The following is a 71,377-nucleotide window of genomic DNA, read 5'->3' on the forward strand; positions in this document are numbered from 1 at the left end:
AGACAGGAGTGAAAGGGGTCTGCTACTTGATGAATCCCCACGGGTACGAGGAAGTAAAATTGTGGATGAGCTAAGCCTGCTTGAGAGAAGACTACACAGCAGAGGACCCTGACTTACGGCAAATAAACTTAAGAATTGGATGATTGAATAAAGAACTAATTAAACCATACATAAATAAAATAAAAAGACATACACTTCAAAGACTTAAAACATAAGAATAAAGTTGCCTTGAATAGGAGAGAGACTCAGTTTTTGAAACTACAATCAAGCAAGAAGAAAGAAGAAAGAAGAAAGAAGAAAGAAGAGTAAATGGACCTTTTTGGTGACGGGGGTGTATTTGTGGGATTTCTGATTATTGTGGGGTTGATCTGGTTGGCTTACCGTTATAAGCATGTTTTATGGGGGAAAGCTTATTCGTTTTGGAATGTGGAATACTTATTACCTGATGATGTTGAGTGTAATTGTCCCAGAGCTCGTGCAGGGAGGATGGGAGCAGAACATATTCCACCAGATGATTCAGAACATAGCGAATGAGACAGAAGCTACTGACTGTTGGATTTGTAGTCATGGGCCTACTTCCCAGCGTGAGGGATGGCCACTTATGGTAGGAACATTATTAAGCCAAAAAGGATGGAGCAATTTAAGGCCTCAAAATTATGAGATGACTGAAACTTTACTTGATCCAGGACAAGCTATAATAACACATGCAGAGACTTCACCAGAGGCCCCAGCATGCATTATTTGGGAGAAAGATGAGAGATGGACCCAAGATAGAGACAACCCTCTCCACACACACCAAATAGAACTTGGTCATTATCCCAATTGTAATCTCCTTCTCCATGTATTCAAAACGGAGGCTTCTGAAGATATTAGCCTCTTAGCCCGTTTGGAACACTCAAGAAGGGTAAAAAGATTTTGATGGAGTTGTTTCACCAGAATTGGGCACGCACATTAAACAGGCCCAGGCAAAAGTAGCCAGCAGGGGTCGTGATCCACCAAAGGCTCCTAGCAAAGGGCTGCCTCAGGGCCAGGGGGAACCACCTGTTGAAGGGCCACAGCAGAGTAGAGGAGAATCAAATCCTGCAAAAGTGGTAAAAGGGGTGGAAGCCCACCAGGAAGTGCCTAAATCATTGGTAGCCAAGGGTGGCTTGTCTCAGGGATTGTATTGGATCTGTGGTCAATGGGCGGGAAAGATTCTACCGCCATTTTGGGAAGGTACGTGTACAATTGGCACTCTGATGTTAGCGGATGTGACAATATACCCAGAACAACAATCCCAGGTGACTTGGAGAAGGGAGCGTGAAGAACAGCGTTTGAAAAGAGCTTATGATGAAACACTTGGATATGACCCAGACCAAACTTATTTAAATGAGGGAGAAAGGCTGGGAGCCATCTTGTTCCCTGCTGCGGGCGTAGCTCTGAATATAAAACAGATTCGGAGACTCTCAGCTCAAGTGGAGAGGCTGGCGAACAAAACTGTGGCTGGAATAAGAGCTCTGCAGACGGAAGTTGATTCCTTGGCAGGGGTCCTGATGCAACACAAACTTGCTTTGGACTACCTATTGTCTGTACAAGGAGGGCTATGTTCTTTTCTCAATACCACGTGCTGCCACTATATAAACAAATCAGGAGAGATTGAATCTGATATAAATAAGATACAGAAAGTAGTATCTACCATCAGAATTGGATACGCCCCAAAGGGAGAGAGTGTTTTTGGCTGGTTAACTGATTGGTTGCCGAACTTCCAATGGTTAAAAGACCTCATCGTCGTAGGATTTGTTATCTTGATAATTGGTATTCTAATCATAATCCTACTGCCTTGTGTGATTGCTTGCTTAAGAAATATGATTGAAAGAATTGTTACTACGGCAAATGCCCGACATGGAAGTCAATTGAAACAACTTATGACTCTGGAGATAGAAGAGATGCAACAGCTATCCAGGGAAAATAAGGTGGTATAATCACACTAAGGGTGTGACTCCGAAAAATGAGTTTTCTTCGTCACAAGATTTTGTGGGGTATGTGGCAGCAGCTAAATAGAAATTAATGAAATTAATGAAATCTTACCTTAAAAAAGGGATTCTTAATAATGTGAAGAAGGAATCTTGGTGATGATTCTCTGGTGGAAGGGAAACCGACAGATGGCATAAAGGACAGGAGGCTGGGGACCTAATCTTGTGTCAATATTTGGATAAGCCGAGGTCAGAGCGGAGCTATATGTGGAAGCCTACAAGGGTGGGTGCCAAGAACAATTGATAATTATTAACCTAAGGAAGAAGCGAACATTTGAAGATATGGTATAACAGCGCCACCTCCTGTCTGGTTGAAGTAAATAGCAGACAAAAATGATATACCTTTTTAATGGATGAAATGTATTGTGAATGTATTGGGAAGATAATTAATAAGGGAAATGCTTGCTTAAAGATACAGAAATGAAGATGTGTGGAATCATATAATATGATGTGAAGAAATATATGAAGTTATGATTCATTTTAATGGTTCAATGTAAATCAATGTAAATCGTCTGGGAACGAGGTCAGATGATGTAAGGGGAAAGTTGTGGAAAACCTAATATTTTGCCAATAAGTGTTCTTGCCAAACAAATGTTCTTGGCCGCGATTCGAGGACAAACTGATTAGATTGTGTAAAGGTTAGGGCTTTTCTGCGCATGTGTAACCCTGAGAATTATGCTATAAATACTGGGTGGTTTGGATCAGTCTTTTGTACCTCAACAGCCAGATTGGAGCTGAGGTGCCCTTACCCGGGTAAGCATTAAAAATTCTGTGAACTTGCAAAGCTGTCTCTGTCTCTTCCTTCTCCTCTTTCTCCTGGAATTTCTTGGGGACCCTCGCTCCCCGCTTCAATGTCTATGTAGATGTGAATTCTGAGTGAAGCTCTTTCCACACTCCAGGCATTTATATGGTTTCTCCCCAGTGTGAGTCCTTTGATACGATCGTAGACTTGAACTGTCAGTGAAGCTCTGTCTACACTCTAGGCATTTATATGGTTTCTCCCCAGTGTGAATCATTTGATGTCTATGTAGAGTTGACCACTGAGAGAAGCTCTTTCCACACTCCAGGCATTTAAAGGGTTTCTCCCCAGTGTGAGTCCTTAGATGTGCATGTAGATTTCCCCTATGAGTGAAGCTCTCTCCACACTCCAGGCATTTATAAGGTTTCTCCCCAGTGTGAGTCCTCTGATGTCTACGTAGAGTTCCATTCTCAGTAAAGCTCATTCCACACTCCAAGCATTTATAGGGTTTCTCCCCAGTGTGAATCCTCTGATGTGAACGTAGATTTCCCCTATGAGCGAAGCTCTGTCCACATTGTAGGCATGTATAGGGTTTCTCCCCAGTGTGAATCCTCTGATGTGAACGTAGAAGTCCATTCGAAGTGAAGCTCATTCCACACTCCAAGCATTTAAAGGGTTTCTCCCCAGTGTGTGTTCTTTCATGTCTACGTAAAGCTCCATTGTCAGTGAAACTCTGTCCACACTCCAGGCATGTATAGGGTTTCTCCCCAGTGTGAATCCTCTGATGTCTACGTAGAGTTCCATTCTCAGTGAAGCTCATTCCACACTCCAGGCATGTATAGGGTTTCTCCCCAGTGTGAGTCCTCTGATGTGAACGTAGACTTGAATTCTGAGTGAAGCTCATTCCACACTCCAGGCATTTAAAGGGTTTCTCCCCAGTGTGAGTCCTCTGATGTGAACATAGACTTGAATTCTGAGTGAAACTCTGTCCACACTCCAGGCATTTATAGGGTTTCTCCCCAGTGTGAGTCCTCTGATGTGAACGTAGGTCTTTACTCCAAGCAAAACTCTTTCCACACTCCAGGCATTTATAGGGTTTCTCCGGCATATCAACAGTAATAAGGGTGTTTAATTGCAATACAGATACTTGACTCCTTTTTTCTTTCTTATCTGTGAGGTCAAGAATTCTGCAAGATCATCACCTTGAGAGGATTTCTTCTTACATTATCCGTTTTTTACTGCATTCAAGAGGTGGCTCCATAGAATCCTCATTTACCTGGTTACAAAAGAAGTGAAAAAATATTATTATTATTATTATTGTTATCCAGCCCTCCAACAGTTTGAGGGACTGTGTAAACAGTTTGAGGGCCCCTGGGTTAGAGGGTGTAATTTCTCCCGTGGTGTTGGGCGCAGACACCCCGTGATGATGCGGCAGATTTAGAGGTGGTCTGATTTGTTGTCTCTGCAACACGAAAAATATAATTGTCCATGTGAAAAGCAATCCATGTCTAGATGTAAACCTCAGAATTCTAAAGATTGCCCGTGAGCAGGAATATAGATAGAGAGATCGATGGAATGAATTGGTATAGAATTGATAGAGTGCCACTTTGGGAGTTTCCTGTGCAAACCGAAAAAGAAGGCTGAAATGTGCTTCGGGGAATGGAGTGCCCAACCCCACCGGTATTCAAATTTGGGCAGTGAAGGTCATTGCCACCTGGAAACCCATGTCCTCAATGCGGAAGAACCTGCGGGTCAAGACTAGGGCTCCACAGCCATCTGCAGGGCCGGGTAAATGACCTTGGGAGGGCCGTACCTGGCCCTTAGTTTGAGGACCCCTGGTCTAGCCAGTATTGCACCACCTGACATCCGCCAGGAAGTAGCAACTGACAGTGAAAGGACCAAGGCAGTGACATCTCCAGCTCATCCCCTGTTTGGGTATCAGCCAGCACATCAACGACTTAAATCAAGAAATAGTTTTCTAAGATCTACAGAGACACTCGCTGGAACACCTCAGGAAGCGAGAGTCCAAAAGTGGCAGGCTCAAGCCCAGAACCTCTACCAATGGCTGATACCCCCCGGGCACACAGAAAACTGGGCGACGTGGAAGGCGCTGAACAGACTGCGCTCTTGCACCATGAAATGCAGAGCCAACCTTAGGAAATGGGGCCACAAAGTGGAGTCCACGACATGCGAGTGTGGAGAAGAGCAAACCACAGACCACCTGCTGCAATGCAACCAGAGCCCTGCCACATGATGCACCATGGAGGACCTTCTTATGGCAACACCAGAGGCACTACAAGGGGCCAGCTACAGGTCAAAGGACATTTAACAGAATGCCAAGTTTGCAAACTTTGTGTTTTGTTTGTTTGTTAATGCAACACAACTGTTTGGTTAGCACCTCACGCGATAAATAAATATCCCTAAATCTGCACAGACAAAGGCATAACAGTAAATATTGTATACCCACAAGCATTGTGAAATCACATCTATTAGAAGCCTGCTCTTTCTCTTCCCTCTCCCTCCCATTTAACCAGACTAGGCCACAGGACCTTCCTAAGGGGAAGATGGCCTCATTCCCAGAATTCCAAGGGAAATGCCTTTCCGTCATGTGAGGCCGCCCTGAGTCCCCTTTGTGGGGAGAAGGAAGGCCGGGTAGAAATGAAATAAATGCCATTTCAATTTAGGAGTCTGCAATTCCCAATTCGACTGGCGTTTGCAATCACCATCAACAAAGCACAAGGCAAATCAACAGAATTGTGTGTGTCCGATCTAGACACAGATTGTTTCTCACATGGACAATATGTTGCGTGTTCTAGAGTTGGGAAGCCAGACAACCTCTACATCTGAAGTATTATGAAATTACAAGTATTAGAAACCAACTCTTACTCTTTTCTTTCTTCTCCATTGAACCAGATTGGGACACAGCAACACGTGGCCGGGTACAGCTAGGACACAAGATAGTGAGCGAATACTCCAGAGAACAGGACCAGGAGTCAAAGTGACCTCAGCAGACTAGAGAGCTAATTGACCAAAACTAAGAAGATGAATGTCAGAAAGGGGAAATGTAAGATACAGGATGGGTGAAGCCTGGCTAAATAACAGAGGTACACGCGAAAGGGATTTTGGAGTCTTCGTGGCCAACAAGGTGAATGTAAGCCAACAGTGCGACGCAGCAGCCAAAAGAGCCAGTGGGACAATGATTTCTATGAGCAGAAAGAGGGAGTAGCCATGGGGAGGGAGCCCTCTCAGCCCCGTCATTGCAAACTCCAACATGGAACACTTGGAAACAGCAACAAAAAGCTCACATATGTGGATGACTCCTTCACCATTTGGAGCCATGGAGGAGAAGAACTCAACACATTCCTGAACCTCCTGAACAGCATCCGCTCAAACATCCAATTCACCAAGGAAAAAGAAAACGAAGGAAAACTGCCATCTCTAGATGTCCCAGTCATCCACAAACCAGATCAACAATTGGGTCACAAAGTTTGCAGAGAACCTACACACACGGATAGATATGGACATCAAAACTCCAACCATCACCCAAGTCAAAAAAGCACCGTGAAAGCCCAGGCAGACCGTGCAAAAAGAATCTGCAAAGCCCACCTCCTCCAAGGAGAACGGAAGAACCTCAACTGGGCTTTGCAGGCCAAAGGAGACTCCACCTCAGGCATCAGGAGAGCTGCAAGACAACCGAGAACAAGCCAAGAGAGTCAAGACCAAGATCCACCCAGAGGAAAAAGGGTCTTGCCAGACATCAAGGGAACCACTGACCACATAGGGAAGCTGATGAGGAAACACAACCTACAAACTACCTGCAGACCCACCAAGGAAATCCAGCCAGTGCTCCGTTCAGCAAAGGACAAGAGGGACCCTCAGCAGGAGCCAACAGTATACCATGCAGCTGTGGACAAGTCTACATAGATATTGTTCAGTCATTTCCAACTCTTCGTGACCTCATGAGCCAGCCCATGCCAGAGCTCCCTGTCGGCCGTCACTACCCCCAGCTCCTTCAAGGTCAAGCCAGTCCCTTCAAGGATGCCATCCACCCATCTAGCCCTTGGTAGCCCCTCTTCTTGGCAGGGGGTTGGACTGGATTGCCCATGAGGTCTCTTCCAACTCTTTGATTCTATGATTCTTCCTTTTTCCTTCCATTTCCCCCAGCATCATTGCCTTCTCTAAGCTTTCCTTTCTTCTCATACTGTGGCCAAAGTGCTTCCTCTTGGCCTCTACTCTCCTTCCCTCCCGTGAGCAATCCCCCCCCCCCACACACACACACAGCACGCCCCCTCCCCACCCCCTCCAGGAGGGCCCCGCCAGACCTCCTTAGATCCGCCCCAAGTGCTCGGCTTTGAAGCGGGCTTTCACAGGGAAGGCCGGGGTGAGGAAGGACCGGCTTCCTTCGCTTCTCTCACCCAACCATCCCCGCCCCCTCCCTGCCGCCAAGCCCACAAGCCCCGCCCAGCCTCGCCTCGGGTGCCAATCACTTGGAGAGACAGACAGGTGGACCCCTCCCCCTCGCCTTGGAGCCCCCCCCACACACACACACACTCACGGGAGGGGGCGCTTCGGCCCTTGGAGCACTAGGCCGCGGCCCTTCAGGCTCACCTGCTGGCCGCGAGGAGGAGGAGGAGGAGGAGAGGCCCACCGAGGCGGGTTCCAAGAGGAGGACTGACTGCCTGGCTCCCACCGCGAGGCTCCCTCCCTCCGCTGCTGCTGCTGGGTGGCAGGCTTCTCTCTCTCTCTCTCTCTCTCTCTCTCTCTCTCGGAGTGGCACAAAATGGCGCCGGCTTCTTCTCCTCTCAGCGTGGCCCCGCCCACCGTCCTTCCCTCAGCGCTTTCCCGCCCATTCTGGCGGCCAATCAGGCTGCGGCTCCGGCCCTGGAGACTACCCCCGTGGCCCCGCCCCCTCCGCTTTCCCGCCCATCATCCTGAGGGCCAATCAGGATGCAGCTCCGGCCCTGGAGACTGCCCCGTGGCCCCGCCCCCTCCGCTCTGGCCTGGCTTCGGCCTCCTCAGCGCAGCCCCGCCCACCGCCTCTCCCTCCGCGCTTTCCCGCCAATCATCCTGAGGGCCAATCAGGGCGCGTTTCTGGCCCTGGAGACTGCCTCGTGGCCACGCCCCCTCCGCTCTGGCCTGGCTTTGGCCTCCTCAGCGCAGCCCCGCCCACCGCCTCTCCCTCCGCGCTTTCCCGCCCATCCTCCTGAGGGCCAATCAGGGCGCGTTTCTGGCCCTGAAGGCTGCCCCGTGGCCCCGCCCCCTCCACTCTAGGCCTGGCTTCGGCCTCCTCCTCCTCCTCCTCAGCGCCCTCCTCCTCATCCCTCACGCTCCTCGTTTTCCTTTGAAGGTTGTGGGTGGACTACAACTCCCATCATCACGCCAGATGAACTCCCGGGAGGAAGCGGCCCCCTCTGAGTAGGGCAAAGGAGCTCCAGAGGCGCCCGTCCTGGGTGGGGACCTCTCTCTCTCTCTCTCTCCAGGGTGCACTACAACTTCCATCGTGGTAGGCCACTCCCGCCAAGGCCCTCCACTACGTCCAGGTGGGCCTGTGTGCCAGGTGAGGCCCAGGCCAGGCATAAAAGGGGTTCCCAGTGCCCTCTCATTGCAGGAGAACTAGACCTCCCAGCAACCCCAACTCACAAAAGGCCAATCCCACCCCAAATTTGGACATATCAGGCATGCGTGCCGAATTTGGTGCAGATCCATCATTGCTGTTTGCGTTCACAGGGCTTTCTGGGTGCAGGTGGACTATACATCCCAGCAACCCTGATTCACAGGCGCCAAGGCCAATCCTGCCCAAAACCCACCAGTATCGGAATTGTGACCTATCGGGCATGTGTGCCGAATTTGCTGCAGATCCATCGTTGCTGTTTGCGTCCACAGGGCTCTCTGGGTTCAGGTGGACTAGACATCCCAGCAACCCCAACTCACAAATGCCAAGGCCAATCCCGCCCCAAACCCACCAATATCGGAATTGTGGCCTGCCGGGAATGCGTGCCGAATTTGGTGCAGATCCATCGTTGCTGTTTGCGTTCACAGGGCTCTCTGGGTGCAGGTGGACTATACATCCCAGCAACCCTGATTCACAGGCGCCAAGGCCAATCCCGCCCAAAACCCACCAGTATCAGAATTGTGGCCTATCGGGCATGTGTGCCAAATTTGCTGCAGATCCATCGTTGCTGTTTGCGTTCACAGGGCTCTCTGGGTGCAGGTGGACTATACATCCCAGCAACCACAACTCACAAGCGCCAAGGCCAATCCCACCCCAAACCCACCAGTATCAGAATTGTGGCCTATCGGGCATGTGTGCCGAATGTGGCACAGATTCATCATTGCTGTTTGAGTTCACAGGGCTCTCTGGGTGCAGGTGGACTATACATCCCAGCAACCACAACTCACAAGCGCCAAGGCCAATCCCACCCCAAACCCACCAGTATCAGAATTGTGGCCTATCGGGCATGTGTGCCGAATGTGGCACAGATCCATCATTGCTGTTTGAGTTCACAGGGCTCTCTGGGTGCAGGTGGACTATACATCCCAGCAACCACAACTCACAAACCTCAAGGTCAATCCCGCCCCAAACCCACCAGTATCGGAATTGTGGCCTATCGGGCATGTGTGCCGAATGTGGCACAGATCCATCATTGCTGTTTGAGTTCACAGGGCTCTCTGGGTGCAGGTGGACTATACATCCCAGCAACCACAACTCACAAACCTCAAGGTCAATCCCGCCCCAAACCCACCAGTATCGGAATTGTGGCCTATCGGGCATGTGTGCCGAATGTGGCACAGATCCATCATTGCTGTTTGAGTTCACAGGGCTCTCTGGGTGCAGGTGGACTATACATCCCAGCAACCACAACTCACAAACCTCAAGGTCAATCCCGCCCCAAACCCACCAGTATCGGAATTGTGGCCTATCGGGCATGTGTGCCGAATGTGGCACAGATCCATCATTGCTGTTTGAGTTCACAGGGCTCTCTGGGTGCAGGTGGACTATACATCCCAGCAACCACAACTCACAAACCTCAAGGTCAATCCCACCCCAAACCCACCAGTATCGGAATTGTGGCCTATCGGGCATGTGTGCCGAATGTGGCACAGATCCATCATTGCTGTTTGAGTTCACAGGGCTCTCTGGGTGCAGGTGGACTATACATCCCAGCAACCACAACTCACAAACCTCAAGGTCAATCCCGCCCCAAACCCACCAGTATCGGAATTGTGGCCTATCGGGCATGTGTGCCGAATGTGGCACAGATCCATCATTGCTGTTTGAGTTCACAGGGCTCTCTGGGTGCAGGTGGACTATACATCCCAGCAACCACAACTCACAAAAGGACAATCCCACCTCAAACCCACCAGTATTGGAAACTGGGCCTACTGCGCATGCATGCTGAATGTGGTGCAGATCCCTCGTTGCTGTTTGCGTCCACAGGGCTCTGGGTGCAGGTGGACTATACATCCCAGCAACCACAACTCACAGGCACCAAGGCCAATCCCACCCCAAACCCGCCAGTATTGGAAATTGGGACTATTGTGCATGCATGCCGAATGTGGTGCAGATCCGTCGTCGTCGTTTGCATTGACAGGGTTCTCTGGGTGCGGGTGAACTACAATTCCTCTCAGTCAAGGTCCATTCCCCCACCGCTCTCCGTTATATTTGCCCTCTGTCTTGTGGTTTCTGGGTGCAAAGGGGGTCCAGGCCCCTCGTCAGCGGGGGCCACTCTCAGAGCAGTGCCTTGATGCAGGGTGAACTACAACTCCCATCCTGAGGAGTCAGTCCCCAAATCCCTCCAGAGTGTTCACTTGCTGGTCAATGCCTCTGCTTGCTGTGTGCCATAGGAAAGGGTCGAGGGAGAGGCGGGGTTATGCAAATTCCACCCCAATGGAGAGAGAAAGGAACCCCAGGAGGTGTCTTTGGTGGAGGAAAAACAGAAAAGCCAGGCTGAAAGGGTCCCCGCCTGAGAGCCTTCCCTTGGGGGGTGGGCACTTGGGATTTGGGCATTCCTGGTCCACGCCAGCCCAGTGACCTCATTTGACTACACAACCTACCCACACTGTTTTGTGAACCCTGGCTGGCTGTTGTACACGAATGTGGATGTTTTGTGTGGATTTATGTTATTATAGAATTTTGTCTGACTACGTGTAGCTTTTAATTGACTGGCGTTAGGCTTTGATTTGAAGTTAGGCTTTAATGTTAGGCGTTGCTGTGTCCCTCAGAGGAATTCCCGACATGAAACAATCTGGGGTAGGGGACAGGCAGGAAGAAGCCAGGCTTTTAAGCTGCAAGGCCTTTCAAAGATAACCAAGGTGGGCAGTTCCAACATTCACACCCGGCTCAAGTAGAAGAGAGTTCTTTTTCCCACTCTGGACCTTTCTCATCTCTTTAAAGAGAAGCCTCTCACAGGATGGCAAAGCATCTGGGAGTCCCTCTGGGGAACATCCTTGGAGACGGCCAAGTCTCTCACTCCGGAAGCAACTTGTACTTTCTCAAGGTTTGGGAGATATAAACAGACAGTAGATTTCTATTATATAGAATGTTAGTGTTATGAACCCAAAGAGGTCCCTGTTCTTTTGTGCAGAGTGTTCAAGGAATAGTAAGGTAGTTTAGACCAATGAGACACTTTGGAGACCAAATTTGGTTTGAACACTATTCATGTAACATTTATTTATTTATTTATAGCATTTTTACCATGCTCTTCTCAACCCCGGGGGGGGGGGGGGGGGGGGAGGGACTCAGAGCGGCTAACAAAGGCAACAATTCAATATCACAATCAAGAACACAGAATCAAACCATAAATACATAGAGTTCAAACAATTGCAATTAATTAACAGTCATTAAAACAATACGCAGTCCACAAACCCACTGATAAAAACAATAAAACCATATTATTGAAATACAATCATGACAGAATCCTATTAGAATCACATCAAGGGAGAACTCTCCTGCACACACACATTCACACGTATACACACAGGCCTCCTCCGGCAGAGAGGAACAGTCTTTTCCGAGGAGGTGCGGACGCTCCGTTGCCACAGATCAGGAAGCGCGCATGTTCTTGGGGGTCCCCTGCATTTATAGGCCAAACTCCATTATCCTTCTTTTTAATCATCAGGTGGTTCTGTCCCCTTCAAGTCCTTCTTCTTTCCAAGTTCAGGACATCCACATGACTTATGGGGTACCTCCTGCACACTCCTTACACGCTCGGTTGCACACCTGATGGTTCATTGTCGTGCAGTGACGCCTTGCTGCCTCCTCGCTTCGACAGCCAAGGCCGTATTCCCATCTCATGCCTTGTGAGAACTCCCATGCTGGTTTTCCTTTAGGCCTCTTTCTTCTGCCCTTCTACATGCATTCAAACACCCATTCTTTACATCTGCAGGAATGTGTAGCTGTGTATGTGTATTGATGTTTCTGTGTATGTGTGTATAGGAAGGAGAAGAAAGGGAAAGATAGAGAGGAAGGGAAGGGAGAGAAGGAAAAAAGGGAAAGGAAGGAGGGAAGGAAAGAAAGGGTGGGAGAGGGAAGGAAGGAAGGAGTTTGTGGGGGTTTTCTGGGATTTTGTGTTGGTATTGCGTTTTACGTAGGCATTGAATGTTCGCTGTTGTTATGTTGGAATCTGTGTATTATTATTATTATTATTATTGAGCTAGGAAATCAGAAGACGTTTTCTTCTTGGGAGGAGAGCAATGACCAATCTTGATAAATAAAAGAGTGAAGAGCAGAGACATCACACAGGCCACAAAGATCCACGAAGTTCAAGCAATGGTATTCCCTGTAGGAACCTAGGGATGTGAGAACTGGATCAGGAGGAAGACTGAGCGAAGGAAAAGAGACACTTTTGAATTGTGGTGTTGGAGGAAAGTTCTGAGAATGCCTTGGACCACGAGAAGATCCAACCAGTCCGTACTTCAGGAAAGAAAGCCTGACTGCTCACTGGAGGGAAAGAGGGTAGAGGCCAAGAGGAAGTCCTTTGGGCACATCATGAGAAGACAGGAAAGCTTAGAGAAGGCAATGATGCTGGAGGAAAAGAAAGGAAAAAGGAAGAGGGGCTGACCAAGGGCAAGGTGGGTGGGTGGCATCCTTGAAGGGACTGGCTTGACTCTGAAGGAGACCCTGGGGGTGGGCATGACTCACAGGGAGCTCTGGCCAGGGCTAGACTATCGGGTCACAAAGATAAAATGCTGGGCACGTGGAGGTTGGAGAAGCGAGTCTCTACTGTATGAATAGCAGCCAAAAGAGAATCTGCTGATAATGACGTCTGTGAGGAGCCACGTGGAGCAGCTATAAAGGAAACTAGACGGTCGGCACGGGCAATCCAAGGATCTCAATGGTACGAAATTACTTACAAAACGAGGGGGCGCTGGTGCTTTGCTTCTACGGTGTTGCTAAAGGGTCTGGTGGTGAAAATTTCAGAACTCTAACAAAACTTTAAACATTTTGTTATAAATTGCAGTTCTGAATTGGTTCTGTCATAAAAATCACCAATAATGAAATAATAAAATTTTGAAGGTTTTGTATGTTGTTTTAGGCACTTTGTGTCACATGCAAGCCGCCTTGAGTCCCTTTCGGGAGATTGAGGCAGGGTACAAAAATGAACTTATTATTTTACTGACACAAAAACACAACATGTCACAGCAAAAGAGATCTATATGCTGGGTTTCGTATCACAAAATCACAAGTCAAACACTTCCCAAGCGTATAAGACTGTGTGATGTATTTTCGAATGATGCGCACAGATCCAAGTCAGGAGGCCTTTTGCAGTGGATAGATCGTGATTTTGTCAATGTTTATTGTTTCCAAATGCCGGTCTCCTTCTCCAGGGTTCCATTCGTGAGCCATCACCACCAGGTCTTCTCCTTATCCACTTTTCCTTCAGTTTTGTCAAGGAACTGCCCGTGCCATGCTTTGTTGTGCCAGCTGTCAGCTCTGGTTTCTAGGGCAGTTTTCTTGCACGGATTCTTTGTCTGCTGTGCTTTGAGAAGTTTCCGATTACTGACTTCAATCCATGCAGGTTCTTTGCTTCCCTTTGCACATTCTGCCAGTGCATGCCCCCCGATGGGTGCCACCTTGTCGGGGGGGGGGGGGGGGCTTAACACTGAGGAGTGGAACCAAGAGCGCCGAATCCATTAGCACTCTGGAGAATCAAACCAAAACAAAGTCTATCCTGGCTCGGTCGTCGCCCAGGATAAAAAGGGCCGCGGTGGATGCTGCGGATTCTGGACATCCATCGACAAGTGGGCGACAGAAGCAAAATACAAATGGACAGTCACAGAAGCGGCAGATATACACAATGCCAGAAAACAGCACAGTTATCATTATTGTACAGTAAGAATTATATGAAGCTTATATCTATATATTTTTATGTTATATTATATTATATTATATACATATAGTAACAAGTTCCTGCCACAGTATTTTTTGTTATTTCTTTGTCAGTGTTGATGTGGAGATTGTCTGGTCTGCCTGCTCTGGAACATTATTATTATTATTATTATTATTATTAAACTTTACTTGTTCCCCGCTAGCATCTCCCGAAGGACTTGATGCGGCTTACAAAGGCCAAGGCCTCAACACAACAACAGCATAAAACAATACAACTCAAAGCAAAGCAAAAACATAAAACAGTATCAACAAAACATTACATCATAACACAGTAAAAACCCAAGGCTGGGCCAAATATGGGTACAGATTAAAAAGTGCTGGGTGTGATAGGTGGCATGTTGGATTTCAGGGCGAGCGCAATGCCACATATCGTTCTCCTTCTTTCGGGGTCCCTTCCAAATCTATGATACTATATCTGTGTCTGTGTGTATCCTATATCTCTATATCTATGGCTGGATGGCTCTTTGTCAGGAGGGCTTAGATCATGTTTTCTCGCCCTGGTGAAGGGAGTTAGACTGGATGGCCTTCAGGCAGCATTTCTCAACTTGGGGGTCATGACCCCTGGGGCGGGGGTCGCAAGGGTGTGTGAAAAAGGTCACCAAAGACCACTAAAAAACACAGTATTTACATGAGTAGCTGAGACCTCACTACCTCTGAGGATGCTTGCCATAGATGCAGGCAAAACGTCAGGAGAAAATGCCTCTACATGGCCATATAGCCTGAAAAAACCCACAAGAACCTCGTGATTCCAGCCATGAAAGCCTTCGACAATACAGTATTTTCTGTTGGTCATGGAATTCTGTGTGGGAAGTTTGGCCCAATTCTATCATTGGTGGGGTTCAGAATGCTCTTTGATTGTAGGTTTACTATAAATCTCAGCAACTACAACTCCCAAAAGACAAAATCTTTTTTTTAATGGATGGTCACTCCTTGAGTTAGTAGGTGTCTTGTGGCAGCAATTTGTCCAGCAGATTTTGAGTTATGTCACTCAAAACGAAAAGAGCATTATATATATATATAAATAGACTAAACCTCTTACATGGGGTTGGTTTAACTAAATGGTCATGTCACAAAAGGGTGCATGTATAAAAAGTGTATTACCAACACTAAAAGTTTGGAAAACGCTGTCTTAGAGAGTGTCTCCGGGGTCAGACACCACCGTTCTCTCCAGTGTGAATTCTGTGTCTATGAAGAGTTCAACTCTCCAAGAAGCTCTTTTCACACGCTATGGGTTTCTAGGGTTTCTCCCCAGTGTGGGTTCACTGATGTGAACATAGACCTGAACTGTAGCTGAAGCTTTGTCCACATCTAGGCATGTATAGGGTTGCCACCCGGTATGAATCAGGCATGTATAGCCCAATGTATTTGTACTTTAATTGTTTTCTCAGCGTCTATGTCTTAATGGTTTATTATGTTATGAGTATAATTATGTTTATTTGATTACTCAGATTTTATTTTGATGTTATTTTTTCTTTTGTTATAAGTTTTTTATTATTTTGTATTATTTTAAAGATCTTAGTATTTACATTGGGCATTAAATGTTTGATTTTTTTGTGTGTAAACTGCCCTGAGTCCCCTTTGGGAGAGACGGCGGTCTATAAATAAAGTTTTATTATATTATTATATTATATATCACTCAGCGAAACTCTTACCACACTGCAGGAATTTATGGGGTTTCTCCCCCGTGTGAGTCCTCTGATGTGAACGTAGATGTGAACTTTGAGCGAAACTCTTTCCACAGTCCAGACATGTATAGGGTTTCTCCAAAGTGTGAATTCTTTGATGTTTACGTAGAGTTGAACTTTGAGCGAAACTCTTTCCACAGTCCAGACATGTATAGGGTTTCTCCAAAGTGTGAATTCTTTGATGTTTACGTAGAGTTGAACTGTGAGCGAAGCTATTTCCACACTCCAGGCATTTAAAGGGTTTCTCCCCAGTGTGAATTCTTTGATGTGAACGTAGAGAAAAGCTGTGAGAGAAGCTCTTTCCACACTCCAGGCATTTATAGGGTTTCTCCCCAGTGTGAATTCTTTGATGTGAACGAAGATGTCCACTCAGAGTGAAACTCTGTCCACACTCCAGGCATGTATAGGGTTTCTCCCCAGTGTGAATTCTTTGATGTAAACGTAGATGTCCACTCTGAGAGAAGCTCTTTCCACACTCCAGGCATTCATAGGGTTTCACCCCAGTGTGAGTCCTTTGATGTGAATGTAGACTTCCATTCTTAGTGAAGCTCTCTCCACAGTCCAGGCATTTAAAGGGTTTCTCCCCAGTGTGAGTCCTTTGATGTTTACGTAGAGTTGAACTGTGAGCGAAGCTATTTCCACACTCCAGGCATTTAAAGGGTTTCTCCCCAGTGTGAATTCTTTGATGTGAACGTAGATGTCCATTCTGAGAGAAGCTCTTTCCACACTCCAGGCATTTATAGGGTTTAACCCCAGTGTGAGTCCTTTGATGTGAATGTAGGCTTGAATTGTTAGCAAAGCTCTTTCCACACTCCAGGCATTTAAAGGGTTTCTCCCCAGTGTGAGTCTTCTGATGTGAACGTAGATGTGAACTCTGAGTGAAGCTCTGTCCACACTCCAGGCATTTAAAGGGTTTCTCCCCAGTGTGAGTCCTTTGATGTTTACGTAGATGTGAACGTAGAGAGAAACTCTTTCCACACTCCAGGCATTTAAAGGGTTTCTCCCCAGTGTGAATCCTCTGATGTCTACGTAGAGTTCCATTCTCAGTGAAGCTCTGTCCACACTCCAGGCATGTATAGGGTTTAACCCCAGTGTGAATTCTTTGATGTGAACGTAGAGAGAAACTCTTTCCACACTCCAGGCATTTAAAGGGTTTCTCCCCAGTGTGAATCCTCTGATGTCTACGTAGAGTTCCATTCTCAGTGAAGCTCTGTCCACACTCCAGGCATGTATAGGGTTTAACCCCAGTGTGAATTCTTTGATGTGAACGTAGATGTCCACTCTGAGAGAAGCTCTTTCCACACTCCAGGCATTTATAAGGTTTAACCCCTGTGTGAGTCCTTTGATGTGAATGTAGACCTGAACTGTGGGTGGAGCTCTGCCCACAGGCTAAACCTGCATAGGTTTTCTCTGCCATATCAACAGTAATAAGTGTGTTTAATTGCAATACGGATGCTTGATTCCTTTTTGTTTCTTATCTGCGAGGTCAAGAATTCTGCAAGATCATCATCTTGAGAGGATTTCTTCTTATCATATTATTGTTTTTTTACTGCATTCAAGAGGTGGCTCCATAGAATCCTCATTTACCTGGTTAAGAAAGAAGCGAAAGATTATTATTATTATTATTATTATTATCATCATCATCATTATTATCATCATCATTATTATTATTATCATTATACTGATTTATAGCCTGCTTTATCTCCCCTTGTGGATACTCAAAGCAGCTGAACATAAAACATCAGCATACAATTTGAAATATAAAAATATGCAGACATTAAAACAGAACTAAATATAAACGGTATTTAAGAATTCCCAGATAAAACCATTAAAACATACCCAAGGTTAAAAACCACAACACCCCCTGAATTGATCTTTAAAATCTTCTTCTTTAAAAGCCTGCCCGAATAAAAAAGTTTTAGCCTTCTGCAATAAGGAAAATAGTAAGGAGGGGGCCATTTTGGCTTCCATGAGGAGGGAGTTCCAGAGTCGAGGGGCAGACACCGAGAAGGCCCTCTCTCTCATTCCCACCAACCAAGCTTGAGATGGAAGTGGGACCAAGGAAAGGGCCTCTCTTAAAGGTCTCAGTGCCCAGGCAGGTCCATATAAGTCAGTGTTTGTGAACTACTACTTCCAGAATTCAAGAACAGCCCCCCAATCCCACCAGTATTCAATGTAGGTAGTGTGCCAAGTTTGGTGCAGATCCATTGTGGGCTGAGTTCAGTGTGCTCTTTGATTGTAGGTGAATCCCAGTAACTACAACTCCCAAATGCCAAGCTCTATTCTCCCCAAACTCTGCCAGTGTTTACATTTGGGTATACTGAGGATGAGTACCAAGTTTGGTCCAGATCCATCATTGCTTGAGTCCACAGACCTCTCTGGATGTAGGCGAACTACAACTCAAACTCACGGTCAATGCCTACTAATCCTTCCAGTATTTGCTGTTTGTTATGAGAGTTCTTTGTGCCAAGTTTGATTCAATTCCATCGTTGGTGGAGTTCAGAACGCTCTTTGATTGAAGGTGAATTATAAATCCCAGGAACTACAACTCCCAAATGACAAAATCAATCCTCCCAACTCCACTGATATTCAAATTTGGGCAGTGAAGATCATTGCCACCTGGAAACCAATGTCCTCAATGCGGGTCAAGACTAGGGCTCCACAGCCATCTGCAGACCCACTGCCAAGACACCACATCTGGAAGACCCTCATCCTCCTGTTTAAGGGGCTCCACTGGCTGCCGTTTATTTTCTGGTCCCAATTCAAGGTGCAGGTTATCATTTACAAAGCCCTAAACAGTTTGGTGCCAGAGTGAGACACCTGGGTCATGTACAGAGTACTTGAGGTTTCCAGATCAATTAACACACTGCAGACTTCTTAAGTTTCAAAAATGAGTCACCCTTGGGCTGAGAATTGCGGTATATAAGCGCAGTAAATAAATAAATAAATAAATAAAAACTTTACTTAAAGCATATATACAAGCGACTACATCTTGATGGCTAAAAATGGCGACTGACAAAAGCATAGCATGAAAACACAGAGAAAGAAAAACCGCCCTCCTGTCTTATCTGTCTCCTAGCCAGTTAACTCCCTTTTCTTCCCAGGGCAAAAGAAACTCTTGTTATCTCAGTCTCAGGGACTCCACTCTCTGCCTATAACAAGAAAAATCTACTATACACATGAACAAAAAGGAACGTGACTGAAACCATCTTGAATTACATTACAATACTAACACATTGAAAAACATACATATAATATTTGCAATTATCCTGACACTCCCCCTCTTTTTTTAATGGGGTTCAATAACTCTAATATATATATATATATATATGTGGTCTGCATAATCGTAACATCTTAACTATGAACTCTTAACTCCTATAAACATTTGTCTACTATTCTAAACTTCTATAATAACTTTATCATTCATTTGCTTTTCTCAACTTCCTTGCAATCTGATAACATTTCTATTACATATAATTGTCTCTGTTCATTTCTATTATATCTTAAGCACATATAATATTTTTTTCTCCATGTATCTGTATTGCTTCATTGTAACTTTTATATACACAATAATTTTTTCTCATTTTATAACACATTTCCACAATCTTATAATGTCTTAGTACATAGAATCCTATTTATTTATTTATTTATTTATTTGGTATGCTTGTATACCGCCAATATCTCAGCCTGCGCGGCGACTCATTGCGGTTTACAACATGTTAAAATATACAATGTTAAAAAATACAATTCACTTAAGCATATAAAAATTAAAATTTAGAATACATACAAAAAACATATGCAGTATTGGGCCACCAATACAGATCGGGACATCTCATAGTTAAAATCGTCATCCAATTCGTTGTCTTGATTGCTAATCCATGGTCAGATAAAACAACACGACGAGGGTCAATTGAAGACTTGCTCAAACATCCAGGTTTTTAGTTTTTATCTCCATATATTTCTGCATTTCTTTTACATATTCAATCCATATAATTACTGCTCTTCATTTCATAATATATCTCTGAGATTCTATAATCTTTTCAATACACACATTTATTTCTCTTTATTATTTCTTATTATATATTACATATTATTTCTTTATTATCACTTCTAGATTTCATTGCCTCAATACTCTGATTACCATTACATTTTATAATCATTTCATCACCATTATAACTCTTTAAACTCTTTAAATTCCACCACATGTTTTAACTTCTTAGTCCCAATACATCAATATAACAATATAGGGAAAATGAATGTATCATAAAATTTTAACAGTACACATAGCAAAACTACAATACATAAAACACATTGTATTTCTAGCAAAGGCACCTACGCTTTAACGGAACACAGTTTCAAATACTTAGCATTACTATATTTTGTCACTCTAAACCAAATCAAAACAAATTCATTTCATTTCAGGACACTCTTGACCCTTGTGGATACTAGAAATCTCCATCATCCCATGTAGTATAGCAGTGGTTCTCAACCTGGGGGTCGCGACCCCCCGAGGGGTCGCCTGGCAAATTTTGAGGGGTCGCGGGACTGCCTTGTTTGGCCCCGCCCCCTTTGTGTCCCTGGAATGGCTGCTGGGCAACCTCTGGCAGCCAAAGAGCCAGCAAACACTAGGGCTGGGCGGTTTTGTTTTGTTAATTCATAATTCGTTAATAATTCATTAATTTTTTTAATTACAAAACGATAACGAACCATTCTGGAGCAATTTTTTTTAAAAACGAATTTTTAAAGATGTTTTGTAAATGCTTCGTATTTTGTTATTGTATTCGTTTCGTTATTGTTTTGAGGTCATTTCGTCATTATTTCCGCATGTCTGGGGCAAGTTTTATGGTTGTTTTTTGTTTAATTAGTGAAAAAAAATTATAATATCACACCAACAGTCAACAACAGAGGGAGAGGGAAGCTTCAGAAGTTTTTGGAGGTTTTTTAGCGTATTTCGCGGTCGCGTCCGCCATTAACGAATCGATTCGTTATTGTTTCGGAAATCGATTCGTTAATGTTTTGTAATTTTTTTCACATTTACGAAATTTCGTAAATATCGAACTTTTTAAAAGGAAATTTTGTAATTATTTTAAATAACGAAACGCAAAAACCCCCAAAAAACGAATCGATTTTAGAAACAAATTTTTCCGTTGTTACCCAGGCCTAGCAAACACCCATGCCTGAAAGAGAAGGACGTCCCTTAGTCCGCACGTGGGGCTTGGGGGAGGGAGTGTGACATGTCTTCTGGCCTCCCAGCAAGTCTTCCCCCCCCCCCTCAGTGGCCCCTTGGGGGATGGCTTGCCTGCCCTTCCTCGTGTGAAGTGGATGCGGAGACCAGGTGAGGAGGAAACTGGGGAGCCTTTGTCAGCCCCACCGAACAGGGTTCCCTTCTTTTCACTCCTGCAAGGTGGGCGGGTGGCTGCTCCATGCGGGCACCGCTCACCAGGCCTCGCCTTCCCTTGCCTGGGTGCCTGTGGGAAGGGAGCCTTGCAGCCCTTAGCCTTGCAGGGCCCCATTGCAGGAAAGGGGCGCTTTTCAAGGCGGGCCCTGTTCAACCGGCGCCAGTCCCTTCTTCTCTCTGCTGCAGCTGCGGGGTGCTTTCCCATCCCCCGCCAGGCAAAGGATAGGCCACTCACTAGGCCTCGCCTTCCCTTGCCTGGCCGCTGGTAGGAAAGAAGCTGCGGTGCCCACCCGCCAAACAGGTGGGAAGGCGTCCCGTGGCAACGGTAGACAGAACAAGGGGCTGGGCGAGCGAGGCCCGCTCGGAAAGCACCTCCTGCCTGCTTCGCGCCAAGCCCACCAAAGCCGAGAGCTGCACGGCTCCCTTCCCGCTGGTGCCCCGGCAAGGGAAGGCAAGGCCTGGTGAGCGGTGCCTGCATGGAGCAGCCGTCCACCCACCTTGCAGGAGTGAGAAGGAGAAGGGGTCCCTGTTTGGTGGGGCTGACAAAGGCTCCCCAGTCCCCTCCTCACCCGCTTCTGCTGGAAAGCGGGTGGGAGATGGACTTGAGGAGCCCACCCACTGTCCTCCTCTCCTTTCTTCTCATCTATAGGCCTGGGTAACAACGGAAAAATTTGTTTCTAAAATCGATTTGTATTTGGGGGGGGTTTTTGTTTCGATATTTAAAATAATTACAAAATTTTCCCTTAAAAAAGTTCGATATTTACGAAATTTCGTAAATGTGGAAAAAAAATTACAAAACATTAACGAATCGATTTCCGAAACAATAACGAATCGATTCGTTAATGGCGGACGTGACCGCGAAATACGCTAAAAAACCTCCAAAAACTTCTGAAGCTTCCCTCTCCCTCTGTTCTTGACTGTTGGTGTGATATTATAATTTTTTTTCACTAATTAAACCATAAAACTGGCCCAGACATGCGGAAATAATAACGAAACGACCTCAGAACAATAACGAAATGAATACAATAACGAAATACGAAGTATTTACAAAACGTTTTTGAAAATTCGTTTTTTTTAATGATTGCTCCAGAATGGTTCGTTATCGTTTTGTAATTGAAAAAATTAACGAATTATTAACGAATTATGAATTAACGCAACGAAACCGCCCAGCCCTAATCTGAAACAGTGGCAGTGGAGACAACAACGGTCAGCCTGAAGCTGCGCCGCCATCACTTTAAAAGTGAGAAACAGGAGGAAGGAGAGGAAGAGGAGGATGGTGGATGGGCTCCTAAAGTCCCTCCGCCACCTGCTGCCATCAGAAGCAGCCTCCTCTTCCTCCTTGTCCCGGAGGAAGCAGCAGGCAGGAGGGAGGGGGGGCGGCGGGAGAGAGAGACTGCTCCCTTTTCGCAAACTCTTGCCTCCCTTTCTTCACTGCAGGAAGGGAGAAAAGAAAGAGGCAGAAATAAATTTTAATTTTGAAGTCTCCCATCCTGCTCCCTTCTTTCTCCTCCAACTCCTTTGTTTCCTCCCTCTTCTCCCTGATTTGCTTGGCTGCCCCCGGCAAAGCACGCTCACTCTCTCTCCCCCCCCCCCCTATTAACAGCCAGACCGGGAGGCAGCTTCACGCGAGAGGATGGTGCTTCCGAGTGAAGGACCTTGCTTCCCTCTCTTCATTTCTTTCCTACTTCCTCCCTTTCCTTCCTTCCCCTTCTTTTCCTTTCCTTCCTTTCCCTCCTCCCTTTCCTTGCCTCCCTCCTTTCCTTCCCTCCTTCCTTCCCTTTCTTCCTGTCCCTTCCTTCCTGTCCCTCCTTCTTCCTTTCCTTCTCTCCCTCCTCCCCTCCCTTCATTTCCTTCTTCCTCCCTTTCCCTCCCTCCTCCCTTCTCTCCTTCCTTTCCTACGTTCCCTCCTTCCTCCCTTCCCTCCCTCCCTTCTTTTTTCCATCCTTCCTGTCTCTCCTTCCTTTCCATCTTTTCCTCCCACCCTTCCTTTCCTCTTCCTCCCTTCCTTCTATTATCATCATTATCATCATCATCAAGCAGAGGCAGACTGGCCATCTGTCAGGTGTACTTTGATTGTGTCTTTCCCTTATGGCAGAAGGAGGTTAGACTGAATGGCCCATGGAAGTCTCTTCCCACTTTAGGATTCTATTATTATTACTATTATTATCATCACCATTAAGCAGAAGCAGACTGGCCATCTGTCAAGAGTGCTTTGATTGTGCATTCCCTTATGCAAGAATGAGGTTGGATTGGATAGCCTTTGGATGTCTCTCCCACCTTACGATTCTATTGTTGTTCTTTTTGCTGTTGTTAAGCAAAGGCTGAGTAATTTGTTGCAAGGGCTTTAATTGTGTTCCTTTATGGCAGAAGAGGGTTGGACTGGATGGACTTTGGGGGGTCCCTTCCAGCTCTAGGATCCTATTATTATCATCATCATCATCATCATCATCATCATCATCACCATCATCATTATTAAGCAGTCTGAATGGCCAAGAGTCAGGTGTGCTTTGATTGTGCTTTTCTTGCATCAAGGGAGGAGGGGGTTGGACTGGATGGCCCTTGTGAGGTCTCTTACCTCTAGGATCCTATTATTAGTATTATTATTAAGCAGAGGTTGAATGACCATCTGTTGCGGGGGCTTTGATTGTGGTTTTCCTGCAGGAAGACAGAAGGGGGTTGGACTGGATGGCTTTTGGAGGTCTCTAGCAAGTCTAGGATCCTATTATTATTAAATCACTGTGAATTCCTCCCAACCCCCCCGCCCCCCCCCCAGTATTTTCTGTTGGTCATTGAGGTTCTTTTTGCCAAATCTGGTCCAGATCTGTCATTCATTTGGGGGGGGGGGGGGATGCCAGTGATCTGTGGAAGACAGAGCTGTATCGGTTGAAAGTATTGCAAATCCCATCATCCATTGTCCATACTCCCCCAAACATATGGTTTTTGTGATTAATCACTATGCTTTAATTATGTTCAATTTGTAACAATGAAAATACATCCTGCATATCAGATATTTACCTTATGAGTCATAACAGTAGCAAAAATTACAATTATGAAGTAGCAACAAAAATAATTTTATGGTTGGGGGTCACCACAACATGAGGATCTGTATTAAGGGGTCACGGCATTAAAAAGGTTGAGAACCACTGTAGTATAGTCTTTTCCTACTGCAACTGTGCCTACGCCCCCGGTGGCCGAATTATGGGACTGCATGTATTTTACTGCATCTCTTTCATTCAATGTAACTTGCTCTGAATAGATCTTCCCTTCAGGTGATTCTTTTTTCACTTGCACACTCTTTCTTTCAGGTGTTTTTGTCATTTCCCCCCTACTCTTTGGTGATTCTGCTTCTGACTTGTGTGTGACTTCTTTTTCCTTGGAATGTGTACCTTGTTCTACCTTCTCTTGCAGTTTTTGTTTCACTTCTACACATGGCTTGTTATCTCATCCTTTCTCTGTGTATGTGTTTCTGATTCATGTTTCTTCTTAACTTCTGTACCCGTGACAACGCTCTTTTCTTTTCTACGTGTATCTGGCTCAATCTTTACCTCTTGTCTCTGCTTCTGCTAGATCTCTGCACCTGAAGAAGAAGTGACAAGTGGAGTGCCACAAGCAGGGTTCCGTCCTGGGCCCGGTCCTGTTCAACATCTTTATTAATGACTTAGATGAAGGGCTAGAAGGCAGGATCATCAAGTTTGCAGACGGGACCAAATTGGGAGGGATAGCCAATACTCCAGAGGACAGGAGCAGGACTCAAAGGGATCTTGACAGATTAGAGAGATGATGGGCCAAAACTAACAAAATGAAGTTCAACAGTGACAAATGCAAGATACTCCACTTTGGCAGGAAAAATGAAATGCAAAGAGACAGAATGGGGGATGCCTGGCTTGAGAGCAGTACGTGTGAAAAAGATCTTGGAGTCCTCGTGGGGAGGAAGGTGAACATGAGCCAGGAATGTGATGTGGCGGCAAAAAAAGCCAATGGGATTTTGGCCTGCATCAATAGAATCCTTTCTTGGGAGGTGTTAGCTGGCCCTGATTGTCTCCTGTCTGGAATTCCCCTGCTTTTTGAGCGTTGTTCTTTATTCACTGTCCTGATTTTAGAGTTTGTTTTTTTTTAATACTGGGAGCCAGATTGTGTTCATGTTCATGGTTTCCTCCTTTCTGTCGATGGCTGTTGACGTTCCCCACCTGCTTCTTGTGGATTTCAGCGGCTTCTCTGTGGAGTCGGACCTGGTGGCTGTTGGAGAGGTCCATCAGGGGAATTCCACTTGATTTGATGTTATTCCCTGTTGTGTGTATTTTACTTTGCCTTAGTATATTTCTTGGGCTTGGCCACATGTTTGCCACCCCGAGTCCCCCTTGGGGAGATGGTGGCGGAGTATAAATAGAGTATTATTATTATTATTATTATTGTTCCAGAGAGGGAACCATCAAGGCCAGCTAACACCTCCCAACAAAGTTCAACAGGGACAAAAGCCAGTGACCCCACTTGGGCACAAAAAAGGAAGCGCAGAGACAGAATGGGGGACAATGAGGCCTGGCTCAAAGATCTTGGAGTCCTCCTCCTCCTCCTCCTCCTCATGGAGAGGAAGGAAGGGGAACAGGAGCCAGGAATGTCCTGCGGTGGTTCTGTGGGGGGCGGAAGACAGTTCCATCTTGTCTCCTGCCTATATCATAGAATGCTAGAGTTGGAAGAGTCGTGGCGGGCCATCCAGTCCAACCACGTTCTGCCAATTTGAATGCCAATTGCATTCAAAGCATTCCTGACAGATGGCCATCCAGCCTCTGTTTAAAAGCTTCCAAAGAAGGAGCCCCCACCACACGCCGGGGCAGAGAGTTCCACTGCTGAACGGCTCTCACCATCCTTTCAGATTAGCAACCCCCCAGTACCAAATCCTAGAAGCACTTTAGTAGAACTAAGTCCACTGCACACCGCACACTGCACCGATTCTATAATCCCACATACCTCCTGCCACATCAGCACTTCTTAGTCTTGTACCCAGTACCCCGGCCTGGCCCAGTTTTATTGTGTCTTGTTGTCTTTATGCATTGTTATTGCTGTTGTTTATTCTGCTTAACTGTTTTAATTTGCTTTAGGTATTGTATTGTTGTATTGTGTTTTGAGGCCTCGGCCTATGTAAGCCACATCGAGTCCCTCGGGAGATGCTAGCGGGCTACAAATAAAGTTGTAATAATAATAATAATAATCCTCAGTTACGATCCACCCCCCACCCCCCACCCCCCACCCCCCACCCCCCAGGAACAACTGCTGCTCTGCCCAGAGTGAAGAGAGAGGGGGCTACAGTTGGAGACAGTTCCATCTTCTCTCCTGTGCTTTGCTAACAATATAATATACTGTATATACATGTAATATTACTACTAATATCACAATATAATGGTGTAGTACAGTATAGTAATATATAATACTGCTGTTGTACTATGCTAATATCTTAATATATTAGATACCTTGTAAGCCGCTCTGAGTCCCTTCAGGTGAGAAGGGCGGCATATAAATGTTGTAAATAAAGAAGTAAATAAACAAGTAAAGCCAATGGGGTGTTGGCCTGGATCAAGAGGAGCCCAGTGCCCCGATCCAGGGAAGTCCTGCTCCCCATGCGCTCTTGGTCGGACCAACCAATTTTAGGGTTTTTAAATACCGATCACCAGATTTTGCTCATTTTCATGGTTTCTTCCTTTCCACACAGAGAAGCCACTGAAATCCACAAGAAGCATGTGGACAATCTCAAGAGAAAGGAGGAAACTATGAAAATGAACAAAATCTTTTACTGAACGTAGTTTCCGATCATGCCTGGCCTTCCTTGATTCCTCCTGCTTCTTGGCAGAATGGGGTTGGGCTGGATGGCCCAGGAGGTCTCTTCCAACTCTAGGATTCTATGAAATCTGGCGACCAGCATTAAAAAAAACAAAACTCTAAAATTCCAACAGCCAAGCAACAGAGAGGGAACAATCAGGGACAGCTAATCACCTCTCAACAAAAGATTCCCCCAGGCACTGACAAGCCACACCAAACAACTGCCAGGCCATCAAGGTGGTCAGTATTGAAGAGTTTAGAAGTGGCTGTGACGGTCTTACTTATCCCACTAAATGCCGTGATTGCGATGAAAACCAGAGCATTCCAGGTAGGCAAACTGTTTGTCCTGTTTTGTGGTATTATTTGCAAACTAATTGTGAATTGACTTGCCAAGTCTCCCTGCTTCAAGGACCAAAGAGGTAGGTGTGTTTCCAGCACGCCTCACGAAGAAGAAGAAGAAGAGCCCTGCTTCTCTGTCCACCTGCTCTGACAGCATTGCCAATCTTTCTTCTCGCAACTGTCTGCGAGGCTTCTGTTGAACCTCGTTTCTGATCCTCTTTGGCCTTCCTTGATACAACACAATCCTCGTATCTGCTGGGAATATGCTCCAAAAGCCCCCACGGATGCCAAAAGCCGCAGATAATAGCAGTCTTTAGGAAGAGCTTGAAGACTTGGCTATTCCAGTGTGCCTTTCCAGAATAGGAAACTCCAGCAACATGTCCCAGAAGCACTTTACTAGAGACTTAAGATTGTCCGCACCTGGCACTCACCCAAAAATCCTTGTATTTCAACTGTCATACTCAGCACTTTTAACCTGTACCCATTTACACTTGGCCCGGCCTTAGTTTTATTGTGCTATGGTGTACTGTTTGTACTGTTATTGCTTTAATTGTTTTGATTTGCTTTATGGTTTATGTGTATAGTTGTATTGTTGTTTTATTGAGGCCTTGGCCTTTATAAGCCGCATCGAGTCCTTCGGGAGATGTTAGCGGGGTACAAATAAAGTCAATAATAATAATAATAATAAACCTTATGTTTTGAAACATTCACACCTAGCTCCCTCCCTGGACATTATTCCACAGATAGATAAACCAAATTTTCCTACACAGAGAAGTCAGCCATAGCAGAGCACAGGCCCGTAGCCAGGATTTCGTTTCGGGGGGGGGGGGGGGGGGGGCCTGAATTTTTTTCAGGGGGGGTTTCGGGGGGGGGGGGCTGAGTCTGAGTGAAAGAGGGTTTACCCTAGCAAACCTTTTGTATCATTACCCCAATACCCCCATGCATATGGGATATTGAGTATGGTGATCAGATCATGATAGGAATAAACATAACAGTTTAAATAATGCACCAGTAAGGCCTTTTCGCGAACCACCATGAGAATTTCGGGGGGGGGGGGGCTGAAGCCCCTCAACCCCCCCCCCCGGCTAGCACCTGGTGAACCAGCCTGGACACAGCCTATTATTTGAGAACACAGAAATGCTGGGCCACACCAACAACCACCACGTCAGGCTACACAGAGAAGCCTTTGAAGTCCACAAGAAGCATGTGGACAAGTTCAACAGAAAGGAAGAGACCATGAAAATGAACACAATCTGGCTACCAATATTTTTTTAAAAAAACTCTAAAATTACAACAGCAAAACAGCAGAGAGGAAACAACCAGGCACATCTTAACACCTCTCAACAAAAGATTCCCCCAGGCTCAGCCAGGCCGTGAAATGCTAATGAAGGTGGTCAGCTGAAACATTCCCACCTAGCTCCAGCAGAGAAGAGCCCAGTCATTCCAAAGGTATATAATAAGGCCATTTTCTTATTTCCAACAGACCTCACAACCTCTGAGGATGTCTGCCACAGATGCAGGCGAAACGTCAGGAGAAAATATGCCTCTAGAGCATGGCCATATAGCCCGGAAAAACCTACAACAATCCAGTGATTCCGGCCATGAAAGCCTTCGACAAGACATTTCTCTCTCTCTCTCTGTGATCCTCCAGCAGGGAGGGGCCACCGCAACGCAGCCCCGCCCCCTCCCCAGGCCCCGCCCACTCCCTCTCCCCTCGCCTTGGATCCCCCCTCCCCCCGCCACACATACAAGGGGGACACACACACACACACCTGCCCCCCCCCCCTTGGAGCACTAGGCCGCGGCCCCCTCAGGCTCACCTCCTGGGCGCGTAGGTGGGTGGGAGAGGCCCCCCGAGGCGGCCTAGAGGTGGTTCCCACACGAGAAGAGGCGGACTCACTGACTGACTGACTGACTGAGTTCCACAAACAGGCGCCCTCCGTCCGCTCCAGAAGGGTCCCCCCCCGCGCCCGGCCTCCTCCTCCTCCTCCTTCGCCGTCTCCTCCGCGGCCTCCCCTGACTGGGACTGGCACAAAATGGCGCCGGGCTTCTTCTTCTTCTCCCCTCAGCGTAGCCCCGCCCACCGCCCTTCCCTCAGCGCTTTCCCGCCCATCATCCTAAGGCCAATCAGGATGCAGCTCTGGCCCTGGAGACTGCCCGTGGCCCCGCCCCCTCCGCTTTCCCGCCCATCATCCTGAGGGCCAATCAGGGCGCAGCTCTGGCCCTGGAGGCTGTCCAGTGGCCCCGCCCCCTCCGCTTTCCCGCCCATCATCCTGAGGGCCAATCAGGGCGCAGCTCTGGCCTTGGAGGCTGTCCAGTGGCCCCGCCCCCTCCGCTTTCCCGCCCATCATCCTGAGGGCCAATCAGGGCGCAGCTCTGGCCTTGGAGGCTGTCCAGTGGCCCCGCCCCCTCCGCTTTCCCGCCCATCATCCTGAGGGCCAATCAGGGCGCAGCTCTGGCCTTGGAGGCTGTCCAGTGGCCCCGCCCCCTCCGCTTTCCCGCCCATCATCCTGAGGGCCAATCAGGGCGCAGCTCTGGCCTTGGAGGCTGTCCAGTGGCCCCGCCCCCTCCGCTTTCCCGCCCATCATCCTGAGGGCCAATCAGGGCGCAGCTCTGGCCTTGGAGGCTGTCCAGTGGCCCCGCCCCCTCCGCTTTCCCGCCCATCATCCTGAGGGCCAATCAGGGCGCAGCTCTGGCCCTGGAGGCTGTCCAGTGGCCCCGCCCCCTCCGCTTTCCCGCCCATCCTCCTGAGGGCCAATCAGGGCGCAGCTCTGGCCCTGGAGACTGCCCGTGGCCCCGCCCCCTCCGCTTTCCCGCCCATCATCCTGAGGGCCAATGAGGGCGCAGCTCTGGCCCTGGAGGCTGTCCAGTGGCCCCGCCCCCTCCGCTCTGGCCTGGCTTCGGCCTCCCCCTCCTCAGCCATCGCCATCATCATTATCCCTGCCCAGAGAGAGAGAGAGAGAGAGAGAGAGGGCCATCCATCGCCATCCATCCTCATCCTCGTTTCCCTTTTAATTTGACAGAACGCACCAGGTTGTGGGCGGACTACAACTCCCATCACCAAAACTTCAGGTTTGTCATACACCACAATTCAAGAGAGAGGTTGACTCTAAGCTGGAATGTTGTGTCCAGAGGAAGAGAGCGACTCAAAGGATCAAGGGTGTGGAGAACAAGCCCTGTGAGGAGCGGCTTGAGGAGCTGGGCATGATGTTTGGCCTGAAGAAGAGAAGGCTGAGAGGAGACATGATGAGGGCCAGGGATAAATATGTGAGAGGAAGCCACAGGGAGGAAGAGGGAGCAGATCAAGGGTGTGGAGAACAAGCCCTGTGAGGAGCGGCTTGAGGAGCTGGGCATGATGTTTGGCCTGAAGAAGAGAAGGCTGAGAGGAGACATGATGAGGGCCAGGGATAAATATGTGAGAGGAAGCCACAGGGAGGAAGAGGGAGCAGATCAAGGGTGTGGAGAACAAGCCCTGTGAGGAGCGGCTTGAGGAGCTGGGCATGATGTTTGGCCTGAAGAAGAGAAGGCTGAGAGGAGATATGATGAGGGCCATGTATAAATATGTGAGAGGAAGCCACAGGGGGGAGGGAGCAGATCAAGGGTCTGGAGAACAAGCCCTATGAGGAGCGGCTTAAGGGGCTGGGCATGATGTTTAGCCTGAAGAAGAGAAGGCTGAGAGGAGACATGATGAGGGCCATGTATAATTCTATTGATTTTATTGTGTAATAGTGTAATGTTTTGTTGTGTTATTGCTTATGTTTTTAATTTGCTTGCATTGTTGTTGTCATGTTGAGGCCTTGGCCTTTGTAAGCCGCATGGAGTCCTTCGGGAGCACCATCCATCCTCATCCCTCACACCCGCGTGGAGGAGGAGGAGAGGCTCACCGAGGTGGGTTCCCAGAGGAGGACTGGCTGGCTGGCTCCCCCTCCACTCCAGAAGGAACGCCTCCCTGACTGGGACTGGCACAAAATGGCGCCGGCCTTCTCCCCTCAGCGTAGCCCCACCCACCGCCCTTCCCTCGGCGCTTTCCCGCCAATCATCCAATAGTGAAAGGACCAAGGCAGAGACATCTCCAGCCCATCCCCTGTTTGGGTATCAGCCAGCATGTCAACGCTTTAAATCAAGACATAGTTTTCTTAGATCTACAGAGACACTCGCTGGAACACCTCAGCAAGCCAGAGTCCAAAAGTGGCAGGCTCAAACCCAGCATCTCAACCAATGGCCGATACCAAATGAGAGACTCCTTCCTGGGCACTCAGAAGACTGGGCGACTTGGAAGGCAGTGGACAGACTGCGCTCTGGCAACATGAGATGCAGAGCCAATCTTAAGAAATGGGGATACAGGGTGGAATCCACGGCATGCAAGTCAGAGGAGAACAAACCACTGACCACCTGCTGCAATGCACCCTGAGCCCTTCTTCCACATGATGCACCAGGGAGGACCTTCTTGCAGCAACACCAGAGGCACTCCAAGGGGACAGAGACTGGTCAAAGGACATTTCACCAACTACCAAACTCACAAGTTTTGTATTTTGTCTGTTTGCTTGCTTTGTTCTGTTAGAAATGTAATATAATTTGACTGGTTGTCCTGACACGACAAATAAATAAAAATAATTAAATCAATCCTGAGGGCCAATCAGGATGCAGCTCTGGCCCTGGAGACTGCCCCGTGGCCGCGCCCCCCTCTGCCCTGGGCCTGGTTTCGGCCTTCTCCGCGACAGCCCTGCCGAGCGGGCCCGCCATCATCATCATCCCTCACACCATGGTTAGTAGAAGGACTCCTCGTTTTCCTTTTAATTTTACAGAACGCGCAAGGTTGGGGGCGGACTACAGCTCCCATCACGCCAGATTAACACCCGGAAGCGCCCTCAAGGTAGAGCAAAGGAGCTCCAGGCACGTCCTGGGTGGGTCCCTCCAGTAGCAGAGTGCCTACATCCAGGGAAGAAGTCCTGCTCCCCATGCTCTATGCCGCTTTGGTTAGACCACGTTACCTAGAGTATTGTGTCCAGTTCTGGGCACCACAATTCAAGAGAGATATTGACAAGCTGGAATGTGTCCAGAGGAGGGCGACTCAAAGGATCAAGGAGAAAAAGCGCTATGAGGAGCGGCTTAAGGAGCTGGGCATGTTTAGCCTGAAGAAGAGAAGGCTGAGAGGAGACATGATTAGAGCCATGTATAAATATGTGAGAGGAAGCCACAGGGAGGAGGAGGAGGGAGCAAGCTTGTTTTCTGCTTCCCTGGAGACTAGGACGCGGAACAATGGCTTCAAACTACAAGAGAGGAGATTCCACCTGAACATTAGGAAGAACTTCCTGACTGTGAGAGCCGTTCAGCAGTGGAACTCTCTGCCCCGGAGTGTGGTGGAGGCTCCTTCTTTGGAAGCTTTTAAACAGAGGCTGGGTGGCCATCTGTCAGGGGTGATTTGAATGCAATATTCCTGCTTCTTGGCAGAATGGGGTTGGACTGGATGATGGCCCAGGAGGTCTCTTCCCACTCTAGGATTCTATGATTTTAGGACGCAATGGAACAATGGCTTCAAACTACAAGAGAGGAGATTCCACCTGAACACGAAGAAGAACGCCCTGACTATAAGGAGAGCTGGAACTCTCTTCCCCAAAGTGTGGTGGAGGCGCCTTCTTTGGGGGCTTTCGAAGAGAGGCTAGATGGCCATCTGTTGGGGGTGCTTCTTGGCAGGGGGTTGGTTTGGATGGCCCGTGAGGTCTCTTCCAAGTCTATGATGCTATGATTCCAAGGCCTCCCCTGCTGTTGGTGCAGAGAATCCCCGGTTTCTTCCACCTTCCATGCTTCTGCTTGAACGCACAAAGTGGTAGAAAACACACGACTCCTTCAATTCAGCTTTCGCTGGAAAGCGGCACTCATCTTCACTATTTACACAGTCTTTTTTATTTGCACAATATATAGACAAGAGAACCTTCAATCACGTCCGCTGACATCTCCGCACGCTGCAAGAAGCACCTTCCTTTCTTGTCAGCCCTTCTTCATCCGGCCAGCACAGGAACCTCCAAAAGTGACGTTCTACCAATACTACACATCTCTCTGTACTAACGCGTGCATTACTGAAATCACAGAGTTTAAACTATAAGCAATGTTCATATCATACTAACAGTTACATCTTGGGTCCAGGCAACTTGACTGATCGCATCTGCTCTGACAAACCAGCCCGGGCACTGCGGTCATCGGAGGAGGCCCTGCTCTCGCTCCCACCCCCATTATCCCAAGCACGGCTGGTGGGAACAAGGGAGAGGGCCTTCTCTGTGGTTGCCCCCCCCCCCCCCCACCAACTATCTCTGGAACTCCCTCCCTAAAGAAACCAAGCTGCCCCCTCCCTCCTCTCCTTCAAAAAACAGCTGAAGACTGACTTTTGCAAACTAGCGTATGGAGAGGAGGAGGAGGAGGATTAGATGGTGCAGAGACCGGTGCGGGGCCTCGGGTTGAGAACTATTTGTATTTGGGCATTCCTGGTCCACGCCGGCCCAATGACCTCATTTGACTACATAGAATCCTAGAATCCAGTGGTTTTTGAGTTCTGTTAATCCCACAAACGAACATTACATTTTTATTTATATAGATTATATGTAAGCAAAGCAATAACAAATAGCAAAACCAGTAAATATCCAGTATAAGAAATAGTCCATCAGCTTCACAGGGAAACAAAACCCAAGAGTCCATAAAAATCCATGAAACTAGGCACTTGAATCCACAAAACGAGACAGCAAGAAAATCTCATAGACAAATCTTGAGCTTAGCAAAAACTTGAGACATGAAACTCAGAGCACTTGAAAGCAAGACCATGATAAAATAACAGTGTTGACCTAACTGAGACAAGTCTCTCCTATGAATCATTATAAAGCTTTTTCAGATCCCAAAACTAAAAGGAAAGCGTTTTTCCTGAACTTAGAATCATAGAATCAAAGAGTTGGAAGAGACCTCCTGGGCCATCATCCAGTCCAACCCCATTCTGCCAAGAAGCAGGAATATTGCATTCAAATCACCCCTGACAGATGGCCATCCAGCCTCTGTTTAAAAGCTTCCAAAGAAGGAGCCTCCACCACACTCTCTCCGGGGCAGAGAGTTCCACTGCTGAACGGCTCTCACAGTCAGGAAGTTCTTCCTCATATTCAGATGGAATCTCCTCTCTTGTAGTTTAACCTACTCACAACGTTTTGTGCACCCTGGCCAGCTTTTGCACACTAATGTGAATGTTTTTATTTATATTATTATATAATTTGAAGTTTAATTTGCTGATGTTAGGCTTTAATTTGAGGTTAGGTTTTAATGTTATTTTCATATTTGGGTTTTTTTCCCCGGGATTTTATGTTCGTATCATGTGTGTCAGGTCCCGGCAGATTTTAGAATACAACCACGCTTACGAGGAGGTTCCTTGGATGCACATTTATTATTCAGTCTTCCCAGGAAGGAACGAAAGCTAGTTCTGACGGTTTCCCACCAGTTTACCTATTTCCCACTCCCCCTCCTTCTCTTGTTTCCGGCCACATCCCATTCCCAGAGGACACAGCGCACCTTCCCCGGAGTCTCCCCCTTTCCGCCCTGATCAGGCCTTCCCTATTTCACTCCCATGTCAGGAGGGGGATTTCAGCTCTCTGTTGACTTACGCTCACAGAACACCTGTGCCGTTACGCCCAGACGCTTTAAAATAAAACGTTGACGTGCTGCTATCTATGTCTGGGCGAAACTGCTGGGGTCTTTCTTTAGGCAGATTGAGCTTTCTGGAATAACTGAGTCCACTTCAATCTTAAACAATAAACAGGGTATTTATTTACGAAGTCCTGGTAGACTTGGCTCAGCGTATCAATATTACAACAATCAATGAATAATAAACTCCATCTATATTAATAAACTCTATCTATATTCAGTTAAACTCAATTACTCTATCTATCTATCTATTAGGGCTGGGCGGTTTCGTTTCGTTAATTCGTAATTCGTTAATTTTTTCAATTACAAAACGATAACGAACCATTCTGGAGCAATTTTTTAAAAAAACGAATTTTTAAACACATTTTGTAAATGCTTCGTATTTCGTTATTGTATTCGTTTCATTATTGTTCTGAGGTCGTTTCGTTATTATTTCCGCATGTCTGGGGCAAGTTTTTTGTTTAATTAGTGAAAAAAAATTATAATATCACACCAACAGTCAACAACAGAGGGAGAGGGAAGCTTCAGAAGGTTTTGGAGGTTTTTTAGCGTATTTCGCGGTCGCGTCCGCCATTAACGAATCGATTCGTTATTGTTTCGGAAATCGATTCATTAATGTTTTGTAATTTTTTTCACATTTACGAAATTTCGTAAATATCGAACTTTTTAAAAGGAAAATTTTGTAATTATTTTAAATAAACTATTTAACAATTAAACTAAATTACTCAATAAATCTATTATACTAAATTAAACTAAATTACTGTCTATCTATAACTCAATTGTTTTTGCAATGATATTTTCTGAGGTACCTGTCTGCCAACAGCACATCATGGATTCTTCCTAAGACTGAAGGGGCAGGGAGACCTCCAAAATGGCTGCTTCTATCCTGGAAACGGGCGGGCCCAAAGAGCCACTCTTTGGCCAATTATTGCAGAGGGCCTGAAAACTGGCCTTCCTGCCTCTGGCTGCTCACTTTTTAGGCCTTTGCAGAGGCTGCAGAGGCCTAGGAGAAAGGCAAGGGGCAACCAATTTAAGCAACCCAAAAAGACAATAAACCCAGTCTCCTGGGAGACGGAACAACACCATCCTGACTCTGTGTTTTAGGCAGGCACAAAAAGTTTGCCATTGCTATTTATTTGCTTATTTAGCCGTATTTATATTCTGCCCTTCTCACTCAGGATGGAGCACAATGCACACATACACAATGCAAACATTCAATGCCGTTTTTGACATGCAAGACGGACAGGTCATTCAGGAATTTCTTCTACTTTGGATCCTGCAGGTTGCTCAATGCGGCCACAGGGAAGTTGTCGCTTCGTCCACTATGACACCAGGCCTTTCAATCGTAGCATTTCCTCCTTGCTCTCCGGCATTTTTATGGTATCATAAATTAACCTCCCCACTTTAAGCAGTCCTTAATTTCTCTACCCACAGCACAGCTGCTTAGGTGAAGAGTAAGCTGGGCTATTTAACAGTCAGGAGCTCAACCCTGACTCGGGCTTCGAACTTGCCACCTTTCGTTTGGCAGTGATTTATTGCAGGTGATTAACCAGCTGTGCTCTCATGTTGGCATCTGCCCTGAGTCCCCTCAGTGAGTGAGAGAGAGAGAGAGAGAGGGTGGAACGCAAGATTATTATTATTATTATTATTATGATTGTGGAACCATGTTAGTGAACTAATTCTACACATGAGTCTATTGTATCTCTTTCAAGACAGGGCAGGGGGAGAGGATCATTATACATATCCTTTGCATAGGAAGGAAGTGAAGTAAGAGAAGAAAGTACATCTTCTCTAACAAGAGTAATAATAATAATATTTTATTTGTATTCCGCTCTATCTCCCCGGGGCACTCGGAGCGGAGTAACAGATGATCCTTCAGAATCTGCATTGATTTATCAATGCAGGGTTGTGGCGCAGCTAGTTAGTAGCCAGCTGCATTAAATCACTACTGACCGAGAGGCCACGAGTTTGAAGCCAGCCCGGGTCAGCATGAGCTCCCAACCATTAATAGTCTAGCTTGCTGTTGACCTATGCAGCCCGAAAGACAGTTGCATCTGTCAAGTAAGAAATTTAGGTACCGCTTTATGCGGGGAGGCTAATTTAACTAATTTACGACACCATAAAACCTTCCAGCAGCATGTAGAACAATGAGGAAGTACTCCATCAAGGACTGAGTGAGGCCGGAAAGCTGGAATGTTAAATTGCCTTTGAGTCGGTCTATATATGTTGTATGTCTAATGGAATTGAATGTTTGCCATGTATATGTGCATTGTGATCTACCCTGAGTCGGCTTCAAGGTAAGAAGGGTGGAATATAAATACTGTAAGTAAATAAAGAATAAGCATCTTCTATTGACCCTCTTTTCTTAAATAAACAAATAATAACTGCGAGATCTCACAACCTCTGAGGATGCTTGCCATAGATACAGGCGAAACGTCAGGAGAGAATGCTTCTATAACATGGCCGTATAGCCCAAAAAACCTACTATAGGAACATGATTAAGATAAATAAATTTCTAATTATTACAAGTCCCAGAATCCCTGTCTACTGAGACCCAGAATCCCTGTCTATTGAGAGAGCTTTTGCTTGCCAAGGGCTGCTGCTAATAGGAAAAAATTGCCTGTGCTCAAGCAGATCTACTCCCACGAAATTCTTTCTGCCTTGGATAAGCAAGCTTACAGATAGGTAAAATTACAGCTCAGGGTCAAACATTCAACAAAAACATGAATATGCTGTAATGGTAGAAACAGAACAACCAATCAGAAGTTGCTTACGTGTTGTTTTTAGAAGTTTGATATAAAAACATTGTTAAGTGCGACACAAGGTGTGAATAGTCGTTTGTTCTTTGACCAGGGTGGTCAAAGGCTATTCATCTCATGTTGATCAACTTGAAATAAAGCCTTGTTGGAAAACCTCATCGGAATCTCATTTCCTCCCTTGCCTTCCTCCCTTGCCTTGAGGGGCCGTTCGGGAGCGATTGTGTCAATTGCCCTAGACATCTCACTTTTATAGCGATCAACAAGCGCGTCAACAGGATCGTCAGTCTCCAGGACAGGAAGATCCCCAAAAGACCTCAGGAGTCCTTCTGGATCCATCAGCCTCCTGGGGCGGACCATCTTAATGGGTCCACTACCCCTGCGGAGGTTGGCGGGTGCGGTTAATCTTAAACTGATCAGATGATGGTCAGACCATGACAATGGAAGGATGTTTTGTTCTTCCACTCTGACTGTTCCACTGTCCACAATGAAAACAAGGTCGTGTGTCCTGCCTGATGTGTGGGACCAGAAATCCTGAGCTGCGCCTGTCAATGTGGTCTCGGCATGGATGTTGAAGTCTCCCAAAACTAAAAGTTGTTGGGAGGCCAGGGCCGAATTTGAGACCGCCTCCGCTAGCTCAGACAGGGAAACTGCCAGGTTGCGGGGTGGATGGTACACCAGCAGGATCCCCAGGTTGTCATAGAATCATAGAATCAAAGAGTTGGAAGAGACCTCCTGGGCCATCCAGTCCAACCCCCTGCCAACAAGCAGGAATGTTGCATTCAAATCACCACTGACAGATGGCCATCCAGCCTCTGTTTAAAAGCTTCCAAAGAAGGAGCCTCCACCACACTCCGGGGCAGAGAGTTCCACTGCTGAACGGCTCTCACAGTCAGGAAGTTCTTCCTCATGTTCAGATGGAATCTCCTCTCTTGTAGTTTGAAGCCATTGTTCCGCGTCCTAGTCTCCAGGGAAGCAGAAAACAAGCTTGCTCCCTCCTCCGTGTGGCTTCCTCTCACATATTTATACATGGCTATCATATCCCCTCTCAGCCTTCTCTTCTTCAGGCTAAACATGCCCAGTTCCTTAAGCCGCTCCTCATAGGGCTTGTTCTCCAGACCTTTTATCATTTTAGTCGCCCTCCTCTGGATACATTCCAGCTTGTCAATATCTCTCTTGAATTGTGGTGCCCAGAATTGGACACAATATTCCAGGTGTGGTCTAACCAAAGCAGAATAGAGCATGGGGAGCATTACTTCCTTAGATCTAGACACTAGGCTCCTCTTGGTGCAGGCCAAAATCCCATTGGCTTTTTTTGCCGCCACATCACATTGTTGGCTCATGTTTAACTTGTTGTCCACGAGGACTCCAAGATCTTTTTCACACGTACTGCTCTCGAGCCAGGCAACCCCCATTCTGTATCTTTGCATTTCGTTTTTTCTGCCTAAGTGGAGTATCTTGCATTTGTCACTGTTGAACTTCATTTTGTTAGTTTTGGCCCATCTCTCTAATCTGTCAAGATTGTTTTGAATCCTGCTCCTGTCCTCTGGAGTATATCATGTCTTGGGTTCCCACCTTCAAGTAGATACATTCAAACCTCGGAGATCGCAGAACAGTGCATCTGATCAGGGCAATGGTCTGCCGGAAGATCACCACAACCCCTCCTCCCCGCCCCCCAGACCTAGCCTGCTGATGCACCCCGAAGCCCGGAGGACACAGCTGGGTGAGGTTTACCCCCCCCCAGCTCGTCCAGCCAGGTCTCGGTGATGCATGCCAGATCCACCGCCTCATCCAGGATTAAGTTCTGAATGACAGATGTTTTGCCATTGACGGATCTGGCATTTAGCATCAGGATGAAGGCCAGGGATCAAGAGGGGAGGGGAATATGTCACAGGGAGAAGGGAGCAGACTTCCTTTCTGCTGCCCTGGAGACTGGGATGCAATGGAACAATGGCTTCAAACTACAGGAAAGGAGATTCCACCTGAACATGAGGAAGACACATGGCTCAAGAGCAGTACGTGTGAAAAGGATCTTGGGACAAGTTAAACACGAGCCCACAATATGATATGGTGGCAAAAAAGCCAATGGTCTGCATCAATAGGAGCCTAGTGTCTAGATCTAGAGAAGTCATGCTCCCCATGCTCTATTCTGCTTTGGTTAGACCACACCTGGAATATTGTGTCCAATTCTGGGCATCACAATTATTGAGAGATATTGACAAGCTGGAATGTGTCCAGAGGAGGGCGACTAAAATGATCAGGGATCTGGAGAACAAGCCCTATGAGGAGCGGGTTAAAGAGCTGGGCATGTTTAGCCTGAAGAAGAGAAGGCTGAACTTCCTCTCTGTGAGACCCATTCAGCAGTGGAACTCTCTGCCCCGGAGTGTGATGGATGCTCCTTCTTTGGAAGCTTTTAAACAGAGGCTGGATGGCCATCTGTTTGGGGTGCTTTCAATGCGATTTTCCTGCTTCTTGGCAGAATGGGGTTGGACTGGATGGCCTACCAGGTCGATGATTTCATTTAACTTTGTATATTGTCCCTTCTTTCTCTAAATAACCAAATAATAACTGTATTGATGCCTGTAAAAAGGATTCTTACTAACAGTCCCAAACGCTAGGTTCTTGTGACCTCACTACCTCTGAGGATGCTTGCCATAGATGTAGGTGAAACGTCAGGAGAAAATGCCTCCAGAACACGGCCATCTAGCCCGAAAAAACCCACAAGAACCTATTGATTCCAGCCATGAAAGCCTTCGACAATACATAGTCCCAAACGCTGCTCACAAATTCTAAAAGATTATTTAAATTCAATTATTTGTATGGAGGCTGTTTAGGCTTGGCCACCAAACTCTGTATTCTGAGGTAATTTTCGGTGATCACTGGCTACCACCACACTTTAAAGGAGTATTTAGCTTTTGGTTTGACAAGAGCTTTTTAATAGCTTGCATGTGCTGGGTTTGCACTCAGGGCTCTGACCTGAGATTCCTTTAAATGAATGCTGCCACCAATCTTAAAATTCTGTTTCTCCAAACTGCAATGGGACTAGTTCACATAGAGGCACTCTTGAGACAGTTGTTGTTTAACAAAGAACAAAGTTGTTTATTTGTGTGAACTTCAACAATACAGGCACTTAAGCTTAACGGTTGCAATAATAAATTGGAGCGTATGGTTCCTTTAAAAACAGTTCAATACTTGGTTTCAAAACAACTCTTCACTCCCTCCGGAAAAAGTAGCAGACTTCCCTCTAACTAGAATTCCTAAAAACTCCAGGCAGTCCTTTCTCTTGGATCTGTCTATTCTCTACGCCAGCTATTCTACCTAAAAACTGACCACTTTGGCTCCTATAACTGCTCTTCTCCCTAACACACTCAAAACCTCTTCTTCTTTATTTATTTATTTATCCATTTATATTTATTTACAGTATTTCTATACCGCTTTTCTCGCCCCTACTTAGGGGGACTCAAAGCGGTTTACACATAACTGATAATACTTCAGTGCCATACACTGGACACTGACGCGATGCCAAACCATAACAACCACAATAATAAAACCACAATTAAACATAAATAATTAGACAGTACCTAAGCAATCATTAAAACAATAATAAGAACAGTCTCGCCAACCCTCAGACCCTGAGCTTTTCCCTGGCCTAAAAGTAGGCAATTCATCACAATGCCCCGCCCCCATCTCCCAAAGGGACTCAGGGTGTCTTACAAAACAGCACATATTGGTACTGTGAAACACGTACAATACAAGTAAGATATATCAATGTTAGTAATAGCACAATATCAAAGCATAAACAACACTTACGAAAGACAAAACCCAACTTAATGAGATAAAACAATATTCAAATATTCAACGACAGTAATTAAAATGGACACTACTAAAATCCAAGTGACATAAAGAGCATCCAAATTCGCAGAGTGAGTATTCCTTCTTTTCATTTTATCAACTTATTCAAACTCTATTTTTTTTTACTACAGGAGAGTCTTGCGTTTGCCACCTAAATGGGCCGGCAAAATGTTGGATATGCGTAAATCTTGGATAACACGGATTAAGGAAAAGCCTATTAAACGTCAGATTGCATTACAACTTTACAAATTAAGCACCAAAACATCATGTTTTACAACAAATCAACAGAGAAAGAAATTCAGAGAAAGAAAATCAATATACAATATACATGTGGCCAAATCGAGTGGCAGTGCGACCAGGAGGTTCTTCCACTCCAGGGGTAATCAATATATCCCCCTAGCTCTGCAAGTCTTCAAAGCAAAGGCCATGTCACAACTTCTCTATGGAGCACCCATCTGGTTAACCCCCAATAACAGCGCCATCAGATCTTTTCATTCGAAATTCCTCCACAAACTATATGGTGCCCCCAACTGTGTCCCGTATGCAGTTCTTTGTCTTGAATCTGGGCAATATTCTATTGAGGCTACTATCTGGCTAATCGTCATTAATTTTTGGCTATCTATACACTATCAAAGTCCCAGCGACTCTCTGACTCAACTCACCTTGAGCGAACTCCACCGCTCCAAATGGTGCTCAACTGTCCTAGCAAAGATCGGGGAATTGGGCTACGACAGCGATTTCCTGACTCTACTATCTTTTCCCGAGACTTTTACCCTCATCAAAAGGAGGCTGCTAGAAAGGGACCACAACCAATTGTTGAGCTTGGCAAACAAATCCTGCTCACCTATTAACTTGGCAATTCCATACGCACAGGGAAATCCAGCCTTTTACATCACAGAGCTCACCAACCCCTCTTACAGAAGAGCCTACATGCTGGCTAGATTTAACATCATGCCATCGCCGCTCCATAGAGGAAGACTCAATGGCCTCCCGAGCGACAAGAGGGTCTGCCTCTGCAGCACAGGACAGCTAGACTCCATACCGCATATTCTCCTGCACTGCCCACTCTACCAGGAGCTAAGATCCAGTCTGCTAACACAAGTTTTAGACTCACTGAAGAACCGCAGCGATTCTGACAAAGTGATTTTGCTTTTAAATTGCCAGGACTTTAGCTGCTGCCTTTCAGTGGCAAGATTCCTGAATGAAGTCTGCAAACTGAATGTGTAGCAAACGAGAAGCCCTTTTTTATTACGTGTACTATGTTTTATACTCTTTGCCATGTTATGCCAATAAAGGCTTATTGTATTGTATTGTATTGTATTATACATGTGAGTCCCCTTTGGGATGAGAAGGGCGGAATATAAATACTTTAAATAAATTTATTCATTTATTTATTTGCTGCATTTGTTGACCGCCGTTCTCAGCCCTAGGGCGACTCACGGCGGTATACAACATATAAAAGACAGTTTACAATAAAGCACAACGAAAAATCAACATATCACTAATACACTCTAATATAATTACACTAAAATAATCCGCTCCGTCTTATCGTAGAATCATAACCAAACTCGTAATCCATATTCCGTTCCAGTTGTCATTACCAGTTGATGTACACTCAGTTAAATGCCTTCTCAAATAGCCATGTCTTTAGGCTCTTACGAAAAGACATAAGGGAGGGCGCCTGTCTGATGTCAACAGGGATGGTGTTCCACAGCCGGGGGGCCACCACCGAGAAGGCTCTCTCTCTCGTCCCCGCCAGACGTGCCTGTGAAGCAGGCGGGATCGAGAGAAGGGCCTCCCCAGACGATCTCAAGGTCCTCGTGGGCTCATAGGCCGAGATGCGGTCCGAAAGGTATTTTGGGCCGGAACCGTTTAGGGCTTTGTAGGATAACACCACCACCTTAAATTGGGCCCGGTAGCAGATCGGCAGCCAGTGGAGCTGGAACAACAAGGGCGTTGTATGCTCCCTGCGTCCCGCTCCTGTTAGTAGCATGGCTGCCGCGCGCTGGACTAGCTGAAGCTTCCGGGCCGTCTTCAAGGGCAGCCCCACGTAGAGAGCGTTGCAGTAGTCAAGGCGGGATGTGACCAGAGCGTGTACCACCGTGGCCAAGTCAGACTTCCCGAGGTACGGGCGCAGATGGCGCACGAGCCTAAGCTGTGCAAATGCTCCCCTGGTCACCGCTGAAACCTGGGGCTCCAGGCTCAACGATGAATCCAGGGTCACACCCAAGCTGCGAACCTGCGCTTTCAAGGGGAGTGCGACCCCGTCCAGCACAGGCTGTAACCCTATACCCCGTTCGGCCTTGCGACTGACCAGGAGTACCTCTGTCTTGTCTGGATTTAATTTCAGTTTGTTCGTCCTCATCCAGACCATTACAGCGGCCAGGCACCGGTTCAGGACCTCGACAGCCTCCTTAGTAGCAGGTGGGAAGGAGTGACAGAGCTGGACATCATCTGCGTACAGATGACACCGCACCCCGAAACTCCGGATGATCTCACCCAGCGGCTTCATGTAGATGTTAAACAACATGGGGGACAATATAGAGCCCTGTGGAACCCCACAGGTCAAAGGCTGTGGTGTTGAACAGGAGTCCCCCAATAACACCTTCTGGGTACGGCCCTCCAGAAATGACTGGAGCCACCGCAGGGCAATGCCCCCAAGACCCATCTCTGCAAGGCGCCCCAGAAGGATACCGTGGTCGACGGTATCGAAGGCCGCTGAGAGGTCCAGGAGCACCAACAGGGACACACTCCCCCTGTCTAGCTCCCGGCGCAGATCATCCACTAAGGCGACCAAGACCGTCTCGGTTCCATGTCCCAGTCTGAAACCAGACTGTGCCGAATCCAGATAATCTGTGTCTCTCAAGAATACCTGGAGTTGTGAGGCCACCACGCTTTCCATGACTTTGCCCCAAAAGGGGAGATTGGAAACAGGCCGAAAGTTGTTGAATTTATTGGGGTCCAATGATGGTTTCTTCAACAGCGGTTTTATAATAGCCTGTTTTAGGCTCGCTGGAATCTTGCCTTCCCGAAGGGAGGCATTAACCACCACCGTTACCCACTCAGCCAATCCCCCTCTGGCCTCCTTCAGAAGCCAGGATGGGCAAGGGTCTAGGATGGACGTGGTGGGCCTCATTCCTCCAAATATCTTGTCCACATCCTCGAGTTTCACAAACTGAAAAGAATCCATCAAAATAGGACAAGCAGGTGCTCGTATCACATCCTCAGAGACTGCATTTAACATGGTGTCCAGCCCAGAACGGATCAAGGCGACTTTGTCTGCAAAGAACCGAGCAAATGCTTCGCAGTGCGTGACCGAATTGTCAGGGCTCCCGCCTGAGGTGGCGGGAGTTAAAAGACCTCTGACAATCCGAAACAACGCCGCCGGACGGTTTTTTGCAGACGCAATAGTGGCCGCAAAGAAAGTTTTCTTTGCGGCTTTTATTGCCGCGGCATATGCCCTTAGAAAGGACACAAACCGTGCTCGATTTGACTCGCTTGGGTCCGAGCGCCACACGCTCTCTAGTTCCCTCTTCCTTCGCTTCATCACTGCCAGCTCCTCAGTAAACCAAGGAGCTGGTTTAGCTCGGCTACTTGAGAGGGGACGTTCCGGAGCGATCATGTCAATTGCCCTGGTCATCTCCCCATTCCAGAGAGCGACCAAGGCCTCGACATGGTCACCTACCGAGGTGGCGGGAAAATCCCCAAGAGCCGTCAGGAATCCATTCGGATCCATAAGCCTCCTGGGGCGGACCATTTTACTGGGTCCTCCACCTTTGCGAAGGTTAGGGGGCGCAGTGAGCCTAAATCTGATCAGGAAGTGGTCGGTCCATGGCAACGGAGAGATGGACAACTCCTCCACACCGCTACCCTGCTCCCATCCCTGGCAGAAAACCAAGTCCAATGTATGTCCAGCACAGTGGGTGGGGCCAGATATTTGTTGGGACAGCCCCATGGTTGCCATGGCAGACATGAAGTCCTGAGCCGCTCCTGTGAGGGTCGCCTCGGCATGGATATTGAAGTCCCCCAGCACAAGAAGCCGTTGAGACTCCAACGCCAGGCTCGAGACCACCCCCGCTAGCTCAGGTAGGGAGACTGTAGTGCAGCGAGGTGGACGGTACACTAGCAGAATCCCTATTCTGTCCCGGTCACCCACCCTCAGGTGGACGCATTCAAAATTTGTGGTCTGCGGGATGGGACTCCTGGTCAGATGGATGGAATCTCTGTAGACCACTGTGACCCCGCCTCCCCGTCCTCCGGATCTCGGTTGGTGCTGTACGGAGAAACCTGGAGGACAAAGCTGGGTAAGATTTACACCTCCAGCTTCATCCAACCAGGTCTCCGTGATGCACGCCAGATCTGCCCGCTCATCCAGGATTAAATCCTGGATAAAGGTTGTTTTTCCGTTGACAGATCTGGCGTTCAACAGCACCACCTTCAATCCAGAGGGCCCGCTCACCTGGTTACACCAATTTACCTTAGGAGACCGGTTTGGGATTATTAATGTAGATAAGCGGTCCGAATTAGGCCGAATTTGAGGTCTCCTTTTTCCGCATCTCCCCCTCCCCACCACGACCTCTATGGGGGCCCCTCGGCTAGTGGAACACCTCCCCCCCTCCATGCCGCAGTCCAAAACCAAGGTCTTAGTTTCTGTTTTGCTAATTGTTTGGTTTGTTGGCCCTTGCCAACTCCCTTGCTTCCCTTTCTCCCCCCTCCCCGCCTCATTGTTGTTCACAGGCTCCAGCCCACTTCCTCCCTTGCCCCTTCCACTAGTCAGTAATAACAGGGACAGTACAAATAGGGGGATGGGGAACCACATGGATAATAATAGATTCAGATGGTAATAAGCGTTCCAGCCACAACAGTTAGATAGTTCATAAAGTGCGAGAGTCTTAAAGTGCAACACAGTCAACAACACAACTCAGTCAACAACACAACTGCGTGCCGTTGTGGTAAATTTGTAAAGTGCAAAGATCTTAAAGTGCAACAATACCCGAGTCTCGCTCTCGACGCTAACTAAAGTGCGGCATAGAGGGATAAGGAAGGGGGATATAAGTGCTAGTACAGTTTAGCAGCAATTTAGGCAGGCGCCTTAAAGTGCTATATTGCGTTCTTAAACCAATTTAGCAGCAAAAGGCAATCAAGGAACGTACTATGTTAGTAATATGTAAACACACTATTAAGAGGATGTCAGTGATAACAATCGGGTAAGGTTATTATGATTCAAGGTGTAGTCTCTGGACGGTTGATGTAGAAAAGCGGATGAGTCTTCAGTCTTCCGGAGATGGTCAACACGGCGGTGGTCAGCACAGTTGGTCTATCACAATATCGATCAACCCAGGAAAAGGTCAGCACAAAAAGGTCTACACAATATCGGTCAACACAGAGAGGTCAGCACAAAGAGGTCTACACATTGCTTGCTCAGAGGTCTACACACTGCAAGGAGGTCTACACGTTGCTTTCCCAGATGGTGGAGGCCCAAATGGTAGAGGATGGTAATGGGCCAGGTGGCTCGGCCCGGCTCAAGTAGCCCAGGGCCCAGTTCCATTGGCTCCTGCGATGCAGTGGCCCGCTCGGCAGGACCTGGAGGGTAGAGGCCTAGCGTCTGGGATGGGCCCAGATGGAAGAAGCCCAGTTGGGAGGAGTAACGAGTAATGTTGGGCCCGACGGCGGGGCGTCTTGTGCGGCCAGATGGTGAAGGCCCAGCCGACAAAATCCAGACGGCAAGGGCCCAGCCGGACGACGCCCACCGCGCAGCGGCCCGTGCGGCAAGCACAGATGGCAGAGGTCCCAGCTGGGGCGGTGCTCAACGGCGACGGCAGCCCCAGCAGCCCAGGCAGCAGAGGCCCCACCCGAGGCGCCCGCAGCCGTTGCGTCCGCTCACCTCTGGAGGCAGCTCCGCAGCTTCGCCGCTTCGCCCTGATGGAGGGGGGCGAGCCGGCCGCTCGGATGGTCTCGAGCGGCCTCCGCGTTGGCGGCGGCAGCGGCAGCGGCCCGGCCTCCGCGCTGGCGGCGGCGGCGGCCCTGGCGGTGGCCCGGCCTCCGCGCTGGCGGCGGCGGCGACGGCGGCCCTGGCGGTGGTACGGCCTCCGCGCTGGCGGCGGCGGCGACCCTGGTGGCGGCGGTGGCCCCGGCGGTGGCTCGGCCTCCGCGTTGGCGGCGGCGGCCCTGGCGATGGTTCGGCCGGCAGGAAGTCCCAGAAAACAGCTGGTGTTCAAGCTGGCGGCCTGATTGGAAGGCTGGCGGCCTGGTTAGAAGGCAGGCCGGCCGCGATGCAATGGCGGCGTTCGCTTCTCGCTTCTCTTTCTCCGCCTTCCTTGTGCCTTCCTGGCTCTTTCTCCCGGCTCTACGACCCTTTGTGGGGAGCCTGAGGCTCGGGGTCTCTCTTCCCTCAGTTTGAAGGTGGTTGGTGAGGGGGAGACTCAGGATTCCTTCAGATTTTTAATTTGTGGTTGAGCAGCTCAGCGTTTTCAGCTGCTGACCACCATACCGGAACCGGAAGATAAATAGTAATTGCTGTATTTACGAATTTAGCACCAAAACGGACAAGAATTCCTTTTCTTTCTCTCACCCTGGATGTTATTCCACAGGTAAACATACACTCCACTTCCCTCACCAGTGGATCCGGGCGGGAGGCAGACCCGTTGGATAAGTGAAGGTTGGATAAGCGAGTCTCTACTGTATTAATAGCAGCCAAAATAGAATCTGTTGATAATGATGTCTGTGATGAGCCACATGGAGCAGCTGTAGAGGAAACTAGACAGTAGGCATGGGCAATCCATGGTTCTCAATGGTCCTAAAGTACTTACAAAACTAGAGAGTGCTGGTGCTGTGTTGCTAAAGTTTTGATGGGGAAATTTTTGGAACTTTAACAAAACTTTTAAGAATTCGTTATAAATTGCAGTTCCTGATTGGTTCTGTCATAAAAATTGCCAATAACAAAATAATGAGATTTTGAAAATTTTGTTAAGAGTTCTGAAATTTTCACCACCAGAAGTTTAGCAACACTTTAGAAGGAAACCACCAGGGCCCCTAGTTTTGTAACTACTTTAGAACCATGGATTGCCCATGCCTACCAGACAGCACTGAACTTTCATCCCATGCCCTCTTTCCTTAGCTACAATTTGCACTAATATTCCCTCGTTCTCGTTTACAGCTTGGCCATGTTTTACGCAGTTGTCAACATATGTTATTGGGCGTTGTTCAGAGTTTGAACTGCTGTTTCATATGCTCTTGGTTTCACTTTCTGTATTGGCCTGTATGTTTATTTTATACGTTGTTTTAGGCACTTCATGTCATATGTAAGCCACCCCGAATCCCTTTGGGGAGATGGAGGAAGGGAACAAAAATGAAGTTGCTATTATTCTTATTTTACTGACACAAAAATACCGTAAGACACAACAAAGAGTGTCTCTGGGGAGTGTGTCTCTGGGGCCAGAAACCACTGTTCTCTCCAGTGTGTATTCTATGTCGATGTAGAGTTCAACTCTCCGAGAAGCTCTTTCACATGCCTTGAGTTTATAGGGTTTCTCCCCAGCGTGAGTTCATTGATGTGAACATAGACCTGAACTGCAGCTGAAACTCTGTCCATACTCTAAGGATGTCTAGGGTTTCTACCCAGTATGAATCCTTTGATGTCTATGTAGATTTCCAGTCTCAGTGAAGCTCTGACCACACTCCAGGGATGTATAGCCCAATGTATTTGTACTTTAATTGTTTTCTCAGCATCTATGTCTTAATTGTTTATTATGTTAGGAGTATAATTATGTTTATTTGATTACTCAGATTTTATTTTGATGTTATTATTTTCTTTTGTTATATGTTCTTATTTTATATTATTTTAAAGATCTTAATATTCACATTGGGCATTAAATGTTTGATTTTTTGTGCGTGTGTAACCTGAGTCCCCTTGGGGAGAGACGGCGGTCTATAAATAAAGATTTCTTATATAATTATATTATATATCACTCAGAGCAAAACTCTTTCCACACTGCAGGAATTTATAAGGTTTCTCCCCTGTGTGAATTCTTTGATCTGTATGTAGAGTTCTATTCTCAGTGAAACGCTTTCTACACTATAGACATTTAAAGGGTTTCTCCCCAGTGTGAGTCCTTTGATGTCTATGTAGATTTCCACTCTGAGTGAAGCTCTGTCCACACTCCAGGCATTTAAAGGGTTTCTCCTCAGTGTGAGTCTTTTGATGTCTATGTAGATTGTTACTGCAAGCAAAACTCTTTCCACACTCCAGGCACTTAAAGGGTTTCTTTCCAGTGTGAATCCTTTGGTGTGAACGTAGATGTTCACTCTGAGAGAAACTCTTTCCACACTCCAGGCATTTAAAGGGTTTCTCCTCAGTGTGAGTCTTTTGATGTCTATGTAGGTTGTTACTGCAAGCAAAACTCTTTCCACACTCCAGGCACTTAAAGGGTTTCTCCCCAGTGTGAGTCCTTTGATGTCTACGTAGACCTGAACTGTGAGTGAAGCTCTGTCCACATTCTAGGCATTTATATGGTTTCTCCCCAGTGTGAGTCTGCTGATGTGAACGTAGATGTGAATTCTGAGTGAAGCTCTGTCCACACTCTAAGCATGTATAAGGTTTCTCCCCAGTGTGAGTCTTTTGATGTGAACGTAGATGTGAATTCTGAGTGAAGCTCTGTCCACACTCCAGGCATTTATAAGGTTTCTCCCCAGTGTGGGTCTTTTGATGTAAACGTAGATGTGAATTCTGAGTGAAGCTCTGTCCACACTCCAGGCATTTATAAGGTTTCTCCCCAGTGTGAGTCTTTTGATGTGAACGTAGATGTCCATTCTGAGAGAAGCTCTTTCCACACTCCAGGCATTTATAGGGTTTCTCGCCAGTGTGAGTCTTTTGATGTGAACGTAGAGTTCCAATCTGAGAGAAGCTCTTTCCACACTCCAGGCATTTATAGGGTTTCTCCCCAGTGTGAGTCCTTTGATGACTACGTAGATTTCCAGTCTCGGTGAAGCTCTGACCACACTCCAGGCATTTAAAGGGTTTCTCCCCAGTGTGAGTCCTTTGATGTGAACATAGACTTGAACTCTGAGTGAAGGTCTGTCCACAGTCTAGGCATTTATAGGGTTTCTCCCCAGTGTGAATTCTTTGATGTCTACGTAGACTTCCATTTTCAGTGAAGCTCTGTCCACACTCCTGGCATGTATAGGGTTTCTCCCCAGTGTGAGTCTTTTGATGTGAACGTAGGTTTTTAATCCAAGCAAAACTCTGTCCGCACTCCAGGCATTTAAAGGGTTTCTCCCCAGTGTGAATCCTTTGATGTGAATATAGACTTCCATTCTGAGTGAAGCTCTGTCCACACTCCAGGCATGTATAGGGTTTCTCCCCAGTGTGAGTCCTTTGATGTGAACGTAGGTCTTTACTCCAAGCAAAACTCTTTCCACACTCCAGGCATTTATAGGGTTTCTCCGGCATATCAACAGTAATAAGGGTGTTTAATTGCAATACAGATACTTGACTCCTTTTTTCTTTCTTATCTGTTGGGTCAAGAATTCTGCAAGATCATCACCTTGAGAGGATTTCTTCTTCCTATATCATTGGTTTCTTTACTGCATTCAAGAGGTGGCTCCATAGAATCCTCATTTACCTGGTTAAGAAAGAAGTGAAACATTATTATTATTATTATTATTATTATTATATTGATTTATAGCCTGCTTTATCTCTCCTAATGGATACTCAAAGCAGCTGAACATAAAACATCAGCATACAATTTGAACATACAAATATGCAGACATTAAAACAGAATTAAATATAAACGGTATTTAAAAATTCCCAGATAAAAACCATTAAAACATACTCAATGTTAAAAACCACAACACCCCCTGAAGTGATCTTTAAAATCTTCTTCTTTAAAAGCCCGCCCGAATAAAAAAGTTTTAGCCTTCTGCAGTAAGGACCACAGCAAGGAGGGGGCCATTTTGGCTTCCTTGAGGAGGGAGTTCCAGAGTCGAGGGGCAGACACCGAGAAGGCCCTCTCTCTCACTCCCACCAACCAAGCTTGAGATGGAAGTGGGACCAAGGGAAGGGCCTCTCTTGAAGATCTCAGTGACCAGGCAGGTCGATATAAGGCAGTGTTTCCCAACCTAGGGGGCGGGGCCCTTGGGGGGCAGCAAGGGGGCTTTCAGAGGGGTCACCAAAGGCCATCATAAAACACATATTTCTGATGGTCTTAAGAAGCCTTTTGAAGACCTTTCTGCCTGTCTTTCTCTTCCTTTTTGGTGTTTGGCTTCCAGAATTCCAAAACAGAACCCCAACCCCACCAGTATTCAAATTTGGGCAGTGAAGATCATTGCCACCTGGAAACCGATGTCCTCAATGCGGGAGAACATGCGGGTCAAGACTAGGGCTCCACAGCCATCTGCAGACCCACCGCCAAGACACCACATCTGGAAGGCCCTCATCCTTGAGCTACGAAGCATTGCCTAATAAGTAAGCAAATTTGGGCATATCGAATATTTGGTCCAAATTTGGTCCAGTGAATGAAAACACGTCTTGCATATCAGCAGCGGAATTAAAGTTGTAAAGTAGTCGTGAAGGAGCAGCCTAAATCATTGTGTGGTTGGGGGTCAGCACAACACGAGGAACTGTATGAAGGGGTCGCGGCATTAGGAAGGTTGAGAAACAGTGTACTCAATGCTGAGGAACACAAAGAGTCCTGGGCTGCTTACCATCCCACGATGGCTTCCAGATCTCCTTCCTGAGCATCCCAAATCAGAGGCCGACTGCCCCCAAATTCCCCGTCTGTTCCCAAAGGAATCCTGCCGCCAACCAAGACCCGGCCTCCCCACCTGTCCAATTCAAACTCACATTGAGGCTTGTTGGAAGGGTCGTGGAGAGGAAGGTGAACATGAGCCAGGAATGGGATGTGGCGGCAAAAAAAGCCAATGGGATTTTGGCCTGCATCAAGAGGAGCCTAGTGTCTAGATCTAGGGAAGTCGTGCTCCCCATGCTCTATTCCCCTTTGGTCAGACCACTTTACCTGGAATATTGTGTCCAATTCTGGGCACCACAATTCAAGAGAGATATTGACTCTAAGCTGGGATGTGTCCAGAGGAGGGCGACTAAAATGATCAAGAGTCTGGAGAACAAGCCCTATGAGGAGCGGCTTAAGGAGCTGGGCATGTTTCGCCTGAAGAAGAACAGGCTGAGAGGAGATATGATAGCCGTGTATAAATATGTCTGGCTTTAGGCCTGGTCATGGCACCAAGACAGCCTTGGTCGCCTTGGTGGATGACCTCCATAGAGGACTGGACAGGGGGAGTGTGACTCTGCTGGTCCTCTTGGACATCTCAGCGGCTTTCGATACCATCGATCATGGTATCCTTCTGGGTCGCCTCTCTGGGATGGGTCTTGGAGGCACGGTCCTGTCGTGGCTCCGGTCCTTCCTGGAGGGACGAACCCAGATGGTGAAGCTGGGAGACATCTGCTCGGACCCCTGGCCTTTGATCTGTGGGGTCCTGCAAGGTACTATTCTATCTCCCATGCTTTTTAACATCTACATGAAACCGCTGGGAGAGGTCATCCGGAGTTTTGGAGTTGGGTGCCATCTCTACGCAGATGACACACAACTCTACTACTCTTTTCCACCTAACTCCAAGGAGGCCTCTTGGGTGCTAGACGAATGCCTGGCCGCTGTGTCTATCTAGATGAGGACGAACAGTCTGAGGATCAATCCCGACAAGACAGAGGTCCTCCTGGTCGATCGTAAGCCAGATCGGGGTATAGGGTGGCAATCTGTGTTGGACGGGGTTACACTCCCCCTGAAGCCACAGGTCCGTAGCTTGGGAATCCTCCTGGACTCATCGCTCACGCTTGAGGCTCAGGCGCCGGCGGTGACCGGGAGGGCTTTTGCACAACTGAGACTCGTGCGCCAGCTACGCCCGTACCTCGCAAAGGCTGATCTGGCCGGGGTGGTCCATGCCTTAGTCACCTCTAGACTGGATTACTGCAATGCGCTCTACGTGGGGCTGCCCTTAAAAACGGCTCGGAAATTCCAATTAGTCCAACGGGCAGCAGCCAGGATGTTAACTGGGGCCTATTACAGAGAGAGGTCAACCCTCCTGTTCAAGGAGCTCCACTGGCTGCCGTTTGTCTTCCGAGCCCAATTTAAGGTGCAGGTGCTTACCTACAAAGCCCTGAACGGTTTGGGACCACCCTACCTGCGTGACCGTATCGCTGTCTACGAACCCACACGTTCACTCCGATCATCAGGAGAGACCCTGCTCGTGATCCCGCCCGCGTCACAAGCGCGCTTGGTTGGGACGCGAGACAGGGCCTTCTCTGTGGTGGCCCCCCCCCTCTGGAACACCCTCCCAAAAGACCTCAGACAAGCCCCTACATTGGCAGTCTTCAGAAAGAATTTGAAAACCTGGCTGTTCCAATGTGCCTTTTCAGACTAGGAACCCCACTACCAAATCCCAGAAGCACTTTAGCAGAACCAAGATCACCGCACTTTGCACACCGCACTTATATACTATAATCCCATATCCCTCCGACACATCAGCACTTTTAACCCTGTACCCTACTCTGGCCGGCTCAGTTTTTAATAATGTATATTGCTATTTGTTTGCTTTCTGCTTAACTGTTTTGTTTGCTAGGTATTGTATTGTTGTATAGTTTGGGCTTCGGCCTACTGTAAGCCGCATCAATCCTTGGGAGATGCTAGCGGGGTACAAATAAAGTAATAATAATAATAATAATAATAATAATAATAATAATAATAATGTTGCAAAGGATTTCTTTTCCCTCTTTCCTACTTATCCACTCCTTCTTCTTCTTTTCCTCCTAGTTCTTCTTGGCGGTTGGGCAGAAAACCCGCCTGTTCTTCTTTTATTCTTTTGGCTAACACCGTTTTTAGTCTCTCGGCTACTATACTACTAAATAATTTGTAATCAATGTTTAATAACGAGATTGGTCTGTAGTTTTTAATTTCTTCTGGGTTTTTATTTTCTTTTGGAATCACACAAATTGTTGCTTGTTTCCATGTATCAGGCATTCTCTGGTTTTCTCTGATTTCATTCATGACCCTCTTCAGTATTGGTGTTAACCTTTCCTGTAGGGTCTTGTAATATATGGCTGTCAGTCCATCCTGTCCAGGCGCTTTGCTCCCTTTCAGGTTATTAATCTCTTTTTCTGAAATCTCTTTATTTAAAATTTCCCTGTCTTCTTCTGATAGTCTTTGAATTTTCCTTTTTCCTAAATATTCTGAAATGTCCTCTTTTTTAATCTGTTCATCTTGGTATAATTTTTTGTAGAATTTTTCGAATTGTTTCCTTATTTCTATTTCTTGAGTATGTACTTTCTCCTTCTCTCTTATTTTTGTTATGTAGCTCTTTTCTTTCTTCCTTGTTAATTTCAGTGCTAACCATCTCCCTGGCTTATTTGCGTTTTGAAAATGGTCTGCTTTGATAAACTTCAATTGTTTTGTTTTTTCCTCTAATTCTAAGTATTCTTTTCTCTTTTGTAATAACTTTATTTTTTTGGTCGTTTCTTTGTTTTTTGGGTCTCTTTTTAGTTTTACCTCCTCTTTTTGGATTTCCTCCATCGTTTCCTTTATTTTTCTTGTTTTCTCTTTCTTCTTCTGCGATGCCTGTTGTATAAAGTGGCCTCTTATCACCGCCTTACTTGCTTCCCATACCAAGAATATATCCATGTTCGGTGTGTCATTGATGTTAAAATATTCTTTCAGTAACTCTTTGTTTCTGTCTATATCTTCTGGTTTCCTCAGTTAAGTTCTCATCCAGTTTCCACCTCCAGCTTTTTTTCTCACTCTGGATTTCCATTTCCATAGGGCAGTGCAGATCACACAGACGATTCACTGTACACTCTATCACTCCATCTGTCAAGCTTCACGGCCGGGTGGATCTTTGAAGCAGCCATATCTTAGCACAGATCTCTGACCTTCGGACTTCCCGAGTTTAAGCCCAGCTGAGTAGTTACACACGAACCAAAACAGCTTCTGGCAGTCTAACTTCTGGCAATTGATGGTTTTATAGCTTCACACGTCCCGGCATCAATCACCCACTTTATAACTTCTTAATGGATTCCAGCATGCTCCGCTTTCACTTCTTTTTGCCGTGATTCTTTCACTCATCAAAATAACTGCAGTTTTACTCCGTCCACTTACACTGGAAAGCCACAGCAACTTCTTTCTCTGCTTTCGATCAGGCTGTTCCAGTTTTCATGCGCCAGCAACCTCTCGAGTCGACTGGGTTAAACTCCACGGTTCTGGTCAGCAAGTTTCCAGGTCTGGATCTTAGTAAACCTCCAGCAACATCCCCACAACTCTGTCAGGTCAGGAACACAAGTCAGGTCTGGAACGCAGGCTGGGCCCATAACCCTTTTGTCAGAGTTAGACCCTGGGGGCTATGCGCAGCGGAGATGAGGCTACTAGATCACACAGACGCAAAAACAGGACACTGCAGTCTTCAGTTTCAAAAATAACAAAGTTTACTTAAAGCATCTCAAGACAGGTCTATATCTTGGCGGGCGAAACTCAAGAACTACAAAGCACAGCACAGCACAGTCTCAGAACATCTGCTTATCAGTAGAATACTCCCTATTTCTTCCCAGACAGAGGAAAACTTATCTCACTTCTGCCAAGGTCTCTTTTCTCTGAGGCTAATTGTCTCTTACAATAACAATTCTAGCACACAAAAGAACATAACTGAACATAACTGAATCCATCTTGAAATACATATGAACATCATTGTTAATCATATTGAAACACATTGAAAACATACATGCATACTTTCAATAATTCTGACAGAAAATCCCACAATATCTGCTTTGAACTGGGTTATCTTGAGTCCACACTGCCATATATTCCAATTCAAAGCAGATATAGTGGGATTCTCTGCCTTGGTTATACGGCTGTGTGGAAGAGCACCCAGGTGCCCTCCACGCATCTTTATATACCAGAAAATCAAGGCAGAAAATCCCAAAATATCTGCTTTGAACTGGGTTGAGTCCACACTGCCATATATTCCAGTTCAAAGCAGATACTGTAATCCGTCCTAAGTCCCCTGCAGGGTGAGAAGGGCGGAATATAAAAACTGTAAAATAAATAATATAACTGGGATTGAGATGAGGGTGCACATGCAATCCTAAATCAATGATAAAGTGCGTTTAGAGGACATATTGCTAAGAGCTTCCTTTTTCTGGGGAAGGCACACTGGAACAACCATGTTTTCAGGCTCCTAAAGATTGCCAAAGTTGGGGCATGTCTGATGTCCTTGGGATGTGGGTTCGAGTCAAGGGGGCACCACTGAGAAGGTTTGGATCCGGTGAGCAGGGAGAGCTCCGGCTGGTAGCCCTACCTTCTGCCAACCTAGCAGTTCGAAAACATGCAAATGTGAGTAGACCAATAGGTACCGTTCTGGCGGGAAAGTAACGGCACTCCATGCAGTCACGCTGGCCACATGACCTTGGAGATGTCTACGGACCACGCCAGCTCTTCAGCTTAGGAATGGAGATGACACGACTGGACTTAATATCAGGGGAAAACCTTTACCTTTACCCTTATCTTAACCTCCAGGATGCCAGTTAAACCGAATTATCATGTCACAAAATGACGTATGTCGAAAATGTGTATCAGCAACATGAAAAGTTTGGAAAACTCCCATCTTAGAGAGTGTCTCTGGGGCCAGATACCACTGTTCTCTCCAATGTGAATGCTATGTCTATGTAGAGTTCAACTCTCAGAGAAGCTTTCACATGCCATAGGGTTTCTCCCCAGGGTGAGTTCACTGATGTGAACCTAGACCTGTTCTGCGGCTGAAGCTCTGTGCACACTCCAGGCATGCCTAGAGTTTCTCCCAAACATGAATCCTTTGAAGTGTATGTATACTTCCATTCTGAGTGAAGCTCTGTCCACTCTCTAGGCATTTATCAGGTTTCTCCCCAATGTGAATTCTTTGATGTATATATGTAGATTTCCAGGCTCACTGAAGCTCTGTCCACACTCCAGGCATGCATAGGGTTTCTCCCCAGTGCGAGTCCTCGGATGTGTGTGTAGATCTCCACTCAGGGCAAAGCTCTGTCCACACTCCAGGCATGCATAGGCTAATTTATTTGTACTCCACTGCTGCTATGCTACATGAGAAAGAACAACCATGGTAGCATTTTAGGTATTTTGATCGTTTTTTCAGGGTCTATGTCTCAATTGTTAATTATGTTATCAGTATAATTACATTTTTGGGGTTTTTTTAATAATAATTTTTATTGATTTATCACAATTGCTACATTTGTTATACATTTGTTGTTATTGTTACATTTTGTACAGCACACTCCTTAACATGTTGTTTTATTATTTTGCTTTAACATTTCCCCCCTTTTTATTTTCACCCCAGTGCTCCCCTCCACCCGTCTCAAGCCACAATTTTTACATATCATCTGTCCAAAATCTCATTTCTTCTTGTGACGGTAACTTTCCTTCCTTGTTTTTTAGACCATTTACAACAAATTTTCCCCATACAGCATCAAAGTCGCTTTGTTTCCATATACCTTTTTTAACCTTTAATATACATGTCAGCTTATCATTTATTGCTATTTTCCATGCTTCTTTATACCACTCCTCTATTTGTATATTCATTTCTTTTTTCCAATTCCTTGCTATAAGCAGTCTTGCTATAGTTAGTAAGTTTGTTATCGCTTCTTTATCCTCCTTTTTCAATTGCTTATCTTTATATATTGATAGTAAGGCTATACTAGGGCTTTTATCTAGTTCTATATTCATTATAGTTTCTATTTCTCTAAATACTTTCTCCCAAAAATTATTTACATATTTACATTGCCACCACATGTGTATATATGTTCCTGGTTCTTGACACCCTCTCCAACAATTTATTGAGTTATTTTTATTCATATATGCTATTCTTACTGGTGTCAAATACCACTTCCATATTAACTTGTAATAATTTTCTTTAACCCGTATTGATAGATTTTTTTAATGTCTTTGTCCCCATAATTGTTGCCACTCTGTTTCACTTATTTTTATCCCTCAATCTTCTTCCCAAATCTCCTTAAGGGTATTCTTTTTTATTTTTCCCTCCTTCATTTCCGTTAATATCTTATAAATTTTGCTAATTATACCTCTCAAGTTTTCATGTTCTTCTACAGCCCTTCCCTTCTATATTATTTGTTCAAATTGAGTAGGTTGGCTTCCATTTCTATTATTTTCCCCCAGTTTTTAAACCATTGTTCTAATTGTATACAATGAAACCATGACAATTTTATTTCTTTAAACTCTTCCAACATCATTTCCTTCTTCATTCCCACCTTCATCCAGTCCCCTATCCTATCTAAATTTATTTCCCTTACCTTTTTATCCATTTTTTTTAAAATGGAAACTTCTTTTCCATCACTATTGGGGTTATAATTGATCCCTCCCTTATTAACTTCCTCCTATATTTGTTCCATACTTCCAGTATGTTGCTCAACATTGGGTTTCTAATTTCCCTCATTTCTTTTCTAGTAAACTGTTTAAAAAAATATATTCCAAATTTCATCTTCCACTTTTTCTGAATCATTACTAAGCCAATCTATTCCCTCTTTTTTAACCATTCCTTCTATAACCAGACTTAATCTACTTGCTTCATAATATTTTTTAATATTAGGTAGCGCTAGTCCGCCCTCTTTTTGCGATCTGTACCATAACTGTTTAATCTATTTCTTTTACTTCAATTACAATATTTATTAATCATTTGTTGCCATCTAGTTAGTTCTTCTTCTGTGATTTGAAGAGGTAGCATCCTAAATATAAAGTTTATCTTTGGAAGTATTTTCATTTTTACTAATGCTATTCTTCCAAACCAGGATAGACATATATCTTCATACTCTATTATTTTTTTCTGAATCTCTTTCCTTAATGTTACTACATTTACTTCTTCCATCTCTTTTTGTTATTATTACTCCCAAATATTTTAATTTATTCTTAATTCTTATTCCCATTTTACTCTGTTCTATAAAATCTTTTTCTTCTTCCCTTGTATAATTAAGTAGCATCATTTCTGACTTATTCCAATTAACTTGTAAGCCCGTTGTTTTCCCAAATATCTCCAAATGTTCTTTTATTTTATCCATTTTCCCTACTGTTTTCTATAAATAACAATGTATCGTCAGCGAATAAACTCTTCTGTTTCTCCTTTTTTCCTAACCCTTCTAGATTCTTATCGTTCCTTATGCCATTGGCAAACAGTTCTATCACCATAGCAAATAGTATCGGCGACAAAGGGCACCCTTGTCTAGTTCCTCTAATCACTTTTATATCATTTGTCACTCCATCGTTTATGGTTACCACTGCTGAATTCCTTGAATAAAATTGTTTTAAAATTCCTTTTATTCTATTTCCCATTCCAAATTTATTCAGGATTTCCCTTAATGTCTCCCATTCCACACAGTCAAACGCCTTAAAAATATCTAATGATAATATCCCTACTTTTTCCTTCCCCTCTTTAGCCAAATAATTTTTTTAATACTCTCCCTATCAGATTTGACATTTGTCTTCCTTTTACAAACCCGCACTGATCTTTTATATACTTATACATGCATTTATTCATTCTATTAGCTATTATCGCGGACAATATCTTTGCATCCTGATTAACTAACGATATGGGCCTGTATGACCATGGGCCTGTTAAGTCTTTATCTGGTTTAGGTATTAATATTATTAATGATCTCCACGATTCTGGTATTTTATCTCCCTTCATTATTCCATTATACAGGGTTAGTCAAAATGCATAGGCCAATAAGCCATTCAATTGAATGGCTTATTGGCCTATGCATTTTGACTAACCCCGTACAATTCTAATAATTTTGGAGTTAAGACTTCTCTGAAGCTTTTATAATATTCTGTCCCTAGACCATCCAAACCTGGAGCTTTCCCTACTTTTAATTTCTTAATAACTTCCTCTATTTCTATCTTCTTAATAGGTTGTTATTGGATTACTCATATTTTGTTTTTTTATGCTGATGTTGTGATGGCCGACAGGGAGCTCTGGCGTGGACTAGTCCATGAGGTCACGAAGAGTCGGAGACGACTGAACGAATGAACAACATGCTGAAGTTAATTTTTCTTTTGTTTTAAGTTTATGTTATTATTTTGTTTTATTTTTAAGATGCTTGTATTCACATAGGGCATTGAATTTTTTTTTGTGTAAACCTCCCTGAGTCCCCTGAGTCTATAAAAAAGGTTTTATTGTGTTATTATAGTATATATATTATTTTCCCCCAATGTGAGTCCTTTGATGTCTACGTACACTTGAACTTTCAGTGAAGCTCTGTCCACACTCCAAGCATTTATAGGGTTTCTCCCCAGTGTGAGTCCTTTGATGTGAACGTAGAACTGAACTCCGAGCAAAACTCTTTCCACACTCCAGGCATTTATAGGGTTTCTCCCCAGTGTGAGTCCTTTCATGTCTACGTAGGCCTCCATTGTCAGTTAACCTCTGTCCACATTGTAGGCATTTATAGCATTTCTCCCCAGTGTGAGTTCTTTGATGTCTACGTAGATGTGAACTCGAAGCGAAACTCTTTCCACACTCCAGGCATTTAAAGGGTTTCTCCCCAGTGTAAGTCCTTTGATGTGAACGTAGATGTGAATTCTGAGTGAAGCTCTGTCCACACCCCAGGCATTTAAAGGGTTTCTCCCCAGTGTGAGTCCTTTGATGTGAACGTAGATGTGAATTCTGAGTGAAGCTCTGTCCACACCCCAGGCATTTAAATGGTTTCTCCCCAGTGTGAGTCCTTTGATGTGAACGTAGATGTCCACTGCTACTGAAGGACTGTCTACACTCTAGGCATTTATAAGGTTTCTCCCCAGTGTGAGTCCTTTGATGTATACATAGACTTCCATTCTCAGTGAAGCTCTTTCCACACTCCAGGCACTTAAAGGGTTTTTCCCCAGTGTGAGTCCTTTGATGTCTACGTAGAATTCCACTCTGAGTGAAGTTCTTTCCACACTCCAGGCACTTAAAGGGTTTCTCCCCAGTGTGCATCCTTTGATGTCTATGTAGAATTCCACTCTGAGTGAAGTTCTTTCCACACTCCAGGCACTTAAAGGGTTTCCCCAGTGTGAGTCTTTTGATGTGAATGTAGATTTTCACTCCAAGCGAAACTCATTTCACACTCCAGGCACTTAAAGGGTTTCTCCCTAGTGTGAGTCATTTGATGTCTACGTAGATTTCCACTCTTAGAGAAACTCTTTCCACACTCCAGGCATTTATAGGGTTCCTCCCCAGTGTGAGTCCTGTGATGTGTACGTAGACTTCCACTATGAGTGAAGCTCTGTCCACACTCCAGGCATTTAAAGGGTTTCTCCCCAGTGTGAGTCCTTTGATGTGTACGTAGACTTGAACTTTCAGTGAAGCTCTGTCCACACTCCAAGCATTTATAGGGTTTCTCCCCAGTGTGAGTCCTTTGATGTGAACGTAGAACTGAACTCCGAGCAAAACTCTTTCCACACTCCAGGCATTTATAGGGTTTCTCCCCAGTGTGAGTCCTTTCATGTCTACGTAGGCCTCCATTGTCAGTGAACCTCTGTCCACATTGTAGGCATTTATAGCGTTTCTCCCCAGTGTGAGTTCTTTGATGTCTATGTAGATGTGAACTCGAAGCGAAACTCTTTCCACACTCCAGGCATTTAAAGGGTTTCTCCCCAGTGTGAGTCCTTTGATGTAAACGTAGATGTGAATTCTGAGTGAAGCTCTGTCCACACTCCAGGCATTTAAAGGGTTTCTCCCCAGTCCTTTGATGTAAACGTAGATGTGAATTCTGAGTGAAGCTCTGTCCACACCCCAGGCATTTAAAGGGTTTCTCCCCAGTGTGAGTCCTTTGATGTGAACGTAGATGTGAATTCTGAGTGAAGCTCTGTCCACACACCAGGCATTTAAAGGGTTTCTCCCCAGTGTGAGTCCTTTGATGTGAACGTAGATGTCCACTGCTACTGAAGGACTGTCTACACTCTAGGCATTTATAAGGTTTCTCCCCAGTGTGAGTCCTTTGATGTATACGTAGACTTCCATTCTCAGTGAAGCTCTTTCCACATTCCAAGCACTTAAAGGGTTTCTCCCCAGTGTGCGTCCTTTGATGTCTACGTAGAATTCCACTCTGAGTGAAGCTCTTTCCACACTCCAGGCACTTAAAGGGTTTCTCCCCAATGTGAGTCTTTTGATGTGAATGTAGATTTTCACTCCAAGCAAAACTCATTTCACACTCCAGGCACTTAAAGGGTTTCGCCCTAGTGTGAGTCATTTGATGTCTACGTAGATTTTCACTCTTAGAGAAACTCTTTCCACACTCCAGGCATTTATAGGGTTTCTCCCCAGTGTGAGTCCTTTGATGTGTACGTAGACTTCCACTCTGAGTGAAGCTCTGTCCACACTGTAGGCATTTATAGGGTTTCTCTCCAGTGTGAGTCCTTTGATGCGTACGTAGATTGTCACTCTGAGTGAAGCTCTGTCCACACTGTAGGCATTTATAGGGTTTCTCTCCAGTGTGAGTCCTTTGATGTGTACGTAGATTTCCATTCTGAGTGAAGCATTGCCCACACTCCAGGCATTTATAGGGTTTCTCCCCAGTGTGAATCCTCTGATGTGAACATAGAAGTCCATTCTCAGTGAAGCTCATTCCACACTCCAAGCATTTATAGGGTTTCTCCTCAGTGTGAGTCCCTTGATGCAATCGTAGACTTGAACTGTGAGTGAAGCTCTTCCCAAGCTCCAAGAATGTGTATGGTTCCTTCCCAGTGTGAGTTTTTTGATTCAAATGTAGACCTGAACTTAGAGGGAAGCTCTTTCCACATTCCAGGCATTTGTAGGGATTCTCTCCAGTAGAAGTTCTTTCATGCTGCTGCAGATCATCCCTCCAAGTGAAACTCGTTCCACACTCCAGACACTCAAATGCTCTCTCCTCCATGTCAAGAGTGATATGGCTGTGTAATTGTTATCTGGATACTTGACTCTTCATATTTTCCTTTCTTATCTGTGAGGTCAAGAATTCTGCAAGATCATCATCTTGAGAGGATTTCTTCTTATATGTCTTCTTATATTATTGGTTCTTTAGTGCATCTAAGAGGTAGCTGCATGGAATCCTCATTTACCTGGTTAAGAAAGAAGTGAAAGGTTGTTATTATTATTATATTGATTGTGAAAGCCATCCACTACATGGCTGCCAGCCTCCTCCCGGTAGACTCAAATCAAGGAAAAGCTTTATGAGAACTGCCACTCCTCTTGGCGTCCCCCCAGCAACAGCAAGAGCTTCCCTCTGGGCAGCTAGACCAGGAAACCCCAACTGGATGGCCCCCCACGTGGGAGGGTCTTTCTCGAGGGGCAAACCAAGAACAGGCAAATTGGAAGTCCCTGAACAGACTCAGAAGTGGAGTGGGCAGATCAAAGACATCCTGGCAAAATGGCACAACCTAAAAGAATCCCACACTTTATGTGACTGTGGAGCAGAACAGACAACTCCGCATCTGTATCCACTGTGAATTGTTGGAGGCTACAGACAATGCTGTTGCCCGTTTTTGGTCAAAAGATATTTAGCCACCTGCGCTCCTCTATTTTTATCGGTTTTATACTAATTTATGCAATGCTTTTTATACGAAATAAATAAAATTATATTGACTTATAGCCTGCTTTATCTCCCCTCATGGATACTGAAAGCAGCTGAACATAAAACATCAGCATACAATTTAAACATAAAAATATGCAGACATTAAAACAGAATTAAATATAAACGGTATTTAAACATTCCCAGATCAAAACCATTAAAACATACCCAAGGTTAAAAACCACAACACCCCCTGAACTGATCGTTAAAATCTTCTTCTTTAAAAGCCTGTCTGAATAAAAAGGTTTTAGCCTCATGCAGTAAGGACAACAGCAAGGAGGGGGCCATTTTGGCTTCCTTGAGGAGGGAGTTCCAGAGTCAAGGGGCAGACACTGAGAAGGCCCTCTCTCTCATTCCCAGCAACCAAGCTTGAGATGGAGGTGGGACCAAGTGAAGGGCCTCTCCTGAAGATCTCAGTGCCCAAGCAGGTCCGTATAAGGCAGCGTTTCCCAACCTAGGGGGCGGGACCCTTGGGGGGGGGGCAGCAAGGGGACTTTCAGAGGGGTCACCAAAGACCATTGTAAAACACATATTTCTGATGGTCTTAAGAAGCCTTTTGAAGATCTTTCTGACTGTCCTTCTCTTCCTTTTTGGTGTTTGTGAACTACAACTTCCAGAATTCCAAAACAGACCCCCAACCCCACCGGTATTCAAATTTGGGCAGTGAAGTTCATTGCCACCTGGAAACCGATGTCCTCAATGCGGGAGAACATGTGGGTCAAGACTAGGGCTCCACAGCCATCTGCAGACCCACCTCCAAGACACCACATCTGGAAGACCCTCATCCTTGAGCTACAAGGCATTGCCTAATAAATAAATAAAAAATGGGCGTATCGAGTATTTGGTCCAAATTTGGTCCAGTGAATGAAAACACGTCTTGCATATCAGATATTTACACTACGATTCATAACAGTAGCGGAATTAAAGTTGTGAAGTAGCCGTGAAGGAGCAGCGTAAATCATTGTATGGTTTGGTGTCAGCACAACACGAGGAACTGTATGAAGGGGTCGCGGCATTAGGAAGGTTGAGAAACAGTGTGCTCAATGCTGAGGGACACAAAGAGTGCTGGGCTGCTTACCATCCCACGATGGCTTCCAGATCTCCTTCCTGAGCATCCCAAATCAGAGGCCGACTGCCCCCAAATTCCCCGTCTGTTCCCAAAGGAATCCTGCAGCCAACCAAGACCCGGCCTCCCCACCTGTCCAATTCAAACTCACATTGAGGCTTGTTGGAAGGGTCACAAAATGAGCTTCTGCTTTATAAAAATTCTAGTGTATTAGTTAAATAATGAAAAACCCAGAGATATACGTTTACAAACAGAGCACACAACATACAGAGACAGAAACCAACACAGGAGCCAATGCCGCCCCTCCATCCCTGCACCCGCGAACCCACCACCTTGGACGTACTACCTTCCCATACAAGTTCCTCACATAGTTCCTCTTGCAGCATCCTTAAGGCCAACTTCTGCCTTCTTTCCAAGATAGGCAAAGACCAGCCGCCATTTGTTTACAAAATCATCATCATTTTTACCTCAAAGTCTCTTAGACAGTTTGGCCATTTGTATATCATCTATTAATTAATGGTGTAACATTAGAAGATGTGGACCATTCCCGCTCCCTCGGCAGCCACCTCTCCACAAAAGTCAACACTGAGACTACTGAAATACAACACCTCCTGAGCTCCGCGAGTGCAGCATTTTTCCCATTAAAGCAGAGAGTGTTTGAGGACTGGGACATCCATATGGAGACCAAGGTGCTTGTCTATAAAGCCATTACCCTCCTCTGCCAACACCTCCGCTGGACTGAAAGAAGCAGAGATGCCCGCGCACCGTCTCCCAAAGCAGTTGCTCTACTCTGAACTCAAGAACGGAAAATGTAATGTTGGAGGACAGGAAAAGAGATTTAAAGATGGGCTCAAAGCCAGCCTTAAAAACTGTGGCACAGACACCGAGAATTGGGAAGCCCTGGCCCTTGAGCACTCCAGCTGGAGGTCGGCTGTGACCACGAGTACTGTAGAATTTGAAGAGGCACAAACAAATAAGAGGGCAAAAGAGAGAAACGTGCCAAGAGGAAGACACGTCAAGCCAACCCTGGCCGGGAACGCCTTCGCTCTGGAAACCAATGCTCTCACTGCGGGAGAAGATGCGGGTCAAGAATAGGGCTCATGTCACCTACGGACCCACCGCTAGGACACCAAATTTGGAGGACAATCTTACTCAGACAACAAGGGATCGCCTACGTAAGTAAGTAATTTTCTTTCCAATTTCCTCTTAAATAGTTCTCTTTCTCCCTCCCGATTTAGCTATAATAATTTTTGCTGTGACAAAGCTGTATTGGCCACATTCTTTATCTTTCCGATTTCTCTTCTAACAGATATTAATCATGACTTGTTTTCTTATAATTGCGTGCCGGGAGAGATCTGAGCAGAGAGGTATAAAAGTGAAAGTAGCTATTATTAGCTTTTAACTCTCACTTTTTATCAGTTCATTAATGCTCCCTTGTTCTGCTTTTCTCAGTTCATCTGAAGACGTTGATTACTCACTGTGATCCTGTCGTATTTTGGAGTTTTAGCTCATTATATTTTCCTCCTTCAGGAGCTCGCGAATTTAGCTGCCGTTCATCAAGACGTGGGTTTAGGGAGGGAGGTGTCTTTGGAGCCCCACTCCCTCACTCACAACAACAAACAACAACAACAATAATAGGGAGCAGGGGGCATTGAGGTCACTCCCTTAAGGAAAATAATATGGGTGTGGCCTACCAGGAAGCCACACCTCCTGTCAATCTCCCCAAAGGGAGGGCAGAGAGAGAAAAGGATCCATATCCATCCATCGATCTATCTATATTCATGCTGACGGGCAATCTTTAGAATTCTGAGGTTTACATCTTGACATGGGATTGCTTCTCATATGGACAATTATATGTTGCGTGTTCTAGAGACAACAAACCAGACCATCTCTAAATCTGCTGCATCATTATGGGGTGCCTGCGCCCTACACCCTACACTGGAGAAATTACACTGTTTAGCCGGTGTAGCAGCTGACAGTGAAAGGACCAAGGCGGTGACATCTCCGGCCCACCCCATGTTTGGGTATCAGCCAGCACGTCAACAACTTAAATCAAGAAATAGTTTTCTAAGATCTACAGAGACACTTACTGGAACACCTCAGCAAGTGAGAGTCCAAAAGTGGCAGGCTCAAACCCAGAACCTCAACCAATGGCTGATACCAAATGAGAGACTCCCCCCTGGGCACACAGAGGACTGGGTGACTTGGAAGGCACTGAACAGACTGCGCTCTGGCACCATGAGATGCAGAGCCAATCTTAAGAAATGGGACTACAAAGTGGAATCCACGACATGCGAGTGTGGAGAAGAGCAAACCACTGACCACCTACTGCAATGCAACCTGAGCCCTGCCACATGCACGATGGAGGACCTTCTTGCAGCAACACCAGAGGCACTCCAAGTGGCCAGAGACTGGTCAAAGCACATTTAATCAACTACCAAGCTTGCAAACTTTGTGTTTTGTTTGTTTTTAATGCAATACAACTGTTTGGTTCGCACCTGACACAATAAGTAAACATCTCTAAATCTGCACAGACAAAGGAATAACAGTACATATTGTATACCCACAAGTACTGTGAAATCACATATATTAGAAGCCTGCCCTTTCTCCTCCCTTTCCCTCCCATTGAACCAGACTAGGACACAGGACCTTCCTAAGGTGAAGTTGTCCTCATTCCTCGCATTCCCAGGATTCCGAGGGATATGCCTTTCCGTTACGTGAGGACGCCCTGAGTCCCCTTTGTGGGGAGAAGGGCCGGGTAGAAATGACATGAAATAAATAAAAATCAATAAATGCCATTTCAATTTAGGAGTCTAAATGTGGAAGGGATTTTGGAGTCTTCGTGGCCAACAGGGTGAACGTGAGCCAACAGTGGGATGCAGCAGCCAAAAGAGCCAGTGGGGTTTGGGCTGCATCACAAGGAGTGTCCGGATGGAGGGAAGTCCGGGCGCCTCTCTCTTCTGCTTCGGTCAGACCTCGTCACCTGGAATCACACTGGGTCCAGTTCTGGGCCCCACAGTTCAAAAGAGAGATTGACTCTAAGCTGGTAGGTGAACAGAGGAAGAGGGAGACTCAAAGCATCAAAGCTCTGGAGACCATGAACCATCCCTATGAGGAGCATCTAAAGAGCTGTTTAACCTCATATCATCATCATCGTCATCATCATCTTTAATTACTTATTAATCGCCCTCCATCCAAGATGCTCCAGGCAATTTACACTGCAGAAATTACACAGGATAAAACACATACATACAAATATTAAAATTAACATGAGTCAAATGCTCCAGTAAAAAGCCAGGTCTTAAGCGCCAGGACAAAACACCCCAAGTCGCGCATGGTTCTCAAATGGGGAGGCAAGGAATTCCACAAGGCAGGGGCAGAAACAGAGAAGGCCCATCTGCGCCTGGTGCTTTCCAAGTGCACTTCCCTAGGACTTGGTATATAGAGCAGATTGCATTGGGATGGTCGTGGCAACCTCCGATGATGGTAGAAGGAGAGACGGTCTCTAAGATACAATGTCAGGACCAGCATCTTATACAAACCACGATACTCAATTGGGAGCCAGTGTAGATGCCGCAGCACTGGTGTTATATGGCATTTCATGGGCGTTTTTGTGAGTAACCTGGCTGCAGCATTCAGGACAATACGGAGCTTTCGGGTCGTAGAAATAGGAAGGCCAACATACAAGGCATTACAATAGTCCAGCCTAGATGTGACTGTGGCATGGATGACTGTTGCCAGAGCCTCATCCGACAGGTAAGGTGCCAGTTGCCTCGCTTGTCGTAGATGGAAAAAGGCCTGTTTGCTGGCAGCAGCGCCTGAGCCTCCATCGTCAGCTGCAAATCCAAAACGACACCCAAGCTCTTAACGGTAGGCGATGGAGATAGAGCAGCGCCATCAAAGGCAGGTAACGGATGGGTTGGACCTATCGGGCAGCCATGCCACAGGATCTCAGTCTTCGCCGGATTCACCTTCAGTCTGCTAGCACGTAGCCAGTTCGACAAAGCCTCCAGGCATAAGGTGAAATTGTCAGGTATTGACGTTACTCCAGGCTCCAAGCGCAACAGGAGTTGGGTGTCGTCCGCATATTGATAGCAGTCCAGGCCGAATCTCCGAACCAAACTGGCAAGCTTGGGAGTGATCCTGGACTCATCGCTGAGCCTGGATCCTCAGGTCTCAGCGGTGGCCGGGAGAGCTTTTGCACAACTAAAACTTGTGCGCCAGTTGCGCCCGTACCTTGGGAAGTCGGATCTGGCCACGGTGGTCCATGCTCTTGTCACATCCCGACTGGATTACTGCAACGCACTCTACGTGGGGTTGCCCTTGAAGACTGCTCGGAAACTCCAACTAGTCCAGCGGGAGGCAGCCAGATTGCTCACCGGAGCGGCATACAGGGAGCATACCACCCCCCTGTTATGCCAGCTCCACTGGCTGCCGATTCAATTCCGAGCACAATTCAAGGTGCTGGTTTTGACCTATAAAGCCCTATACGGTTCCGGCCCAGTGTATCTGTCCGAACGGATCTCCCTCTATGTCCCACCTCGGAGCCTAAGATCTTCTGGGGAGGCCCTGCTCTCGACCCCGCCTTTATCACAAGTGAGATTGGCGGGGACGAGGAGCAGGGCCTTCTCGGTAGTGGCCCCCCACCTGTGGAACTCACTCCCCGGGGAGATTAGATCATCGGCTTCCCTTCTCTCATTCAGGAAAAAGCTGAAAACCTGGATGTGGGACCAGGCGTTTGGAAACTCTGGCAGCTAGAAGAAAGACCACAATGATGGGCAAATAATGACGAAACGTAATGGACCTATGGAACTCGAAACACTGACCATGAGACTGTTACTATTGTCCCTTGTGTTTATTCTGATGTTTTAATCTGTTAATTGTTTAATTATTTTAATTGTTTATATATGTATGTATTTGATATGGGCATCGAATTTCTGCCTTTTTTGTAAGCCGCCCTGAGTCCCCCCTCGGGGGTGAGAAGGGCGGGGTATAAGTAACAGAAATAAATAAATAAATAAATAAATAAGGGGTCTAACGTAGATGTTGAAAAGAAGAGGGGACAGAATTGCACCTTGGGGTACCCCGCATTGGGGGGGGGGGGGGAACTTTCGGGGACTTGGTCCATATATTCCACGCACTGACTCCGATTTTGGAGGAATGAATTGAACCAATTGAGGGCCTGACCGCGAACTCCGGACATGGCGAGACGGTGGATCATTAAATCGTAATCAACGGTGTCGACCGCTGCGGTAAGATCGAGAAGTACCAGAAGCGCCGATCCGCCGCTATCAGACTGGCGACGAAGTTCATCTGTAATAGCAACCAGGACCGTCTCCGTCCCATGACCCGGGCGAAAGCCTGACTGGAAAGGGTCCAGGCTGGCTGTGTCATCCAAAAATTGCTACAATTGTCCCAATACAGCCCGCTCTATCACCTTACCTAAGAATGGAAGATTAGAGACGGGACGGTAATTGGCAAGGGTCATAGGGTCCAGGTTGGGCTTCTTCAACAAGGAACGGACCCTTGCCTCTTTTAGGTTATCCGGGAAAACCCCTTGTTCAAGAGAGCCATTGATTATATTGCTCAAAGGATCGAATAGTCCTTCCAGGCAGCTCTTAACCAGCCAAGAGGGGCACGGATCAAGGGAACAGGGGGTTGGCTTTGCAGCAGCCAGGATTCTGGTGACATCTTCCGCATCTAGCGGGATGTATCGATCGAAAATAGGCCCACTAAGCGGCCACGGAGTCTCCAGCTCACTCAAAGTGTCGGGCGTAGGGGACAGTTCCTGCCGGAGCAAAGTGATTTTGTCAGTAAAAAAATTCTGGAATGCCGCAGCTTTAGGAGCCATGCTTTCTGGGTTCTGGACTGGGGGAGCCGGACTCATCAAAGCACGAACAATTTTGAACAACTGTGCTGGGCGCGATCTGGCAGAGGCTATTAAGGAGGAATTATATGATTTTTTTGCGTCCTTGACGGCTGACTCATAGGACTTGCGAAAAGTCTTAAAAGTGAAC

At 46.3% G+C, this 71,377-nt stretch overlaps 4 protein-coding genes across 6 annotated transcripts in view; all 4 read right to left on the reverse strand.

The window, feature by feature from the left end:
* Positions 1-2,786: 2,786 nt before the first annotated feature.
* On the reverse strand, positions 2,787-29,449 carry LOC132772367 (zinc finger protein 420-like). 3 transcript variants are annotated; one of them, XM_067466364.1, is made up of 3 exons: positions 29,194-29,449; positions 15,793-17,412; positions 3,857-4,027 (listed from the first exon to the last, which is right to left on the reverse strand). In XM_067466364.1, the coding sequence occupies exons 2-3, from the start codon at positions 17,240-17,242 to the stop codon at positions 4,020-4,022; spliced, it is 1,458 nt and encodes a 485-aa protein (XP_067322465.1). In that variant the 5' UTR covers positions 17,243-17,412; positions 29,194-29,449; the 3' UTR covers positions 3,857-4,019. The 3 variants fall into 3 exon arrangements, with proteins under 3 accessions (XP_067322466.1, XP_067322465.1, XP_067322464.1); XM_067466363.1 differs by lacking the exon at positions 3,857-4,027 and adding an exon at positions 11,392-13,974; XM_067466365.1 differs by lacking the exons at positions 15,793-17,412; positions 29,194-29,449 and adding an exon at positions 7,360-7,558 and having other exon boundaries at positions 2,787-4,027.
* An 18,701-nt stretch (positions 29,450-48,150) lies between these two features.
* LOC132772368 (zinc finger protein 665-like) lies at positions 48,151-52,432 on the reverse strand. The gene is made up of 2 exons (XM_067466369.1): positions 52,357-52,432; positions 48,151-51,275 (listed from the first exon to the last, which is right to left on the reverse strand). The coding sequence occupies exon 2, from the start codon at positions 51,101-51,103 to the stop codon at positions 49,730-49,732; it is 1,374 nt and encodes a 457-aa protein (XP_067322470.1). The 5' UTR covers positions 51,104-51,275; positions 52,357-52,432; the 3' UTR covers positions 48,151-49,729.
* Positions 52,433-60,459: 8,027 nt separating this feature from the next.
* On the reverse strand, positions 60,460-61,761 carry LOC137096687 (oocyte zinc finger protein XlCOF6-like). The gene has a single exon (XM_067466374.1). It carries the CDS (start codon positions 61,681-61,683, stop codon positions 60,907-60,909), a length of 777 nt encoding a protein of 258 aa, XP_067322475.1. The 5' UTR covers positions 61,684-61,761; the 3' UTR covers positions 60,460-60,906.
* LOC132772363 (zinc finger protein 160-like) overlaps positions 61,742-71,377 on the reverse strand; it is a 16,583-nt gene continuing 6,947 nt past the window's right edge. Inside the window, exon 2 of the mRNA XM_067466352.1 lies at positions 61,742-63,785. Coding sequence (XP_067322453.1) covers positions 61,742-63,601 — 1,860 coding nt within the window. The 5' untranslated portion in view covers positions 63,602-63,785. The remainder of the gene's footprint in view (positions 63,786-71,377) is intronic.

This window comes from Anolis sagrei, chromosome 3, assembly GCF_037176765.1.
Source record: "Anolis sagrei isolate rAnoSag1 chromosome 3, rAnoSag1.mat, whole genome shotgun sequence".
Classification (NCBI taxonomy): domain Eukaryota; kingdom Metazoa; phylum Chordata; class Lepidosauria; order Squamata; family Dactyloidae; genus Anolis; species Anolis sagrei.

What these genes read in the sequence shown, in the direction of transcription:
- LOC132772367 (XM_067466363.1), bottom strand. Translation starts at nt 17,242, where the DNA reads ATGGCAGAGAAAACCTATGCAGGTTTAGCCTGTGGGCAGAGCTCCACC. An exon ending in CCATAAATTCCTGCAGTGTG is followed by an intron (nt 13,975 to 15,792) that starts GTAAGAGTTTCG and finishes ATGGATGTCCAG; the next exon opens with AATCCGCAGCATCCACCGCG.
- LOC137096687 (XM_067466374.1), bottom strand. Translation starts at nt 61,683, where the DNA reads ATGCACACTGGGGAGAAACCCTTTAAGTGCCTGGAGTGTGGAAAGAAC.
- LOC132772368 (XM_067466369.1), bottom strand. Translation starts at nt 51,103, where the DNA reads ATGCCGGAGAAACCCTATAAATGCCTGGAGTGTGGAAAGAGTTTTGCT.